The following is a 72,089-nucleotide window of genomic DNA, read 5'->3' as shown; positions in this document are numbered from 1 at the left end:
GGCAGAAGAGCACATTTCGAGTCTGCATAGGTCTGTCAAATTCTAAGTACTCATGTACTGTAAGGAAAGTGAGAGAAAGAAGGATATTTCTGAGATACTGAAACATTTATATGGAATAGGTCTGTGAAGAACCTCTGGGTATTGCTGTTATTCCCATCAATAATAAAAATAAGCAATAACTTCCATTTCGGAAAACAAACTGTATAAATAATTTCATACAGCAGATAATAGAACCTGATAAGCTCTGTTACCATAAGAGAACAGAAAAACATTAGAATTGAGAGCTGATAAATGTTTGCTTTATATAATCACATTGCTTACATTTTTCTCTGTAATCAAATAAGTAGATTGTGGAGATATAAAAAATACATATGGGCAGGAAATACCTTCCCAGACTTTTTAAGGTAAGTATGTAGATAGCTGTACTTAGAGAAAGACTATAGTCAAAATAAGCAATACCAACAACGAAACCTAAACAGATAATATATATTGATTCTATAGATGGTTGGACAGAATAAAAGGTAAAAATTAATGCAGATACATTTGGACATCTTAAAAAACAAACATATCAATAAGATTTATTTAGTCAGAGTAGACTAAAATTCACTAGTATAATAACAGAACTATTTGTCTTAGCAAGTATCTTGTTATTGGTGATCAATAATACAGCTAAGATGACTGATGGCTTTGTTTTCTTGCAGTGCCTCAGCCAGTCTAAATTATTTATTTGACATGCTGCCTCTTGGCAAATGCAAGGGAACAGTGATAAGAAATTTGCATGCCTCTAATAAATATACCTCGGAACGAATGTATAACATTTCTCAAGCTTTTGGTGAATGACATATGGCATTAGTCTGAGGGACAATTCTGCTGACCGGACATGTTTTTGTCTCCTGGCATGAATACCAATATAGCCATCAGAATGAAAAACTAGGCAGAGTTACTTATATTTGTTGCAAATGGCAGTGGCATAATGCAGAAGAGAACACTGGCATTTTAAAAAATATCCAGAATTTAGGTGCTTCTCAATACCCAAAGGGCTGGCCCAGTTTACCTGAAGCTAAAGTTTCAAGTTGTTGTAGCCAGTTTTAGTCTATAGGCAGAGAAGAAGGAAAACAAGGACTAAGAACTTAAAAGCAGAACAGAACAAGTTTACCAAGTTCAGTGTACTGCTTCTGACAGTGGCCAGCTCTGAAACTGAGGTGAAGAGTCAATAGAAGAGTCAACACAGAAAAAAATTTCCCTCTGTGTATATTGTCTTTTCTGCACCATCTGTTCTCCATGCTAAGGAATTCTGTTATTCTGTTACATGCAAGCTTTTCAATAGCTTCAGTCATCCTTTCTTTTCTCTGCACAGTTTTGGCTATGCTACAGCCTATTCAAGACTTGGTAATGACAACCAAGTTCAAGGTGTGAGTGTAGATAGATTTAAATACTGGTGTAGCAATATTCATTTCTTTTCTTATGATTTCTTAGTACATAATTTAAAACATTCGATTCCTTTTTGTGTTTATTTCAATTTCATAACATTATTTTTAATTATTGTTGGGCACAAAGCAGATATTTTCAGAAGCTCATAAACAGTAACTCTAGCATCTCTTTTATAAACTTTTAAGAACAATATTAATTAAAAGATGATCATTGTGCATGTGCTTATTCTTACAGATTATTTTGCATCTCTTTAATATCAATTTCAATTTGCTGATTTATAACCCATTTACTTAGAATCACAAGGGCCTTCTAGCAAAACTGTTGCCTGCTCTTCTTTTGAATAATTTTGGATTGATGGTAGGCTATCTCCTCACTTTTTGCCTTCTCTACTAATATTTATGAATATTTTAGTAGTTTAGATATCAGTACAGATTCCTGTGTGGGACAGGACAGAATCTTTGACTTTGCTTAAAGGCAAGATAAAAATAACAGTGATAAAGATTAACCATAGGATGCCTGTGGAAACACACTTGTACTGGGCTACTGTTTCATTGCTTTATCACTGTAGAAATTCCAAGGTTCTGCTCCCTAAATATCCTGCACGGATGAGTGTAAACGCCACTGGCTCTGTGTGTGCATGTGTGGTATTCTTACAGAGGGAATCTCTTCTGCACATGTAGCAGCTACAGAGAGCATTCTAGCTCATAGAAGGAAGTTGCTGGCATCTGACTCACACAGACAGTGTTTCCTCAAACCCCTCCCCCTGTAAAGCTGCACCTGGATGTAACTACCCCATATCCACTCAAAATTTAGCAGTTCTGGAAATAAGTTTCCATAACACCAAAATAAACACTTGACTAATCTGGTAACAGCATTCTAAAAAATTATTCCTTCTAGTGCATGTTATCATTAGAAAATATGCTGAGTATTTATGAGAACAGAGATGTGCACTTACGGCTCAATGCTGCAGGGTGGCAGAGGGATTTTGGTCTTTTGTAGTTTACCACTGGAAACTGTCTCTTTGACTTTCCACTGTGACCTGTTCAGTATTGAAAAACAAAGTCAGTGGGTGCACTGCTGTCTGGCTCACAACTAGTTTTATGGTACATGATTTACATTATCTATGATTTCGAGATCTGCAGTGCAGGTAGATTAATTTCTGAGCAGTGGCAATACTGCACTGCATCTTGCCATAAGCCCTACACAGCATCTAACAGCACTTTAAAACTTATGCCTATTTCTCCCATTCAGATGAAATTAATGTACTTTGAAGAGGTTAAGGCAGAATGGACAATCACAAAATGCTGCTGAAAACAATTAGTTCTCATTTGCTTAACAGCATTTCCTAATGTGCAGCTGTAACTTTTCACAGGAACTTTAAAATACAATCAATTTTCCTTGCCTATTTCCTAATAATTCAAACCAAGTGCAGAAGCTGACACGCAATCAAGTTAATACAGGTCGATACCAATTTTCTTTCAGTTAAATAGGAATTTTAACACGGTGACACAAGCTGTGGAATCACAAATAGTTACTGCACATCTGTTTGCTGAATGTGTATGCACAGAGAGGACATAACTCAGCTACCTTTAGTCATACTGAATGAAACTCACCAGTACTTCTCATTAAGTAAAACAAAGAGTATCTCCAGTCATTAGGACAAAAGTAGTCTGAGAATCTCTCAGTCTCAAATACAAGGTTTACATGTATGTTTCGTTTCCATAAATAAGACTAAAGCAGTTAACAGAATTGGTGTCTGACTGATCTTGTTTGGGAAAGTGAAAACAGGAAGATAAACTTCTGTAGTCGGAGGAGTTAAAACCAGAATAAACCAAGCCCTACACACACAAAGTAATACATCCCTCCCTGCAAAACTGACTTTTTACTCTGTTTGCAGCACCACACAATAATGGAAGGTTATGGCTGGAATCTGCAGAACAACACCCTACCCAGCTGAAATTGCCATAAAGGCTTAGGAAACTATAAAGGAAGGAAGTGCCAGGAACTTCCCTACAGACCTCATGTAAATATTTGTGAGATGAACTACAAGATTTTCTGGACTTAATTTTAGATGTCATCTAAAAAATGCCACATTTCCCCCAGATGACATAACAAATTATTCATGCATAAACTTAATTACCCATATGACATTTATAACAAACTTATATCTGCATAGGCTGGTTATGATAGTCTGAAGACTGAGCTTTTAATGTGGCTCTGATGAAGTCAATAAAACAAAATAGAAACAGATAAAATTAAGAATTGTCCCATGTTTTTGTGACTAAAATGTTTTTAATATTTTTATAACTGTTTTCAAGTCTGATTGCCTCAGATTTTGCTGATGCATTACTCCACAGTGGAAGAATTTGGTACCTGCCAAGGACTGACCCTTAGTTTTGCTGGATCATGGTTTATAGGACACAGCAAAAAATAATTAAGTTTCATGGTAGGTATAAATGTTGTATTTGGAATGAAGACGTGTGCTGGTGAATAGAAAGGCGAAAAAGATCCCTATCAGAAAAAAAACTATTGAGATGTGTGTTGAATTACATATAAAGCTCACACAAACAGTTGTGCAAGCATCCAGAATGAGGTTTATTTTCATACACTCACCTGACCCCTTTTTGTCCTATTTCTCTGAGAATAAATACAGGACTGTCACCACAATAATATGGTTCTCTTTCATCAAATGATTATTTCCAATAGTTCTCTATGTCTTTGTTTGATATTTTTGTGTTTGCCAGTCTTATTTTCCTGATGTTTGAGATATGAATTAGCAGAGGTTAAAGGGGAAGAGATGCGGTTATAGAAGAACATGTTTCCAATGTCAATGAGATCAGAAACAAAAAAGCCACCTTAAAAGTAAGAGAGAAAAACACACAGTGCAGAGAAGGGTGCAAAGGCCTACTCTTTAAAAGTAGAAGATCTTTGGTGAAACTGCACAGATTTCTGTGGCTTGGTGACCTCTGCTAGCTGCAAGATCCTCTGTATGCATTTGCATGTAGAACACATAAACTAGACTTAGTGGCAAAAGTAACAACATTACAAAATAACTCTCCATACTTGGTTTGATGGTAGTCTCAGTAGAAGCAGCAAAGACTTCGGAATTAACTTGCATTTCAGTGGAGGAGCTATAGAAAATTTGCATGTGATGAAATAATTACTTGTAAGAACACAATTATTTTAATCTCTAGGGATATTAAGCCAACGCCTATGCAAATCCCATGAGACTGCTCAATACACAGTCATCTAGAAGACAGTGATGTCTAACAACTAAGCTATGAATTGCAGTATAATTTAATACCTGTGAATAACAAAGACCATATTTACTCATGACTTACACTCATACTATACTTAGAAAGGCATGATCCATTTCTCCATCAAGTAGGTATGAGGAAAAGATTTTGACTCACATATCTAATACTAGGTTAATGATTTTAATGTAATCTACCCAGGAAACAGCTATCTACCATGAACAGGATGATGTTAGATTCAGACAGCACTTACTGTATAGAATTTGTATTGTCAATCAATGTCCTGAAAATTATTTATGGAAGGTGAAAAAGTGGTTTTCCAGAAATTACTGTGAAGTCAAGACGCTCCTTTGAAAAAACATCTTTCTAAGAATAGGCGTAACCAATGGTTAATTCCAGTAATTCACATTTCAGTGTGCAGGAAAGAGCAGGATATTATTTTTGCCATAATGATGATTGAATGATGGACTGCTAAATACCTACATAGGTTGCTCTGAAAGCAATACCTCCTATTAATTTCCATGGAAACCACAACATATACAAAGAGCAAAATAACAGTTTGATAGAGGAAATTCTCAGCTACAAAAAACAAACAACAACAACAAAACACACAAAAAACCCCAAACCAAACAAAACCAACCAACCAAATAAACAAACAAAAAACAACTGTTTTTCAACTTAGTCACAACCATTTAATATGTATTTTTGACAGAGATAACAAAGAGCCTGAATGCTTTATTAATATCAAATCTCATACACAAAGGGTTGGGAATAAACTCCTTAGTTTTACCTAGTGAAGCCTGTAAAACATATCCTTCTAAGTATTAGATAGAACACACTAGTAAACATGTAAGCTTCACTGGAGTTAATCTTGGTATGAAAGATTAATTTGACATAAAATGATTAAACATGATGATTACTGAAAAGGTACTCACACATTATCTTAATTTTCTTTCTCAGTTCAAGCAGTTGTTTACTGGTAGCCACCCCGGAACTTCTACTACAATTGATTCTGTTACATAAGAACAGCAAGAGATACAGACTAGCATCCTTGATCAGCAGTATAAATTTACTGCATCTGCAGTAATCTTCAGTAGTAAAAGCATTAATATTTCTCACTATATCGTATACATCCTAATGTAAGAGGTAACGAGTTCATTATTTGTCTAAATAGCTGATTCATTTTTAATATTATACAGTGGGAACAATATTGAGTGCCTGTGACTTCCCCATGGTCGGGGTTAAAACAATATTTTTATGACCTCTTTTGAATGCAGTGTATGAATTTTCACCAGGGTTATTTCTTTTTATTGGGCTAAAAAAGAAAAAAAAGAGGAAAAAAAAAAAGAAAAAAGTAAGCATTGGACCAGCCTTCTTTGCCCAAGAACTTCTGCACCAGAACTTTCTTTGCATAACACATATACTTACTTATACTCTTCTGTGTTGTTTTGGAATTGACTGTGTATTTGGCATGGATTAACAGGTGGTCAAACTGTCAGTTTCTGTATTTCTAACCATTTAATTAAAGTTGTGGATAGGATGAACGTACCAGTCTAGGTATGGAATTGGGATAAAGATATTCTGAACTCAGTTATATATGTTTGGAAATCATTTATACTATGGAAACGTAGTTCAGATACTGACTTGTTTGTATCTGTAGAGCTCCATTTTTTTTCAGTGGAGTAACCCTGACCTCTTAAAGCAGTCCAAGGTCCCACAGCCACGCACAATATGCAACTAGGTAAAAGGAGAATAAAGCAATAGACCTGGATGTGAGTATGGTAAATTTTATCAGAAGTCCAGTTCAACCCTAGCTCTCACCTTTATAGAACTCTATAAGAATTATAAGAGTTACAGAAATAAGGGGTTACTAAAAACAGGTAGAGGAAAACTACCAAGTGAATCTGCCTGACATTTCACCCATGAGCTGTATTTGTGCTCTGCAGTACCCAGTTCTGCTCTGGGATTGTGGCCATGAGCTCAGACAGCACATCCCATTTTTGTCAGCAGGCTCCACCTCTGCAGCACTCTGAGTTGGGAAGAGGCTGTATTTGTGTGAGGTGTAAATGCATGCTGAGGTTTTTAAAAAGGAAGTACCAGATATAGTGGCTAAAAAAGATCTCAGTCAGAGGATTAGTTTTGGTCATTACACTGCGGTGGTCACTGTGAAACAAAACAACGCCCTGAAAAGTGAGTAAATGAATAGACTATTCTAGTGTCCTTAGTCTGTATGCCTACATGCATGACATAGTATGCTGGCCTCCCCTCCACTTTTAAAGAAAAGTATCCTGGATATGGTTACTTCCAGTTCCTGAAATGACATCCAGTGTCTCCTCTAGATGCTTTTACTACCATACAACAGTGTTTAAAGAAGGCTTTCAGGACTTAGAGCATCCTTTTCCCTTTTCAAACACATTCCTTATAAAGCAGGGAACATTCATCCTGCATCTTTCAAATCAATATCAAGGTAGCAGGGTGATCTGCATTCCAATTGATTTACAAATGTATACTCTCTCTGTCTCTGCCAACAGGATTAAAACTCATTCATGAATCAACAGCTTTCTGTAATCACCTCCTGCCGGATTTCAATAACTCAGGCATATAAAAGCCTCTTGGTTTCTTATGTATTGAAAATACTTTCCTCCAATTTTCTACATCTTGGACAGTAACTTCCCATTCTCTTGAAAGCCTTCTGTATGTGCTTTGTCATCCATCCTCCAAAAACTCCATCTACTTACTGACTGCAAAGACTATTCCCATTAACCAAAAGAAAAAGTTGGTTGTTTTGTACCCCGATCTGATAGCAGATAGGATCTGAAAGAGCCCTGAGTCATCATCATTTTTCTGCGAATCTCAGTCACTGTCTTAATTAAAAGTCACTTCTTCTAGATTGTTAAATTCTTATGCATAATGAGCTCCATAGTTCTTATCTACTCCTTATGGACATTTGTCAATTTCAGAAAAGCCATCAGGATCCTATGGCATATTTTATGTAGAATATTCAATCTCTAGTAAGCAAAGCAATTAAACTTCAATGGGCAACTTGGACTTTTGCTTCAGATTATAATGTATCTATATAATTAAATGTTGTATTGGCCCAACAAATCTATTTTGAAACAGTGTGATTTTCACTTATCGTGATAAGAGCCAGTACAGTGAAAATGAGCTTTTCTTGTAAATCAAAACAATTTATGAATGTAAAAAAGCATACTTTCCGTCCAGATTTGAGACAAAACCCAAGAGCTGTGAATTTTTTTTTATTTTTCAGTGGCTGTGCTGGGAGAAACCAATACCAGTCCAAAGTTCTAGGTTGCCCAGTGGGGACCATTCATGTTTGCATGGGGCAGTTCCTACGTTTCCAGCTCAAGGAGGAGTAATTTAAGTCTGCAGGTATACTAGTATGCATGAGTTTGAAGGGCAAAACAAAGTTCTTGGCAAGCATACCTAATAATCAGTGCAGACTGAATTCAGTCTGAAGAACCTGAAACCAACTGGCATCTGTTTAGTCGTTCAACTATTTTGATGCTCAGGACATAGATCTGAAACTCACCCCAAACCATACCTCCAAAAGGGTATGATGCAAAAAACGACAGTACCTCTATAGTATTTTTGACACAGTACACTCTTTTAAACAAACACACTTGTTAATACATTCTGGGAAAGCATCACTGCTCATAGGTTTTTTTATATGGTCTGCATATCAGAAGGGCAAAAACTTGCAATTGCACAAGGCAATCGCACACAGGAAGCATGTAAGAAAAGAAGAAAATCTTGGATCACATAGCAACATAACTGTGTAGCTGTTTAGTTTCCCTCACAAATAAGTAAAACTGGCTTCAGCACCCATCACCTGTAATGCACAAAAGCTGCATTCCTAGATTTCTTCACTGTTCTATGAAGGAAATACCTTTTAAATGTCCAGATACAAAGCAGTTTGAAACAATGAAATGGATATGAAAGCAACTATCAAATGGTTCCTGTCTTTGCTTTTTCAACAGTAGGGTTGCTGTAGACACTAGAAAGTAATACAATGGACTGTGAATTGTTAGGACTGACAACTGTGCTGTGTGAATTGCTTACTTCTACTGGAGTACAGGAATTATTGGTGCTGCTGGGATGCATAGCATGCAGCATCTCTAAACCTAGCATCATCTGATTTCACTGCTGGCTTCAAGACCTAATCTGACTTTCTGAGGCTGGCAAAATGGGCTCTTAAAGTCTACTACGTTTTGATGGGATCAAACTGGAAAGCTGACAGGTCTGCCGAAAACCAGGGCCTAAAATTCAACTGTTCAGAAAATATTGTCTGCACAGGCAATCCTGCTAATGAAGCCATAAGATCTCATTTTGATTTTGTGAGTATTGCTATTTATTCAAAGTCATTCCTTGTGCATGGAACTCACTTAAAGGAACTGAAATTCACCTTCAAAGAAAACGAATCGGTTTATTTGCACCAAAGCAACTACTTTTTGTCTTTGCAATGCATGCTCCCTTACATGCCTATGTGTGCATGTATAGCACTTGCCTGAATGCTTTTCTGTGTAACCTACTCTAGGGAACCTACTATAGTAGGAAGGTTGGACTAGATGATCTCCAGAGTCTTCCAGTGTCTATTATTCTGTGAAATTATGTCTGGGCTTTGCTTATTCGCAATAAGCAGTTTGCATGCTGCACCCTTCTTTGGAGGCTAACAGAATAAATCAACATAGGCAGGAGACATTCTTTGCCAGCTGGCATGAATATCTGGGAATGTTCCTATGCACATTATATTTACTGTTACAGATGTAGCTAAAGCGTCTGATGTGCTGGGCGTGTTAATGAGTGGACTGTAGCCCTCTTGGTCCCTTTGCTGTTCTGCACCTGTTTAAAGAAAGCACTGTTTATCATAAAAAAGAAATGGTAGAGAAAATAAGGCATGAAAATGAAATCATTTCTGAAGTATTTGGTTTACAGTGCTTAATAAACTCAGTTTTTGGTTGTTTTTTTTTTTTTTTTTTAGGTTTTTGGGGTTTTTTATTTTTTGTTTTTTAAATATCTGCTTTGGTGCTCATTTTCTGTACAGAGAGATGTAAACATAGAATTCAGACTCTTCAGGAATACATGTCATAAGACATTAAGGATGCAGCTGGACATATGCCAAGTAATATCTATAGAACTTTGACAAATATGCCAAATAACAAACATCATACTCGCTTGTCATATTCCCTTGAGTCATCATGTAATTGGGCTGTGAAATTATGTGCTAGTGCTTAAGACTGTGCCCATTTTTTCAGCTACAGGCAGACAGGGAAAGGAAGGAAATACGGACTTTACTTTTCCCTTACACTGGACTACTGCTAAGCTCTAAAATCAAGGTGGGTCAAATCTGACTGCTATGGAAGATGGATCTTGATACTGAAAGTATCTGTCAATTCAGTGTGATACAGAAATGGTGACTGCCAACTCTAGTGTGGTCCTCTGGTATGGATGTTGAAATTAAAACCCAATCTAGACTTTACATGACAGGAAGAAACATTCATCTTTTAGACACAGGTTCTTAAATTTTTTCCTCTGAGAAAAATGCAGGAGGCTGAATGGAGTGTGCCAGAGGTGAGATTTGGCCTGCAGGCCACCAGCTTGATTGTGCCTGTTTAGAATATCCTGAGGGTTACCCCAAGCTACGCTCCCAAAGACGGGTTTTTTTATGTGTTGTTTATGCCTAAGTCCCACCAGCCTTGTGCACAAAGACTCTGAATCTCCATCACTTCTGTTTTATCAGAGTACATTCAAGACGATCCACTTGAATATGAATCAGGCACTAATTCAGTCATATCATGAGTTCATCCTCTCCCCTATTACCAGAAAAATCTCACTGATATGAATCTGAGAATGAATATAGAATGCTCTACTCTATGCATTACTAAGAAAGTAAGTAAGTGAGGACAAGGAATTGGAACATAATGTCTTAATGGCTTAATTTTAGAGCTGCAGTTGCTTATGATGATATCTGGAGTGTATATAAAATGTACTATGCATTATAAGCATGATAAAGATGTGAAAATATGAGGCAAGCACAAGGAGATAAGTGCTTAGATTTGGAATAAGTCTGCAGTATATTTTCAGTGCATTAGAAAATGCAGATGCCTTTTAATTGAACATTAGAATCTATGGTGGTTCTATTAATTCCAAAAAGAAAATGGATCTATGCATTCTATGGATGTGGGAAAGAGTACACCTACCAGTCTTTGTGACTGCTATACCTTTAAATGCTGTGTGTATTGAGGTAAAATAAATTTGCCTGCTGTCTACAGAACTCTGGAAGAGAACTCCAGTAGGCAAAGAGCTTCCTGGCACATTTAGAGAACTCCACTTTAGTTCATAGGGTGTAAATTGGTTTAGTGTGGCCAGATAACATAGGTAGGACATACTACTTCAGTACCATGGTAGTATCCATAGTGCAGTATGAATCCAGGATATTGCTATTTTAAGTACAAAGTGACCCCTATCTAAGAGCAACTGAAGTGAGGGGAATAAGGGAACCTTAATTATGTCTGTCTCCAATGTTGTGCTATGCAGTGACAAACGGCAGGTCATTTCATCTTATAACATCCCTGTTCTTCACATGTGACTCTACAAAGCTTTGCTTTGCAAAGCATTAGAAATGTTTGGATAGACAGGACTAAATGGTGGTCCTTTCCTCTACATACTGGCACATTCATGTCCATAACAATCTGACATCAATAAATCTGTTAGTTTCTTTTTCTTGGTACAATGACTGAATCACAAGTAAGCTTGTATTAGTGGTTATCTGTATGCAAAAATGCACAATTATGTATGCATTCTGTCATCTTACAATCATCTAATGGAATGTAATATGAAACACTGGGCACTTTTAGTTACAAAAACCATATCCTTACACATCATTTACACACTGAGGGTGCTTATATATCTGCAACAGGATGATGCGATCTGGAAAGAAGAAACTGGGAAACATCAAAAAATTTGGGCTTAGAAAAGCCGGAGTGGAGAACTACAGTATTTCAAAGTTTACTTTTTATGCTTAGTCCAAAATATGACTTTAATGCCTCAGTAAAGATGGCATCTTCATAATCTCATTATGACCGGTGAAGAAAGATCAAGTGATATATAAAGTCTCTGAGGCTATTTTTCACTGACCACATTAAAAACCTCTGGCTACTAAAGCTGTTACTAGGGTTAATAGAAAACTATAACTTAAAAAAAGAAAAAAGAAAAGAAAATGAATAATAAAAAGTAGTTTTCTATTTGTTTAGATCCCTAAATTGGCTCATCTTGTGACATGAGTTGAGCTCTTGGGCTGGCACACAAGATGGAGTAAAAGTGCTTGCCTGGAAACACACAGCTGAGATGAGTATCAGGACCATGGAAACGTTATCTTGCATCTGCTTCTAATTTTTGTTAGAAGCATCTGATTTTAGCTAGGAAACAGAGATTATACATTAGAATTGAAAACAAAAGATACAAGGGACACACAGAACCTGTAGAGCTCAAAAGAATTTGAGCTCTGGTTTGGGGCTTATATAGAGCCTTTTTTTACTGTCACTGACAGCTTTATTCTGTGCCATTTGGCAACCTATGCACACAGTTACATCAGAGGACAGCAAGTGTGGAGTGAGTTCAAAATACTATCACACCAGGATGGGAACTGTATCTAATTAATTCCCTTGCTACAGTAAGGTATTTTTCTATTGTATACTCAGCAATGTTATGCTCAACAGTGAAATTTAAATAACCCATCCTTTTGAGTCTTTATTTTATTTTATTTTTTGATAACAAAGTTCTCCAGTGCTCCAAACAACTTCCTTTGAATGATCCTCAATTTCCCTTAATGCATTCTTAATTTTACTATTAAAAAATTAATGAATAGTGACTAGCATATTGATAGGAAAGTTTTAGCAAGATTTGTCTTATCTAAAGGGAATCAAAGCCAACCGCAGATCCAAGTTAACCAACATATTGTTTCGTCATAATCAGACCTCAAGAGCAAACAGTCCCTGCAGTTTGAAAGGTGTGTAAACCTCTTATTACATAGCTGTACTGACTTAACAATGTGAGCAGTAGTTCAAGCCTAGATTCCCTAGGGCTTCCATTCCAGATCACAACTGGAAGAATCCAGATGAGCTGGTAGGCTAGAGAAGGGAGAAGTCTTGAATTCCAACCTGAAAGCCTGAACTTCAACCCACACAACAACTGGCACTATGAACTGAAGGCACAATCGAGCAGATATTGAAAAATATTCTACAGATCAAGTGACTTCTGGATGAGAGGAAGAAACTGAAAAATGCTACCTGCAAACAAGCCTCATGGCCTTCAATACTAAAGAGAGCAACTATGTCTATAAATCGTTTCCCTGTTTTTCATCAGCTTCTACAAACTCAGCAGATAATTTAAAGATTTCTCTGCACGCATGAATAAGAATCAGTAGAGCCATTATCTCACTAAATTATGATTTGTCAAGATCAGTTTCAATTAAGTCATTTTTGAACAAGTCTATTCTGCTTTGCAAGGTAATACAACTCATTACATACATGACAAAGCGCGCAAGAAGACAGAGGAACAGCAGCTTCAAATCTCACCTCATAAAAGCTTTGAGTAATTTATACAGATATCTTACCCTCTGACAGTGCCTTTTCATTGCAAAAGACATCAAAGCCATTTGAAAGAGAGGGACAGAGAGAGAACGCATCTATAAATCTACAGGAAGAGTTCCGTTATCAGAGAATCACAGAACAGCTTGGTTTGAAAGGAACTCAAGGATCATCAGGTTCCAACCCACATTATTATTTAATAACCACAAAATAACAATAAATTTAATTGATTTCATTTTCAAATTGAAAAACATCATACTTGGCAGCATAATACTTTAAATTAAATGTTAAAGACATTTCAATAATCTTCATTCAAAATTAATAATAATTATTTAATATGGTGAAACTACATCATGCAAACCCCTCTAATGTCACATGAAGGCTGCATCTAGTTACTGATCCATGTTATTTGTGACATCTTACAAAATCATAATCATAATACTACTTGACACTTTACATCTTTAAAGAACTATGAAAATGTTAATTAATTTCCACAACTGCCTAGGGAGTAAATATTTTCATACTGATTTTACAGATTAAGGGTATGAAACATAATGTGTAGACATAACTTCTCCAAGGCAATTCATCAAATAAGTGCCAGATACGGGGCTAAAACACAAAGATTCATCAGGCCTCTAAACAACAATGCCTGGGGCAGTCACTTACTTATTCATAAATGAAGCTTAAAACTTTTTCAGATGCTCCTTAATATATTATTCTACTGTGTAGCAACTGATAAGCACAGGACTCACAGCATTCCGTATTTACAATAAAATTATTTTTATTTCAGCCTCAGAATCAAGATTTGTTTCTATAAAATTGAGTTCATTCTGATCCAGAGATTAAGTAGTCAAAAGGCTCCTGGAAAAGCACACTAACACACTGGAGCAGAACAGAGTTCCAGATGCATTATTCTTCATTTTATTTTTTAAATATTCTCTTATGTCTCCTTTTCCTAAAAGCCTCAGAGATTCAGGATCTTTTGGAAAGTTTTTTAAGTGGATAAGAAAAAAAGCTCGAAAATTCAGGTGCTAATAGCTTGTTCTACTGATCAAATTAATAATCAAAATGCAAAATGTCTAATCTGATAACTATCTTTCTTATTCACCTAGACAGCACTGCTGAATATTTACATTAAATACAAAGACTAGAAAATAGATAATCCAGATATTATAGCTTATCCCACAACAGATGTAGGTTCTACTGGACTAAAAGGTATTTGCCTAAGTAAGCCAAAGAGTAAAACCCAAAGCTGAGGAGACCTCTGCTTCTACTGCTTGACTTTCCACCTTTCTAAGCATCTCAGGTCTGGTCTTGTCACACAGCTAAGAGATGATATTTCCCTCAAGCTACCTTGCAGGACCACACTGCATATCTGTGATTATCTAGGCAAATACTCTTTATAACACAAAAAACAAAAACCCCAAAACAAACAAACAAAGCAAATGAACAACCAAACAAAAACAACCCAACAAATGAAATTGAGAGACTTCCAAAATAAACATATCCTTCCTCAGTGTCCCTGTTTTGTCAGTCTTAAGACCGCGAATACACTTGACAGCCAGGAGAACAGAATTCTCCAGACAGCATTAGTCCCATACAAAATCAACCTGTACTGTTTTCTCTTGTTTAGAAAAGAAGCTGTCTGGCAGCATCCGGCAGAATATTCACCCATGCCTGTGCCTGAACAGCATGCTTCACATTCAGCTCAGAAGAATTAATTTTAATCACTGCTTGAAGATCAAAGCTGACTAAGTTGGAAGCTAGAGTACACTGCATTTTCTTATTCAGGAGAAATAAAGACTTTTATAAAAACCTTTTGGAAATAAATCTGATAGCTGTCCCACGTTTTCCAGGACTCCTTATATATTTTAATTTGTTGCATCTACAAACACAAAGTAGTACACTCTTTGCACTAAATCACAGCAAAAAACAATGCCAGGTCAGCTGCCTTGTTGCCACAGTGCTCAGGATGCTGATCAAGATGCTAACATGGAGCTGAGCTTCAAAGGATAACCTGGTACAGAAAGGAGGAGAAAATGAACACTAATGAAAAAGGAAGGCAAAAGAAGAGCTTCTGACACTGCTTGGTTTTAATTACTGTTTCAAAAACTGTTAAGTTCATGAGCTCAGATGTATTTAATCCAGAGGTCAGAAATCATCTTCCACATCTGACATAACATGGAAAAGAAAAAAAACTGTAAGTGATATAATAAAGCACCTGATCCCTTTGGGTGCCATAGAACTGACTCTTCCTTTAGCCCTAGGAATATTAGATTAATTTTGTTTTGTGTGAATGGACCCCCAGCATCTGAGACCTGCTCTTCAGACAAGTGTTACTACATAGCACACCTAACAAACCAAGAGAGAACATCCAAGCACTCCTCTAGGATGTCACCTTGCTGCACTGTCAAAACTCTAGGTTACTGACAAGCTGTGGCAATGAGGTAAGTCAGTCTTCATATGACTAAGATAATGAACTTACTCTTTAACTAGCGCTCAGATAAAAGCTAATTATAAGAACAAACCCAAAGTCTGGATACTTCTCTACTGTCCTCAAACACTGCTCATATTTATTATAACAGCCACCCACAACGTGCTGAGCATAAAAAACCCCGTCTGCAGAACCTGGATGATTTGGTAGCCACAGGAATTTCAGATGTTTGTATACAGCAACAACGTATGTCTGGTAAAGAAACTGTTCTTTTAGCAATCATTATGTTTCAGTGCTAGGAATGTGGGAATGGACCAGTTTCTTTTGCTTTCTCATAGGAGGGTTCTTGTTTTTATTAATCTCGATGGAAAGCACTTGTCTTCTCCCCCACTGCTACTCACTCTTATAGGAATATGGTCTCTCTCTAATGCACAGATATACGACTAGCAAGATCTCATAAGACTCATAGCCTTACCCCACAACTCTCTCTAGTTTAGAAAACACAATTCCATCTGATTGAGGTAATGGGTAGAATTAAGCAGGATCATTTTTATGCTTACAATGCAATGACAGCTAAATCAAGTGCACTGTAAAATCTTCTCGGAGTTCTCTTGTACATGAGGGGACAACAATACTGATTTAACAAAAGCGGTTGAGGCTCGGTCCTTTTTGTGGAAACCAAGAGCCATGATCCAGCACTGAGGAAGGTGGCACAGCCTACACTTATGTGCCGGCCATCAACTCAGTAGAACATCATCCAAACTAATCCTGCTTGGTAAAATATCTGCAGGAAACTTCATCTCTTTATTAGGCTGTTTGCATTTGTCTCTCTCTCAAAGAACAGGTGCCCATTATTTTCCTCTATGTTCACTGGAAGTGAAGACTAAAAAAATAATTTAAATTTAGTTTTCCTTTTTTCATCCTCTAAGTAGAGTGTCTCAAAGTCCATATTATAAGTCTAAGGCCTTTATGAGTTACGGCTACGCTGTCAACAAACACAAAGCTGATAATGGTCTGGTATCCTTTCTAAGCGCTCTCTTCAAAAGAAGACCTACTTGCAGTGTCAGTTCAATATAATATTTTATTTCCCATCCTCCACTATGGTATTGATATGTATTCTCTGTAGTAATAAAAAGCTGTCATGTTTCACCCAAGAGGTGGCTTCTTTTCATATCAAGATCCTGTAATGAACTTCAGGAATCACAGGATGAAAGACTGTACAAATGTACGTCACCCTCACTACAAAGAACTGTCTCATAAAGCAATAGGTTTCGGATGTTTGAGGGTTTTACATTTAATTAAATGATTCCTTTAGAACATGAAACAGAAGCCTTTTTTCATTGTTGTTATTTTTGTTTTATTTCTAAAGGATTGTTTCAAAGACAGTTGTTCGGAACATTAGTCACTGCTGCCAGCTCCTGTCAGCTTTGTTCCCCTCTGACATGATCTGAAGGTTTGTGTGCAAAATGTCGTAGATATCCCTGTCCAAAATATGCATCAATGGTTACCTGAAAGGCTGTGGATGAGAAACTGCCATCACCTCCTGAGTAATTAGAACAAGGAAGGAGGACACTGCGTGCACTAATTTGACAAAGAATTAACCTGTCTTCTGTACTGTAAAGTTGTAATGGGCTCATTCATTACTCATACAGCTCAGCGACACTTCACATGTTAGGAAATGATACCTCTGGTTTCCTTCAGGATGTAGCTTGCCCAGTGGATGGGAAAAGAAGCAATGGGAGCCAAACAAAAGTGCTTGAGAATGAGAGCTAATTAATAGTGATATTTACTGGGGTAATAATTAATTGCCTTTTCACAGTATTTTAGAGTTTTAAGAGCGCTATAAAAATATTCATTAACCTTCACAATTACCCTTTTGAGATAAGGAAATATTGCAGTACACCAGCATGTTGTGATTTGCTCAACAATGCTTTAAGACAGTGAAAAAAAAACACCCTCTCCAGTTGCAGTGTGCATACATATTGGAAAAGCAAGGCTGTGCATAAGTCATTCAACTCCAGCCCAGATATGCCCGTCATGCTGTAAGTGGCTGATGTCTGAGGCACTGGCAGTCAGCACAAAATGGTGCCTTAGCACCCACTTCTGTAAGCTGATGCTGACTCAGTCAGCCAGTGCCTGAATGCAATTTCTCCTCTGGTAATTGCCCATGCTTCACTTCATCAGCCTCCCCATATCAGAAGGCTGGCCCATTTCCCTCTGCTTAAAATTTAATCAGAGATTTTACTGCTCATCAACAGCTTAACGGGAGCAGTTAGAACTCTGAAACTTTGCATATTTTGGCTTAATTATTGCTAACAGACAGATGCCACTTTCCAAGTGCTCTCCTTCCCAGCCCTTGCTCCCTTCAGCTGCTAAAACCTGAAGCATAAATACGTTGGTTAAACAACCAATAAGTGGCAAGATGATTAGGGATTAGTGGAAAGACAGTAATCTCCTTATTTCTGCTTGACGTTTAATTTTTGGTTATCTCTGCTAAATTGCAGGCCTTACCTCTCATTTGGCAAGATCATAACTCCTCTTATCCCTCCTCTAGAGCAATAGATAAAATGAGACAGCAGAATAGAACTAAATAGATGCTGAATGGTCAGTGCATACTGTTCCTGTGCATGATTCACATACAGAAGTAGCAACATGTAACAAGATGATTCAAATACAGAAAGGGAACAGTTCCTGCTGCCCTTTGTCCAGACAGACTGGTGTCAAGCTTCTCACTTGACCTTTGGGACTGATCAGCAGACTTTAGGAGAACTGTAATCTGTGACCAGGATTTCAGATGTGACACAGGAGCTGTCTTCACTTGGGCCACACTTAATATCAGTCTCTAATCTACTAACTTTCCACTGTCTCCAGAAAACCAATTTTTATGAGTGCTTCCGTGGTCTGAAGAGGTAATGCAGTCAATATGTTGAAAGAGAACCTTGATGCTCCACTTACAACACTTTCCCTGAAGAGTGAAATTCTGCCTTCTCTTCACATAATGGAGTTATCCTTTGAAATAGAAGGAGAAATAAGCTTCCTGCAGATCTGCATTTTCTTCCTTTTGGAATGCAGCACCCAGGATATTGTGCTGCTGTTTACTCCTACGGTAACTTGTGAAGTTAAACTAAACCAAACTGAAAAACTGAGCTAACTCCAAATCCCAATCCTTGTCTTTTTACAAGCTTGCAACTTTTATCCCGCGACAGCCATTTGGCCTTGAAGAAACTCAAGAAAGGACTGTGAACTAAGCTTGCTTTGCCTGACCTTTTATGTCCTCTGAAGAGACAAGAAATTCTGAGTGAAGAGCCTGTGTTCATTACTTTGTTGCAAGAAAAATTCCAGCCTTGACCATGCTGCCTTTGTTTCATCTCACTGACTGGAAAGAGGCTGCATCTGGTCAGTGCAGCAACGGCAGTTTTTCAGCACTTCTTCACCTATTCAGTGTAAAGCATGGCAGGACAGCCTCATTCAAAAACAGTCCTGATTCTGTCTTCTGTTGGTATGTAGGTAGTAACAAATCAGCAAGCAGAGGTCTGGCAGATGATGCTCAGGACTGCGCAGCAAAATTCCATTTTTATTTATTTAAAGATTAAGAAATGGATTGTGCACTTCAGATAGTTTTCATTGCTCAGCTCTCTAACTCAGCCCTTATCCAGCAGCCTCATATTTACACAGGGGGTAACAGCTCCCAGGCATCGGAGAAACCCCAAGACTGCTTTTAACTTTGACAGAGTCAGTGTAAGCATGACTAAGACTTAAAACCAAAAGTATCTTTTGGATGCTTTAATCCCATTAAAGACTACATATACAAGAGGAGCTTCTTCATATTTTTGACTTCTAATAGTTGAGATTCCTGAGGAGGCTTCAAGGCTTGCTCCAACACTAGTTAACAGCCATTTTCTTTGTCTCCGCTTTTCTGGATTTTCCCCTGCCCAATGCAAACATATTTTTAGATACACTAAGACAATCTTTTTTCCTTACCATGGCAACAGTTGACAGTAGTTCACGTGTCTTTTCAGCTTTCTTTTCAAAATATGGCAAGGCTGACTGAAAGCATAGTATGTCTGTGTATTTCAAAACACAATGACATTTGCATTGCATACTTCAGGCTTGGCTAAGTTTCAAATGTTCCTTGTTTTATGGAAATTATTTTTGTTCCAGTGATAAATACATCTGGGTTCACTGATTTTTGCAACAAACTTGCTGTGTGACCTTGACTGGGTTGTTTAATCTACCACCCCTTCATTCCTATTTATAATATGGGTACCTCCTTACCTTTCAGGTTGCTAGGAAGCTAGACTTGTTATCAGATGTGAAGCTTTCTGGAACTACCATGATAAAAGCACTCCAAATGTCACAGTTTATTTATATATCTAACTGACATCAGGTAAAGAAATTTGTTAAAAGAAAGGACACATGCAAGTCTTCCCTTTTTGACAGACCTGTAACATCACAAACAGCTTTTAGTTCCAAATACTTCATCTCTATTATATTCACCCTTCAATGAACAACAAAGCTTGTGAATTCTGCAGCAATTACTTGTTCTTTTGCAAAGCATTCTTGAGGGGTTTATTTTTAGATATGGGAATAAAATGACTCAATTTTTCCCCATGTTGTCTCCTGTCTCAGCAAGCAATAAAATGTCAGTGCTGTGGTAGGTAATGGGAAGGAAAAACATCTATATTGACTGAACAGAGTTATAGCTGAATATTTTCATGAACACTCCACTTGTGCCTTAAGCACAACAAACGCTGCAGGTAAAAGATATCTGAAATAAAGAATGAACTGAATACAAACAAAATCATTCATCAAAAGGGAAAATACCATCATTCAGAAGGGAGAGTTCAACAGACTACAGCATGTTTCTGCACTTGATTTTGCTATACTGCATCTGACAGAAGCAAGTAAAAGATGAATACCATGTCCAACAAACAAGAAGATATGCTATAGTAATCTAACTTGTCACCAAATTTAAACTGCGAAGCAGTGTGCTTGATAGAATGCTATACTACAGGTTTCCTAATTTGGCTAAAGCACATAACTAGAATTAAAGACATAAATTGCAGCTCATGACTCTCAATGTTCAGCTTGGAATACCAAGATCTATTACACACATTCCATGTATCAAATGCTAAGCCACAGTTCCCCAAAACCAGTCAGACCAATCATGTCTTTAATTAGTGTGGGCAGTTTGAAAAAGTTCCTTAACCTTGTAATTGCAAAACAAGCTCATTTAGGAAGAAACTCTCATGTCCGGATACAAGCGTAATTGCCTAGTGACAAGGACAGGAATTAATTTAGCAAATCTGCAGCATCTTGAAGAAACTCCTAGCTGGTCACCTGTATCTCTCCTCATATCTGCAAGCCCTTCTTCAGTTTGATCACAGAAATCACAGTTTTAGCCTCACTTTTAGGAACTACCTAGATGGGTAGCACACGTTATCCTTTGAGACAGAGGGTTGATGAAGTACACCAACAGCTTTGAAGACTCCTGTCCAAATGGCAAATCTAACCTTCTTAATTTATTTCATGTAACACATGAGAGCTACACTTGAAAGATAAGAACATACCTTGCCATACAGCATAGCTACCACCAGGCTGTTCAATGAAGAAAAACAATTTATATAGAAAATACGAAATTCAGGATTTTTTAATTGGACATATATAACAACACTAGGAACTTCTTTCCTGAAAGGCTGCATGCGTTCAGATTGCTGCATGGCTCCACTGAACTCATCTACATTCATGATCAAAGGGGTAAGAAAATACCTAGTAGGAATAGCCTAAGATTGCCTGGCATGTTAATGAGGATCCTGATCGCACAACAGGGATGGTATAGTGGGGCTGTGGAAGTCTGCATAGCTTCTATCCTCCTACTGAGTTGTGCTCAAGGAGTGTGTAATTAATTGTTACTGTTCATTTCTTCTTACAAATCAATGAATTTGCAAGTGAGTGCCACCCAGTGACAATCTAACAACTGACACTAGACAGAAAAGGCAAAATTTCCCTCTGAACACCAGAAAGAATTTTGTCTTTTTTTCAGCTCAGCTCAGGCTGAGTTCTAGTCTTTCTAAACCATACCATTTATCACTATATACATCATGGAGATGCTTGTTCAACAGACTTGCTATGAAGCCTTATTTTCTTTGAAAAAGAAAGAAAAAAGACCTCACTAGATTTTAAGGGGGAAAAGAGGGAAAGAGATTCTGGACAGAAAAAAACCACAACATATTCATTTTCATCAAGGGCTACTGAACCTTGCTGCCATTGCCTTCCTGCTGAGGCCCTGCTTCTCCACTCTGGAGGGGAAAGTAAGCACATACTTAATGTGTATTTTGATCCGTGCAGTTCAAGCCAATGATTCAGGGGAATATTTAAGAGTATCAGTGTTCTCTTGCACATACAAATTCCATAAAATAGAATTGTTGCCAGAGTGTATACTAGCACTTCTATGAGCAAGAATTTCTGCTACAAAACCTTTTATTAAAATTGTGTTAATATTTTATTAACTGATAAATTGGAAAATATGAAATGAAGACCCACTTTGCACTCACAGCAGGCTGTTTGGGGACTCACTGTAGGTAACTCAGACACCCCCGATCCAGTTTTAGTACCAGAAACACCACAAAAAAAGTTTTCTCATGAAGTAGGAAAAGTGATGAAAAAATAAGAAAACTGGAAACTTGTAAATTGTGAAAAAAAAAATCACTATAGCTAAAGCAATAGTTGAGCACAGCTGAAGACCTTGCTGCTGAACCACTACAATCCATTTTTATTGAAAATGTTATATATCTCCATATAGAAGCTCTAACTCCTATTAGACTTAATTACTTCTGTCTACAGCTAGGGGAACTACAGTTTCTGCTCCTGATTCACCAGTGTATTGATCCAGTTTCATATCAGCATAAGTGCATTGTAATTAACGATATTATAATAGCAATAAAGGAAGACGGCATTGTCTGATAGTGTGCCAGTTCAAAAACTGCAACTGCAATGATTCCTAATGGTCTTTAGCTAGTTGGTAGACATTTGAATTTCAGAACCTTAAACTTATCCTGAGTCTTCTGGAGTAGCCACAGAAAGCTACAAAACCTTGGATTCTGAGCAGAAAAAATGGTAATTACCTTATATTCATAAAATGCCTTTCACTCAAAAATACTGAAATGTACTAAGCAACTTTTCACACCATCTAAAAAGAATAATTTTACTTGTCATTGAAGTGGGAATAAGAGTGTACAAAAATATTATTTTAGAGCTTTGCATGGGAAGGTGAAGTTCTGCCTTGTGCTTGCTGCTGGCATTAAGCCTACTCACACCCTACATTCGCCAAGCAGCATTTAAAGCCATCTTCTGCCCACATTCATCTTGAAGTAACCTGAAATATGCATGAACTCAACACAAATGAGATTTGGCTAAGCTGGAATGAGTACTATTTGCCCAGAATGCTCACTTTGCCAAAGCTCAGAAGAGGCACTGCGGCTCAGGCTGGGTGCAGCCCTCTTCAGGCATTGCTGTCAGATCTAGCTCTGCAGCCCACAGACTGATCCACAACATGTAAAGAAACAAGGCCCCAACAGCCCCATGGTGTGCTCCAGTTCCTCACTGCTGCCCTTTTTGCTCTCAGATGGTCGGTGTCTACTGCTTGTCTGAGACAGGATGGGCATACTAACATTGATGCAGATGCATCACCTTCATATCTTTTCAGACAGTTGAAAGCACATAAAAAGGGACAACAAGTTTCATAAAGGTACAAGAGAAACTCACATTCTAATATTTTTACTAACATGGTAGATTTGGTGTTTGTTTTCTTTTGAAAGGATGGCTTGTCCTTAAAAACAAAACAAAGAAACCAACAAAAAACAGCAAACAAAAAACCCACCACAAAATGCATTGCCATGAATGAGGTCTTTGTAATTGCATATACTTATCTGAAAATTCCAGCCTACATTACTAAAGAGACCCACATCAAAGACAAAAGGACAAAAAACATCTTGTGAGTATGTGGGCCACCAATTAATAAGTAATGAGTGAAGCTCTGCAATTGAAAAATAATGCTTTATGTTGACATAAGTTCCTCTGATGGTATGATGCAAAATATTTTTGCCACTTGCAATGTTCACAACTGCTGTTCTGGGAATGTAATACTTCACTATTCCTTGGCACAGCAAGTCTGAAGCACGATCTGTTGTTCCCCACTTTCATACACATGCTGGTATGGAACAGCAGACGCTCGGTTTCTCTGCTTTCTGGAGACTCTTTCTATCTTCTCCTGCTCATTAAAACAATTACTGGGTTCACCACGGTCAATAACCTTTCTTGATCCAACACAATTAATTCTGAATGGGTAACTAAAATTACACAGCTTAGAATATTCGTAGAAGAAAAAAATTGAGACAGTATTCAAAATGTGTGTGTATATATACATATATATATATATTTATATGAGAGATAATGAAGATGTAGGCAAGGCTCTCGTTCATAAGTCCAGCTGCAAGGAGGCTGTCTTACTGGAGAGTGACGTTATTTCAGGACACTGGACCTGTGACAATTTCAGTTATAATGCATCAGCATAAAGACAGTTGCTTCCTCTCTTGCTCTTTTTCCACCACTAAGCAGCTCTGGGGGTATTTTGTATAAACTGTAAAAGGTCAGACCAATATTTACGATCACTGATCTTATTCTGAGAGTGAACTTCACAGCCCAGTCACCAAAAATCTATTTTGCTAGGTCAGTGGAGGTAACTGCATCATGAGAGCAATCTGGCAAGGCAGAGCTTTGAGGTGGAAAACAGCTTCAGGTGCCCAGTGAAACCAGTGAAGTGTTTATGTCCTGTTTTGCTGAACTTTTAAGGTCTGTGATTTCCAACACATGTACAGGTATCAACAGCAGTTAACCCCCAGCTTGGGAAGAAATGATCACTCAGCTGAAGATAATTAAGTAAAAATCCAGGGACAAGGGCATACATTTCTCATGCACGAGATCAATATAAACTGTCATGTAAATACAAAGATATTATTGATTAAATCCTCTTTTCTGATTTGGACCTCAGGCCCTTTATCCTTTACAGCCCATCTTCCTTAAATTGCTACACTAGTTTAATGAAGCATAGCTCTGAGTTTCTCTAGATAGACTTCTGGTAGTTTCTGTTTCTATTCCCCTTGGCATTTTTTTTTTTTTTTCAGATGTACTTGAATGAACTTCAAGACTAAATAAATCAAAATATTCTCCCCATGTTTGGTGCATTAGTTACTAAGCTTACCAACTTGGTTTGATACTGTCAGCTGCCTACAACAGACTGGTATTCCACTTGGAGGTCATCATGTAAGTGTTACGTGTGTATGAATGCATGCATTTAGGAATCTGTAAAAGCTATATAACCTTCAGTTCAGCTTTCACATGCTGAAGCAGCCAGTATTCTGCAGCAAAAACCACAGCTAGTTTAAAACAAAGTCCCATTTCAGTCTTCTTTAACTTTAGCTTAGAATATTCATTCGGTCTTTTAAATTACTTGCTGATGAGGTCTGAAGGTATTTAATTTCTCTGGGTCTTTGCCTCCTCATCTGTAAAAAGCAAGAATGAAGAGCTTTGCCTTCCTGCATCAGGTATTGGGTATTTGCAGACTGAAACTGTTATCTAACTGTTGGGACTTAGCAGTGTGATTTGATGGGCTACTAAGTAAGAAGGAGGATTAGTTTGAGATGCTGATGGAAACAGAGGTCAAGATTTCTTACCAAAGATGCACTTTTAAACCAAGCTTTCTCTATCAAGAGAGAAACTATCAGGGAAACTCTTTTGATATATTCACAAAGAATTCTTCTTCCCAAGATATTATATGACTGACAAATCACTGGTGCAAGCAGCTTCCCTCCCCCCATAGACCAGTGCGCTTGTTATCAGCTTGCAGCACCTCCTGAAATATATTATACTACATAAAATTAATACAGGTGCCTTTCTTTTATTATTATGACTTACAATTGATCCTATTTTATTTATAGCATATGAAAGTAAAATGCTATGGACTGTGTCCTATCTGTAATTACTTCAAAAGGCTATTTATCATCGAAAAGAATATAGACAATGTTAGAGAAGCTGTGGGTACAATTCCATCAGAGAAAATATTATCACTATCTTTTCCATCCTAGATCTAATTCTTGCATCATATCTTTGCTGTAAATTGAGATGACACAGATGAGCTGAAAGATGGTCAGAGCAGATGCCACAGTTTTGTGACTTCCAGAAACAAATGTTCACCTGAAAAACCATCCACAGATTTAAACTGAAAGGACTTGATTAAAAAAGGTAGGAAACTGGATGCATTTGCTAAAAATGTTTCCTTATTCACTTTTATCTTGTACAACCTATAACTGAGAAATTAACTGTAAAGATAACCCTGTTGTCACATTACTGGATTGACAGGATTCTGGATTTCTTACCAATATCAGATTCTTGGAGGTCCACAGAATCAAGATCCATACTCCAAACAAACAAACAAACAAAACAACAACACCAAAACACTCCTATAAACATCATTATTCCTATAAGACAGGTTCTCCAAAACTAGGGTTTAGATTCAATATTGGGATGGAACTGCTATCCTGGACTAGAATGAAGATGGGCTGGATGAAAGCTGAGGAGAGCAGTGTGTTTTTTTTTTTTTCCTCCAGTCAGAGAGACACCATCTTTTATGCTCCCAGTCCAAAGATTTAGAGCTAGTTTTATGCAGTCATTATGTGGTATGTTTTAGTTTCTACATCCACTGGAATTTATGGGGAAGTCACAACTGAAAAAAATAAAAATAAAAAAAGTCAAACAAAAGTAGGAATTTGCAAAGGGGAAAGATGGTTCCGATGTCAGTATTCTCAAGTCAATAGCAATTTAAAGTCCTTTTGCAGTGAATCCCAACCAAAACAAGGTTTACCTTTCTGCAGATACTGAAAATATGGGTACCAAGTAGCTTCTCAAAGCAGATTATAATTTTAATCTGACATATATTCAGGACGAAAAACTACAAGTTTGAAACTCCTGGCTGAGAATTAACAAAAGTGATTAATATGCCCTGTGTTAAACAGCTTTGTCAAATGAATAAAGTGGATCCCTTCCTCTTTTACCAACAAAAAAACTTATATAAGTGGAAAGCCTGTTTTATGTTTTACTTCTCAGAGAAGTAACAAGAAAAATATGCAATTGTGGAGAAATGTCTTCTCTTTCAAAAGCTTCAAATAGTAAGTATTGGATAATACTACATATGTCAAGTATACATCTTCATTTTATGGTACCTTGCTGCTAAGTAGTTTAAAGCATTTTGTAACATTTCTGTTCAACTTTAGGAAATTTCTTATACTGCTTTTTACTTCTTCTCTAGAATCTCTTTAAAACAATATGCATATGAAAATAGTATTCTATTGTTTCTATCCTTTTCTGCCCTTTGCTTATTAATGATAAGGTAATGGATCCTTACTTATTATGACTTAAGACTATGAAGCTAAAGAATCTACTTAAAGGCATAAAACAGATCTGCAGGTGATGTTAGTATTCCTTTCCTTCTATATCAGGCTCTTTGACAATGCAAATAAATCAGTTTCACTTCTACCTTTGGCAGTCGGCAAGTTATTTCTTCAAAACCTGAAGAGTGCTCAGAGTGAATTATATTTAGAGTCATTCTTTCATTCTACCCTAAATCCTCAAGCAAGGAATAGATTGCAGAAACAAAAGAACCTTTTGTTTTCATCATCAAGACAAAAAAAAAAAAAAAAAAAAAAAAAAAAAAAAAAAAAAAAGGTGCGGAAGAGCAGTTTTTTTTTTAAAGAGGAAAAAAGAAAAGAACAAAGTGAAGTTTCACATTTAGCAAAGTTCATACACCTTTCACCACCATGAATAAAATGTTTTTCAGCTGCATCCCTCATTGCTCATGGAGCTATTGATGAATATGAATAATTGTGTCAACTGTTTTACCTGACACGAATCCTGCCTCCTTATTTCCTTAAAAAACACTTTTGGGATATTATTATCCTACTCTTCTACTAAAATATAGTAAATCAGAGCCTATTAAGCATAAACCCTTCGAGAAGTAAAGGACTGAACATTCAGATGAAGAAAAGCTGGCTATGTTTATAACAAACAGTAGGGGGCTAAACTTCTCATACAGTGGACATTTGTATTCCTGCTTTGAAAACGTAAGATGCCTTCAGTTTTATTTGAGTAAAACTGGTCACCTTGCCTTACACCTTTTGGGGAAAGGAAGGACTGCATTTAGAAAGATTATTTTAAAAAATCTTGACTGTTGTCAGCACCATTGGATTTCAGTTTCATATGTTTACTGACATAACTGTGAAGCTAGCATATTAAACTCAATGTATTTTATGCAGTTCAAACTGTGTTTGCAAATCAGGTTAATTGATTTCAAAAGTAATTCAGTTTACCACGGAATAAATCAAAACGTGACCCTGTAGGGCTCCATTAGTACTAATCTGCTCTAACTGAGACCACAATGGGTTAGTGGAATCTGAAGTGCATCACTCCTCTCCCCCTCCAGAATGTAAGGATGGTGTTACATAAGTATTCCCCTACATGAAAGTTTTAAATCTAATTCCATTGCATATGTAGAAAATTTTGAAATATAAATATTGAAATCCAGACAAAAAAAAAAAAACATGCAATTGTACTTCCAACAAAAACATGAAACACAGATATATGTCGGAAAACTAAAATAGCACGACAGAGGGTAGGGGTAATTACCATAACAAAGTTAAAGACAGACTTCTCCCCAGGGCTACTCCGAACACTTCAATTAACATGATAGTGCAGTAAAAACGTTCCTTTTTCCCCATATATAAAATTAAACAAGTTCTTAAACTGTTCCAAGAACTGTTTATAGATAAAGCATAGTAGATAAAGGTAGGTTGGAAGAAACCTGAAAGAAAGTGATAAAACGGTAACATTTGGAAGTCACAAGGGAAAAATAGAGAACAATAAAACAATGTATTTCAAGAAACTCAGTGCAGGTCTGAATCACTTCAGAGTGTGAGAGCTGAACAATAAATAATATGTGAGCAACTGAATTTTTATGCTTGGTATTCTTCTTTCTCTTTATGAGTTTAAGTTGACTTATCCTGTTGAAATTTACTCTACATAACCTGAAGCAGGCTGAGGCAACTGCAGATTCTTAAACAGTAATCTTTTATAGTTCATGCAAGACAATAAAACATGAGAAGACCAGGAAGAGTATGTTTTTCAATGGGATAGAGGAATGTCTCAGGATGAAGACAGGAGCTTACTAAGTTTCCTGAGATACTTAAATGAGTAATTCAAGACAGTACTTGTAAACATTAAAATCTCAGTAGGGACATTAATAACTAGCAAACATTTGTTAAAAGTACATCAAGTGAAATCTACTTGCACATCTTATTTAAGAACGTAATAGGCTTTTGACAGTAATAGAGAAGCACTTGAAATCACATAGTTAGACTTCAGCAATATCTCTGACTCCTTAGATGGTGCTTAGAAAGTCTAGAGAACAACGTGCAAGAAATAAAAGCAGTTATACTAGCGCAGAATTTGTCACTACACACTACTCTGAGGTCTAAAACCAGATTCAGTTCTTGGGGAAAGACGCAAATGAAAAATTCTATTGGAAAAATGAAACTATACTTTAATGCTCAAGGCCTTAGTGGTCTCAAATTTGTAATTAACCTAGCAAGAACAAAATCCTCATACTAAAGGCTAAACAAAACTTAAGAACTCTTTCCTTCAGGACAAACAGTGTTACTGAAATGCTGAGTTCTGAATGCTCATCATGTCCTGTGTGAAAGTCAAGACATCTCTGCTTTGCACCTGAAGAAACTACCATTAAGAACCTAAGAATCACTGTCATTCCAAAGCATACTCCTGGTTTTTCATTTCTTGGTTTTGAATATGAGCTCAAGGCACTTGGATCATTGAGCAGAAACCTGCTGGCCACTCTGTGATGCCAGTGGAGTCAACAGGAGATGGACTTAGAAAATCAGCAATTGGCATCTCAAGTTCTGCACCCATAGTCAAAAACTGACTCAGTAAGACAGACTCATTTTCTGTTTTAACTCTCCAATAAAAACAGTCTTTCCAGTTCCTAAATTTGTCTTTTACATGAAACAGGCTTTTCTGTCTATTGCATGTAAGCGTAAACTTTCTTAGAGAAAATTAATAAGCAAGCTCACAGAACTTGTATGGGAACCCTAACATTAGAATATGATATTTGGGGAACAAAATAACTAGATGTTATGGTGGGATGTCACATATTATCCATATGCATCTTCATTAAACTATCAGTGTAAAACTTGAACGTCTCCTCTATTATTTTCTTCTGTGTCTTTTCACTTATCATTCAAAATGAAGGTATTACAGTGCCCAAAAGGTATAGCAGTGCTCCTCTCCTTTTGCCAAAAGTCTTAGTGTTCCTTTCCCCTCCCCCCAAGATTTCCCTTTCAATAACATTGATTTATTTCAAATAATTTTAACATCAAGGACAATGTGGTAACCAGTTATTTGACTGAGTAAGACAAAGGTCAGGCTTCATGCACTGCTGCATATTAAGTGAAAAGGCAGGAATAATATTTTCCAAGACCTAGATAGAACTGAATTTATACTCTAATAGTTAACCAATTTGAGAGCAAATGAGATGTTTCACACTGAGGCTGTTGTTGATGATGGTGCATTGTTTGTGATTGGATCTCCCTCAGTACTTGCGATTTCTGTTAATGCAGTCTTGGAAACATTTTCTATAATTGCTTTACATGGCCCTAGCAGGGGAAAGAGAAATGAAAAGAAAGTCTGCAACAGCAGAACAAATCTTTCTGGAACTGAGTTAACTCTGAAATTTGGCTACCAAATTAAACAGAACAGGATGAGCTCAACTCATCTGTCAGGTAATAAGGTAAACAGAGAAAATGCTGAGAGTGCAGCACAGACTAGAATACTGTTGGTAAGCTCTGCTTACCATCTCTGAATGAGATGGAATCCTCTTTCCTTTTTGATTTGAACGAGAGCTACAAGGTGTTTCTGTGTTTCAGACCTAACAGGAAGATCTATACAAGTATTCTTAAAATGTGCTTCACCTCTTGTCAACCTCAAGAACACTTGCTTTATTTGCAGCTATTCCCATAGTCTCTCAGTGACTCCCAGAGGTGATCTATACAGCACTAGTTAAGGCTATAGGAAGAATCCTCCACAAGCATTTCACACACTGCCATCAACTCCCTTATTGTCTGCAGGTGAACCACTTTGGGCATGGCTGCAATGTACAGTCAACTACAGCAAAGAGATTCTAAGCTCATACATTTGCAAGGCATTGTTTAATACGGAACAGAATATCATGAGATCTGAAAGCAATCTGGCCACATCTGACAGACCTTGTAAGTTCATTCTTTTATCATTACAGTTTATTTGCTCAGAGGCTGTGCTGAGATTGTTCTGTTTCTGGTTCTGAAGCAGCTATGAACATTAATACCCCAAGGAGGTACGTTTCACACTTCACTGCACAGTACAGACATGCCAACAGTCTGCCCCAGCCTTGAAATCCTACCTGTAATCCTACCTGTAAAGAAGGGACAATGATTTTATCTATAAAATATAAAGATGCAGAAAATAATGCATTTTGACAGTTTCCCTACAGTTCAGTATAGTGATGAGGGCCAGATGAATAATGCAGATGCTTGAGCACTGTTGCAGGACTGCAAAAAAATCCTTAGATTTGATTCCTCAGAGTCAGTGGATACTTTTGAAAGCATCACTGACTTCGCCAAGTTCTAAGGTGACTGTAAGGGCAGTACTGATGTTAGGGCATGGAGGGCATTCAGAAACATTTTAACAGCCCTGACCAGCCTCACCTGTGAAACTGTCCCTCCCCAGTTCCTTCACAGTCCATATGCTCAGGAGCTCCAGACCTGGAAGTTCAGTTCTTCTCTGAGCTGTGCTGCAGAGATGCTGGTTGTCAGCACTAACAGCGTCATTCAGCCTAACACCACAACACTATCTCTTGCAGACTTTGTTGGGACTGCCCAGGTGAGGCACAGACTCACTCTTTTGCCATGCCTGAGGTTGTTGCACGGTCCTGACTCAGCCCCTTCAGGTATGTGTGTGGTGTAAAACTCCTTTGGTGCACATCTCCCACCCCTCTTCACAGGCAGGCAGCCCTTGTTGCTCCCTGACAACTAGCACTAGATTCAAGAAAGCCTGGATCTCCTGCTCTATGCTTTTACCAAGACACATCCTACCTTCTTCAAATGCCACGTGCAGCTAATGGAAGACTGGTCAGTTGGTTACCACCATCCAGTTTCAACCAGTAGCCTTATGGTGTTTCCCTGGACTCAGAATGGTTGAGAAACAAGGTGGCACCAATGACACAAGAGGCAAGACACAGAAAACTTCAGTGCCATAAAGACTTGGGCGACTGAATTAGAAATTACAATTATTCATGTTCTCAATGTTATTAAAAGCCAGGGTTTTCCCTAGAAAGGTGAGGAAATTGATAACCTGACAATGTGGTCAAGAAGACAGAAACAGCCTCCAGCCTTTGGGGAAATTAATTATTGGAGACTGAAAACCTCAAATTATTCAAAGGATAACACTGTGTAGCATTGTATTGTAGATCACTAACGAGGAACTCTATCCTTATACATTTATCCTAGATGCAATATATATTTCTTAATCATTTCTGTTTATCATAAAACTACCAAAGATAGTAGCTTAAGATTAGATTGAAACTGTCTAGATTTGTTTTACATCATTCTTCAGACTTTTTTAAAACAGTGTTTGATTTCCTTTTGATCCAATCTATCTGAAGTCCAAATCAATTAAGGGGTAACATTTTGCGTTCACTATTTACTCTTTCACTGTTACAGCTGTCAGGAAATTACTCCAGGGGGGAGTTGCAAATTTAACAAACTTTTTACCCATACCATGGATATGACCTCTCCTAGTGATTACTCCTAGTTTAGGAGAATCACATATTAGTGTGCACATAAATCTTAGCTAATTGTAAAGTTTACATCAAAAGTAGATACTTGCAGCTGTATACTCATACAGAAAGTTTGTAGAACCTGCAAGGAGCTGTTTCTATCAGTCTGGGTCAAGTTAAACCATAACAGTTGTACCACTGACTTTAAAAGGAACACACTCTGATTATGTTATTACCACAGCAATTTGGTGGAAATCCATCACCATAAAATCCTGATTCATACTGTTGTATCTTTTCCTACATGAGCTCTAATCTGCTTTGTCACTGAAAACAGAATATTGCAAAGCTAACTCTTAGTATCAAACATCTCTGTTTCTCCACCTGGTGTTTTGACTCAATTAACAAATTACAACATGAGTGACTGATGTAGAAATAATAATTAGACCTACTTTCCTTCTCTGAAAGGGCTCAGTTCGTAACGGAAGTGCACACACTTTATAAGTGCACTAAAGATGTTAGCTAAATGACCCTCACTACACCTCTACATGGTAGCATTTTCTCTTTTCTCAGGAGGGGAGTAAACTCTTCAAAAGGGCTGATAATACCAGGGCAAGGGGAAATGGATTTAAGTTCAAAGAGGGAAGATTTAGGTTGGATGTTAGGGGGAAGTTCTTTACTAGGAGAGTGGTGAAGTCCTGGAACAGGCTGCCCAGGGAGGTTGTGGATGCCCCATCCTTGGAGGTGTTCAAGGACAGGTTGGATGGGGCCCTGGGCAACCTGATCTAGTAAAGGTGTATGTTTGGTGGCCCTGCCAGGCAGGGGGGTTGGAACGTCATGATCCTTGAAGCCCCTTCCAACCCAGGACATTTTGTGGTTCTGTGATTTGTTTACTCATTTTGTGCATTAAGAGAGATTTAATTTTTGTCATCCCATGGCTTTGCAAAAGAGGGTAAGTGATACTTTTTGTGTATTGGCATGTTTATGCATTGTGGCTTTGTGCTTTTCATGCTAAAATTAAAGGCCAAATGTTCAGGGAAGGACCAGAGACATTAAAGTATAAAGTTGACCCAGTGACATAATATTTGCAATTTCAAGACCTTTCCTGTGTTTCTCTACAGAGTTGTTTCTGCTGTACGTCATTTCTCCTTTAGTATTCCCCTACTTTGTTTAACTCTGCACTTCTTAAGTTACAGGTCCCGGATTGCTTTAAAATGGAAAAGCCCTAAGCAATGTTCAGCAGTGTTCTCCCTCTTACATTCTTTACTGAGATTGCTGCCTTTGGAGAAGAGATAGGCAAGACATTCTCCAAACGAGGAGGAGACATATATGAAGATCAGCAGGACATATGCAACTTCAAAAGTATATAAAACAAAGACTACTTTCAGATGATAATTGGAAAAGAAAGCTGGTATACATTTAATCCTTCTCAGAGGAAAGCTTCAGACTAAGTTTCTAGTCAAACAGTCCACTCTAAGATATCAACATGAAGGAAAAGAAAAAGAAACAAAATAAAAGCTTTCCTAGATCCTTTAACAAGCTATGTGCAGAAAACCGAAAAATGGCAACGGAAGTGATTCACACTAAGACACCCTTTCAGCCTTCTCTGCAATGCTCCAGTCCTTGTCACTGTCTGGTTTCTCTGTCAGACAGATTTAGTGCAATGAACTTAAAACTCCTGGTGAGGAGACTAGATATAAACCTTCCAGTCTGTTGAACGACACAATTACTCTGTTGTAAATGAGCAATGAATAAATGTACAAAAGGAAAACATCACTTTTTGTGGGTTCATATAGTATGCAATAAAAATATATAGCTCCCCATTTATAAAATCAAAGTTTTTCCAACTGTCCCATATTTTTTACATGCCTTCACAACTGTGAGCAGCTGCGTCTACATATGTTCCTTGATTTTATGCTCACATTACAATGGCATTGAAGCACTCCTAGCTATGCAGGCACATTTTTTATCCACCCCAACCTTCTGTTGCTGGGACAGTAAATGCATTTGATGGAAGAGGAACAGGGGCACGAGGATAGTGTAGAGTATGCAACACAAAGACTAATGGAAGCTGGGAGGAATAAATCTTATTTCCTACCAAACTGTGGCACAATATCCTGTATTATGCATTCACTCAAACATACTCAATTTGGCAGGCCTGCTTTATGAAAAGGTTTGTTTATCTTTAATGATGGAGTAAAATCTTATATAATTACTTTGGTACAAAGACCTTTTAAATTTATTATTTTTATAAATGATGGCCGCTTTCCTCATAGTGAAGTATAGAAGAATATATATTAACTGATCCTACTTAATTTGTGAACACTGGTCTTTTAAGAGCACAGGGCTTATGCCATGCTGTACCTGCAAATTTATGAGAAAGATAGGCCTTAATTTAAGAAAATAATTGACTGCCTATTTTAGGTATTTTACAAAAGCCAGCTACAATTTTGATCCAGCTGTAACTAATTCTTCGCATGTTTTGAAATATCTGTCATTTTTAGACTTTGGAGAAAAATCCCTCATTAATACTTCTGGACAATTATAAGCGCTAAACACAACTGGCTGTTTTTCACTCTGCACGATGAACTCCACTTGGAGCTGAAGGATTTTTTCTGCTTACATGTACGATGGCAAACTTCAGGCTTTGTCTAGTCTCATTTTAAACAACTGATGTACTGAGGTTCTACAGAACTCTTCCTGAAAGTAACCACAAACCAATAAACACCTTTGGTAGGAAATACTTCCCAAGTCCAGCCATAACTACAGCTTTCAATCACTGAGAAGGCGAGTTTGTGTAATTTAAGCATCAGATAAGGAGACAATTTCTTTTGCACTCTTAAAGTTCTTGAACATCACACAGAGGGGCAGAAGCAAGCAGTGTATATTCCATCAACAAATACGCTCAGTCCACAACATTATTTGTGTGCATACAAACATCTTCAAGTCAAACAAACAGCTTTTAGCAAGCTTATCTAGATGTAAAGGCAAATAATAGAATTACAGAATGTCTTGGGGTTGAAGAGTCTCCAACACCCTCACTGCAGGTTGGGCCACCAACCTCCAAATCTGGTACTAGACCACACTAGAATGAATTGAGGTAGATCATATCTCACTAGAAACAAGTTAGCACAGAGCATTTACTGTAATTGGATCTGCTGCAAGCCAAGGAAACATGGAATAATAGGAAATGACTGTATCCCAGCACAGGTCCATCGTGTTGGTTCCCTGAAGGAGTATATTTTATCTCTCAACTGAATTCATTCACCTATTAGGGAATCCATTTTTAAGGCATTAATAATGCAAACACATTCAGATATCTTTGCCAATCTTCATTGTGTGTTTATCATAAAAGGAGTTATGAATAAAAGGAATTAAGGGAAGGAAAAAAGTGGCAGTATAAGAATCCTATTTAAGTTACTGCTATTAAATCTCATCTCACAAGCTAAATAGTACAGTAATTTAAGCAGTATTTACAATGCAATAAAGATAATTAACAGTAATGTGAACTAGATGAGTCTCTTTCTCAGGGAAACTAGTCAAGGACCAGCCCAGAGCAGTAAATCCTTCAACAACCTCATTTGTCAATTATCTTCATAATCTTATTGCTTATAATGATTATCTAATTTATTACTACCAAGCAGGACAAATCACAAGGTAAAACGATGAAGGCAATCAAGTGAGCTGGAGTTTGTCAGCCAAACTGCAAGCAGAATCCAGGAGAGCAGGAAAGTACCATGGCAGTTGATACTAGGGGCAGAACATCTTAGAAGGCAGAGACTGCTGTTTATGGGGCTACATATTGGACAGGACTGTGAGTAGTTATTATGCATCAAAAGTTCATTGAGTTCCTTTCCTCAGAAGACCTTCCTACCGTACTTAATATCATGGATTTTTCAGTCACACTTAAAAAAATTTTAAAGGCTTTCAGAAGAGACTGATAAGCTAGATGATTCTACAAAGCAAACTGACAGAAACTAGCTTAAGTATATAATCACTTGTTCAAAATTAAATGTGGCACACTGCTTTTTAAAAACCATATCAAATAAAGTTAGAGTTTACAGTTATAACGCTATAATGCAATGGAAATAACAGCAACGATAGCAGGGTCAGAAAGTCTGAAATTTCTTGGCAAAAGCAAATGACAACAAGGCCAAACACAGCAGTCACAGATGCAAAGAAGGAAAAAAAAAACAAATTGCTTATGTTTGGAAGGCCTCAAGTACACAGGGATCTCCAGCAAGATACCCTTGCCTGCACTGCCAAGCCTAAAATGAGGTCTGAGAAGGGGTGAAACCTGGCTCCAACCCTTCTGATCACTCAGGAACACTGCACAAGCCTGAGCTCCCCTGGTTTGGTTCTGCCTTCCCACCAGGTACTCAAACACTGTTTCAGGCTGCGACTTAGCATTTCTGCTACACAGGTGTTTCTATTCTCTCTAAAGTAGTCTTTGGCTGTGGGCAAGGAAGAATCTTGTGGTACACTGATTTTTTTTGGTATACTGGATTCTCAAAAGAAATTAAACAAGTTTTTTAATGATAGGGACCAAACCAGCCTGTAAACCGTTGACAGCTTGCAAGTGGCAAGAAAATGCCTGCAAATCAGAGGCTGAGTGGGACCTGCTGGTCACGGATGACTATTGGCTGGTACCTGAAGAAGAGGTAAAAGTGGAAACAAATAGAAATTGAATTAAAATCATTTTTAGCTGTCTTGGAACTGAATGACTGAATCTTTTCCTGAGCTGTGAACACATACTGAGACAATAAAATATGTTTTCTAGGGATAATATAGCAGAAGTGAATCACCAGCAGTGATGGCTATTTTATTTTTTTCCATTTTCCCAGCTCTGTAACATTATTACCCTTTTGCACTGTCAGATATTAAAATTCTATTAATGATCAGGAACTGTATTAAACTGTCTGAAAATGAAATAATACGATAGTGCGCTTGAAGGTTGCAGACAAGCCCTTAGATGTAATACACTAAGCTCTAATCTGCCTACTTGGTACTCTAACAGATGAAGCACAAATCATTGTTTCTGGAACACCAATTACTACTAAGACATATGCTCCTCCACCCCAAAACATACACACAAGCAATACTCTTTACAAGTTGACAGCTGGAATAGGGCAGTAATCCAAAAACAAACCAGCCAAACAGTCAGTTTTCTTAATTGCACCATCATGGGCTTCCTTAGTAAAGCAGCGAGGAAAAGTGCATTGCTCCTATTACAAACAAAGGCATGTAAGATCAAGAATCAGAGATCCAGCCCTTTGACACAGTCAGATAGTTATAAGGAGTACCCTAGGTGACTTGGATTTGAGAGGTGACAGAATCCTTTGCCAAAGGAATTCTTTTACCATTGGGAACAGGACTAGCAGCCAATTCTCACTCTTTATTCCATAGAAGATATTTCTTTGTCTCTCCTTGTACATTAGTAAAACAAATATAATTACTTTTTATGCTTAGTCTTTTCTAAAGCACAAGTCAGGCCTTAATCCAGAGTCAAAAGAAATTATTGCTCAATCAGGCTGTCTTGGAAAGGCTGTAAGATGATAGATGTCTCATAAATCATATTGAAAGGTGGGGCTCAAACCCTTTCTGAAATTTTATTATCTAGTTTTGCCATCTCTGAAATGAAGAATATCTTAACAAACAGGCAATAAAATGAAGGAAACTATAAATGGTGTTTATAATGTAACTGATTAAAATGTTTTTCCAGACTTCAAGTTTGTGTTAAAAGGGATAATTCATTTGGTATTTGGTTGGGAGGGCATAGTAGTGAGAGAAAGGGAAGGAAGAAAACTATTGTAATATTTCCAAGAAAAAGTAAAAAAGCAAAACACCAAAAAAAAAAAAAAAAAAAACAACAAAAAAACACAAAACCCCAGTACCTTTCACACCATAAATTACTCCTGTAAATCTGGAGATACTGTAATACAGTTACATTTCCTCTGCCAATAGGAGATTTTGGTAGTATGGAAGTGCTACAGAGAGGTACAGATCAATATTGTAAAAAATTGTTCTGTTTCACATTAATGGAGACACATGTATTTCACTACACACCATACATAATAGTTAACTGATGGTAATGTTATGGAAGGTTAATATACACTAAAGTAAGGACCTCTATTGTTCTGTCCTCTCCAGAAAAATTTGAAATCTCTCTGAGATGGGAAACAGAGCTTGACAGTTGTGAAATACATTTAATATCGAATAGTAACCTCAAAATACTTCTAAAAAATTATCATCCTTCTGGGTAAACCTTGTATTTCCTAGTTCAAAATGAATGTTTGAAATTCAGATTCTTTAGAACAATTAGAATAAAGAAAACATGATGGTGTTTTTTCCTTTCTTGAACATAACTGAACTAAATCCTTACTTAAACACTTCAGATTCTATTTGAGCCTTAATTAGGATAAACATCCACTTAATTCTGTGAGAAATTATGGACAGTTCAGAAAATATTATCTAATTGCAGCAGTACAGCCATTGGATAACCTTATAACTATTTGTAATAGACATAAGAGATTCCAACCTGCATGTGATTTCTACTTCACCTGCTGTGAAAAGTCATGCATCAGTTAAATATGCAAATTATTATTAATATATTAAAAAAGGTCATAGATATAAGTAAAACAATCAAAGTCAAGAAGAAACCATTTGTGATACAGCAGCGTTTGCATACTGGCTTTATGGATAACTTACCCATCTGTGAAGGGTGATAACAATTCACATCCAGAGGACAAAGGGAGAATTCTGGTTATCAGTAACCGTTGGATGAAAACCCGACACTGAGTGCATACTTCCAAGTATGGATTAGGGTCAAGTGAGGGAGCTGCTTATACAACAGAGAGAGGCCTCATACAATAGGGCACAGACTCCAGACATGTTAGCTTCACAGTGTCATCAACCCAGTCAAGAGTTTGGTGCAATAAGTGTAGAGTATGAAGGAAGAAAAAGTACCATATATTGAATCTAACCTTAACTAATAGGGACATGCCATCTTTCTGAATGAGATATATCTCTTCTGCTGTGGGATCTCAGCATATCGTTGTTTTCTGAAATGACCAGAGTAATTTGGTAAGAGAAGAGAAGAGAAGAGAAGAGAAGAAAAGAAAAGAAAAGAAAAGAAAAGAAAAGAAAAGAAAAGAAAAGAAAAGAAAAGAAAAGAAAAGAAAAGAAAAGAAAAGAAAAGAAAAGAAAAGAAAAGAAAAGAAAAGAAAAGAAAAGAAAAGAAAAGAAAAGAAAAGAAAAGAAAAGAAAGGAAAAGAAAAGAAAAGAAAAAGTGGCGTTCGGAGTTTTCTTTTCTTTTCCTTTGGTGTCTGCAAGTTACAGAGAGTAATTAAATCCCACCTCTAGGTCTTAGGATTAAAAAAGAAAACCACATAAAAAGGGTCCTTCAAATGAGGAAGCCTTTAGCTGATATACCTATCTATCTCTTTGGCATGACAGTTAAAAAGAAAGGATTTCATTGCACCAGGAAGTGGACAAGTCCTTCTGGAACTGTTTTTATCCTCAGATGGGAGCTGCTTTGCAAAAATGCTTCACATTATGTGAAAATGAGTAACTTTTGCAATTGAAGTTTATGCCCTAAAGCAAATCATGAATATATGTATACAACACATAATTGGCATGGCAATATTATCTATTGAAATATCTAGGTCTCTACATTACAGAGCTATAATAACAAGCAAATAAAAGTACGGTGATTAGCAATCTGGATTTATGTTCTTAAGTACCTAATGTGCTGTAAGTCAGTACATACTGACATCCTAAAGCAGTTTGTGAAATGTATATCTATTTAAATGCCATTTACAAAACCTGTTTATGCTTTCAACATGACAAATTCATCTTAAATTACTTGGTTAAAATAGGGTGAGTATTTATAAAATGTTCTACTTTCTTCATAAAAGAAAAACCCATGCCCAGGCATTCCTAGGAATTCTTACTATGGTCTAATCCACAATATGACATCCACAATGTTTATGGAAGTGCAATGCTGTACACCTATAGGAATTGCTGCTTAATTTCACAGTTTGGGTGCACAAATTAAATGCACTGATTACATCTTTGATTCCTACATTAAAAATTACCTTCAGTAGTTTTAATATAGACACCCAGGAAGGTTTAAATTTTAAATGGATGACCACAGGTTAAGCTTTATTCCCTGACTTATTAGGAATTATACTGAAAAAGCTCTAACAACCTCCCTGTGCATTTGCAAAAATCTTTCTGGTGACACCTTATGACATCTTGTCAAAATCCTCACTTTATTCTTGCTAGTTTTACATTAAGTTGCTGTCCGCTGGAAATAAGTTATATCACAGCAGGAGCCTAAACCAATATTTATTTCAGAAATCCCACAGAAACATCCAGAACTATCACAATTATATAAAAATGTGCCCCACATCTTCTGTGGGTGGATAGATGAATGCCTGCATCTGGAAGGCTGGAAACAAGTTACAGCCTCTGTCTGTGGATGGGTCTGTTCAGAAAACTCAACTACAACAGTCTGCAGCCATCTGCTTGTTGCAATCATATACACTTCAATGTGCCATAGACTGACCTTTGTTATGGCAACTGTATCTTGCGACAGATGCGCAAGCCAGCTGGTCTGCAGAGATCCTGGATTGCCTCAGTGAGTTTAGCATGACCTTTAGCAGTGCAGACACCAGAAGTCAAAGAGGTGAGCTATCCTGTTATCACAGAGATCTCAACATGCTCTAAGGGGCTTTTTTCAGCCTAGGGCTGAAAATCCTGCATTCAATTTTTAACTTCTGTGGTAGAGCCCAAGTGCATTCTCCTTTCCCATTTTAAACTTCACATTTAATAGAAATTGTTTTTATAACAAATATTTATGTAAAACCTGTTCAACAAACTAGGTAGGGCTTCCTGTTATTCTTTCACTGCTGCTTAGATTTGTGGAGCTGCTCTGAAGTGTTTGCATTATTGCTGTAAAGAAGAAGTAGTAAAACAAATTGTACAAAATGTTGTTTTGAGCCTCATTGGCCACATTTTTTCATATCTCTTGCCTTAATAAGGAATTCTCGGGTAAAATAGCCAACCTTGTGTCCATTTCCTCCTCCCTTCCAGAGAGTTTCTGACAATACAAATGTACACAGTTTCACAGGTAATACACTACATTTCACAGGTTATATTCTGTTGTACTTAAGAATTCTTTCTTCTGTCTCTTTATGGTCATTTATAGTACACCAAGCCCGCTGGTGAAAATTTTACTGAAAAGTTCTTGAAGTGGACATGCCTCTAAATGCCTCCCAATATAAGGTACATAACAAAAAACAGATTTTAACAGATGCCTATACATAAGATAATCTAGCTGCAATCTTAGACAAGTAAGAAAAAGAATGAATATCAAATTTTCTAGTTGACACAAACAAGTCCATACCTACTTTGCTTCAGATAACAAACTTTTCAGGTGAGAAAAGATAGATGCTGTGTTTTTTGCATTTGAAATAAGCCAAGTCAATATCTTCAGTATTATTATTAAAAAAAGATATTTTTTGTTCCTCAGTGACCTTCAAGATCCTTTTTTTACTAGTTTTCTCCAACAGCTAATGTATCATGATCATACTAACATATCACCTAGCACCAGAGCTTTGATTTGGGAAATACTCAGCCAATATTTATTAATAGGCTAAATAATTCTCCAAAGCTTTTTAACCTGACCTATTTTTCTGCAAGTCACAGAGCAAACTGGCATCTTTTCATGTGGTTATTTTCAGCCACGTATTTATTTTCCATCTTTTTTTTTTCTTTTTTTTTTTTTTTTCCTTGTCAGTGAGGACAAAATTGATGGTAATCTCAAAACTATCAGAATTTCTATGTGCAGTTCACTGTATTAATTCCAAGGTGTAATTTTTCCTAGCATGTTCTGTGTTTCTCTCCCTCAACTCTCTCTCTACCACAAGACCCATGAGGAGTGTCTAGGCAGTGGCTTTATCCTGAATAAAAATATCCAATTAAATCTTTTAATTCTAAATACCATAAAAAATATTTTATATCTCAATGAAACAGATCAAACAGATCATGGGCCAAACCAAACCCATACAAGAGTCTTCAGTAGCTCCCTAACTGAGCATTAAATATTCTGAACATGTATATTGATTATAAAAGTTCATCTATCGTATCTATTTTAGATACATTCTTGATGATTATTTAAATATCTTCTCTTTTGGGTCTCCACAATCAAAACATTCTGTTAGTTTCTTCCTTCAAACATGTTTTCTGCAGTACTTCTTCTTGACCTTCAACTTCCATGCAATGCAAACTCAAAGCACAAATTGTAGAGTGCTGTGCTGTTCATCTTTATTCCATTAAGAATGGAAGTCTTTACTTCCTGAAAGATGACCTCCCAGTCCTCTTGCACTGTGCACAATGGATCTCTACCCTGTGTGCTTACTGCCTTACAGGTGTAAGCTGGCTCCCTGACCTAAATTTTACTTGTTTTTTTTCTACTGCTGGGTTATTTCAGTTCCATTTCATTTCTAGCTACATCTTAGGTGTGTCTTCAGGCTGAAAACTTCTTACAGGTTTAATTTTTGTGAAACTAATACTCCTTAATTTTTTTGTAACTTTGACATCCATGTTCCAAATCCTGTGCTACAGTGGTATCTGGATGATTAACTGGCTTGCCAAGTCAGTCACTATGTGTATTTATCTTCCATTATTAATCAATTAATCACTTCAGCAAATAAGATGTTAATGCTATTCTATCACCTTCAAACAATTCTAGAAATGAAACAGAGAGAAGACTTCAGCTTGCACTGTAACCTCACCCTATTTGTACACACCAACAGTAATACGAAACAAAGATGACTGATAATTTGTTATTTTTGCAGAGAAATATTGACTGAAATCAGGAAACTAATACTACATTACATTAAGAATTATTATTATTACTTTTTAACGTTTTACATCCTTCTCTGCCCAGACTGACTGAGGACATAATCACAGAAACTTTTGGTGAGAAACGGGGTCAAAGTGATGAGAGAAATGAACAATGTCTGTGAGCAAAAGTCATTTCCATTCATTCCCACAATATCATTACATCAGAATGATGCCCCTAATGTGACCTTTTGGAGATGGACGCTTCTAACTGTCCATCTTCCAGCTCTGAATGCAGTATCATGACTTCTTGAGGGTTTTTTCTGCTTCTGTTTTCCTTGAACTTTCTTCCTTGTTCTAGCCACTATTTCAGCGCTGCTTTTGCCTTGTTCCTATTTCAGCCTGGAATCAACCCTTGGCTTTTAACCCCATTTACACTCCCAATCTGCTCCCAATAAAGCCAATCACCAATGAGGATGTTAAAAAGATTTACTGACAGTCAGCTAATTCTTCTACCTTCAATCTAGATAAAATACTCAGATCTCTCTCTCCTCCTCTCTCCCAACATAGGTATTATTTTTTTGTTAAATGTATTTGGAGATGAGGAAGATAAATTTCCTGACTATACTATGTCCACAGTAAATCCATTGACTTAAATGGTACCATTTAAAATTGCTATTGTAGAGACAATAGAGATTTTCAAGCTGCAGACTTCATCCATAATCAGGATGCACTGTAATTGTTTAATTTAACTTTCAATACAAATAAAAATTATACTTGTAGAGATCTGAGGTAGAGAGTTTGGGGAAGAGAAAATGGTTACTTCAGATTCAAACAGGCTTAACTACCAGCAGTTTTGAGCTCTTTTGTTCGTTTGTTTATCTGACAAATTGCATTTTTACTAGGAAGATATCTACTGTATTTTTTGTTTATTTGCTGATGGAGCAAGGGGCTTATTCCTTCAGTTCTTTTTTATAACCCAACCTAAGAAAGTTACTTATTTCTGTATTTATATTTAGTCTGACTTAGGATGACCTGTTACAATTCTCAGAGAGCGTGTGAAGATTCAGAAGAGAGATGCTGAGAAAGGTGTTACTGAAAAGGCTGTTTTTTTTCCATTAAACAGCATGAACTTCAAAAGTTTGTTGGTTTTGTTTTATTTAAAAAAAAAAAAAAAAAAAAAGAAGAAGAAGAAGAAGAAAAGTAGTTATATTGATTTTCAGTACATTTTTCACCTTCTAGGGAAAAAAAAAGTTTGTAAGAGCTCCTGAGGAAACTAGGTGCCTTTATTAATTGTAAATTTTAAAGTATGGAGTTCTGCAAAAAAACAAACAAAAAAAAACAACAAAAAACAAACCTATTGTTTCTGTTCATGAAAATGGAGCTAGAGGGATAAATATATGTGCACATCAGTCTGGGAATGGCTGGAGGACACTGATTTGGACACAGGTAGTAGTAAGACTAATATAAAGACCTTATTTTATGACTACAAGTGAATGGTCTGTCTATACTTGACATCATTCTTCAGTGAATAGCGCACCAGCAAGCACTCCTCTTGATGTAAACAGACAAATTCAAATAGAATTAATAATATGATAATGCCCACATTGTACAACAAATGCCTTTGGATTAATCAGGACCTGGTTTGAAACAAAGTGAAAACAAAGCAAGAACAACAACATCATTACCAGTCTACAGCTGAAACACACAACTATTTTGCTTAACGCAGGAACAAATCATGTTTAAGTTGAAATTGTCTTTTTTTGCTTTTTTCTATCAAGAACTTGCGCCCAAACCATAACACCAACAGCACAACATTGTTTTAGAAATTCATATTACAAAACAGAGAAAGAACAAAACTGACTGGCAGTGCATGGAATCATCATCAGGCCTCAGAAGACAACCTCTAGGAGTTCTGATCTCTTCAGACCAACTGAAAACCACATGCAAGTCCAATCCATGGCCAAGGGCCATGCACAGCTCAGCTCAGCCTGCAATGCAGCCCCATGCCATCATGGCAGTGGCCAGAGCGCATCTGTTACTCAACAAGAACCAAACACTGATGCACTAATAATACTACCTGGGCTGAAATTAGGACAAGGAGAGGGAACAGTGCAGTCCTAACTGAATTTATGGTAAATATTTGTATTTTGATACATTAACTAAACATAGTCCTGTGAACAGGAGAGAATATGCAGCCATGCTTTCCATTGTGATAAACTAATTTGAGAACAAGTTTTCAGATAGCAAAGAAATTATCATTTCTTTTACATATTTGTGATTCCATTTTCAGTAAGCATAAATGACCTGCAAATTTTCAAATGGAATGTATAGAGCTGCAATCAGATATTCAACTCAAAAATCTTATCATGTCTCTCTGCTGGACTTTCATAAGCACTGTCTTAGTGGAGAGAAATATTCCTCACTTCACAGTTACACTTCATTCACGTTATTACTTTTTGGCAGTGTGCATATTTGTGAACAACTGGATGAAGGATGAACCACAGGGACAATGAAATTGCATCAAAAGATCTCTTATGAATATCTGGAGATCTCACTAAGAAGTGAAACCACTGCCATCAAACCAGACTGATGCATTAGTTTCACAAAAACAAGGTCAAATACCCCACCAGTTTTATGGCTTTGTTGCTCCCCTGTTTTATGTTTTAATTAAAAAACATTAAAAATGGAAATGTTTTGTTACTTATATACATTAGCTATATTATACACTTTATGAGGGAAGCTCAAAAAGTAATGTCTCCTTTTTTATCATGTTGGCCCACAAAGTCAGAGGAAGATGCTGATGGTAGGTCAATAGAGGTTGAACCTTCACATGAATATCCCATTACACTTTGTTGCTGTGCAACAAATGTGTGATGGCAGTGAAGGGGCAGTCTGACAAAACGGTGTCTGACATGGAAGTATGTATGAAGCAAAGAAGCATCCTGAATTCCTCCATGCAGCAAAACTGGCACCCACTGACATTCATTGACATCAAACAGTGAATGTGAGCACAGTGAGGCAGTGGGTAATGAGTTTCAGCACTGACAAAGCAACAGTGTGTCATCTCTAATGTTGCAGGCTTTTACTGTCATGGTGTACAGGCTCCTTTTCATTACTGATGAAAATTCATAGCTAACGATGGTGACTATGTTGAAAAATATTGTTTTGTAGCTGAAAATTTGCTCAATCAGGCAGTGCTGTAGTGCTCTTTGTAGCTATTGTAGTTTCCATGGAAATAAATAGGAGGCACTACTTTTGGACCAATCTACACATATGTGGTCCAAGACATTCCTGTTCAGTGCAGGCAAAAGTCAAAAGACTGGATACCTCGCATGGAATACAATAGTGTAGCAAATAATTAGCAGCAGAAAATACACAGCTGCTCTTCTCCCTCACCCCTCACCCCTATCCCACACAAATTAATTAATAATAAATAAAAATCCAATTATAGCTTTATTGTTCCAAGATCAACAGTAAAATCCCACTGGCAATTCTGAGAGGAGGATGTTTTTTCTTAAAAAGCCTTCAAAATAATACTGTTCAAGCAGAAACATAAAGCATGCAAAATTTGAAAGACTAGGCTGACTTGAAGAAACTTTAATTTCAGTTCTCTTTGCATCATATAAATGCATTAGAGCAGCGTTATATTTGAGACCAACAGTTTCTGCATACGGGGTCTTTGCTTCATTCAATACGCAGAAAGAGAGAACTATGGTAAAGATTCAGTAACATGCAGACACCTTCCAACATTTTAATCAATATAAATTCTTGATTTATCAGCTAAAACACAATGCTCTTCTTTCATGTAGCTTTTCTGCATATCTTACTAGATAGATCAGAAATAAATAGTTACAAGGATGTCCACTAGAGTGAGCATCTGCTGCATTAGAAGATTTTCATCTGTGTATTCTGATCATAGGCTAGGGAGAAGGAAACAAGATTCTGACTCCTCTAGACCTTTTTGATCTCTCTTACAGAAAGGGTTATTCCTGAAGATTTCTATATCAAGGGCACCACATTCATTCTTTTTTAGCAGCTGAGCAAGGCCACACATGGCAAATTAGCTCTAAGATCATTATGAAAGCATTTATTGACCGATTTTCACAGTTACCAGCAAGGTAACCTTGTCTTGTGTTTACATAAGAAAACTGCCACCTGAAAAGTAAGCAATAAAACCCCGTGCAAGAGAACTTGTGAGGCCATAATGCCATAATAAAGTAAAATTTAAGAAAAAAACAAAAAAACAAAACAACAAGTATGCCATAAATAAAACCATAGTAGGATAAGAAAAATAAGAAATTTAGAAGAGCATAGAAAAATGAAATCTTTCAATGCACAAAATATCTGTCGGTGTTGCTCGCAGCAGACTAAACACAGTGTATGAGCCTTTAAAGTTATGTATGTCTTAGAGGTCCCTTAGTACTGAAAGGAATCTTGGGGGAAAACACCAACTTTTTAAAAAAGAATCCACACCGTTTTCTAGTAAAGTAGATTTTTAAAAATATTTTTCTAAGCAATCATTTTGGCGACATTATACAATTAACTCATAAGGGAAGCAACAATGTATTTTATTGCTATAAAGCAAGTGATTTAACAAAGCTTATGTGACCTAATAAGATTTATGATGGCAAAGTCACTTGACTATGTACTGAACAGAGAACAGTCAGATAAAACTGTTAGGGAGACCCTCCTATTGAGTTACAAGTTTTAGCACGGATCCCCTGACTAATGGCTTATGTCTAAAGGATTATGTGTGCAATCGATCCTTTATTTCACTCCATATGATATAGCAAGTCAGCAAGCTATTAGCAGATAAGAAATCTTAGTCTTGCAAGAACTTTCAAGAAGCTTGCTATTAGTCACTTACAGGGTATCTGCTGCAGTTAAGAATTCTCTCAACCTGGAGGGGTAATCCTGGGAGGCATCTCTGCTCAAGGGGAAGATCCTGGCATTCAGCCTGCTGCCATGGAAGAAGAGTTCAAGAGGGTCTGTGGAGTCTACTATTTATGGAATGAGATGACTGACTACCAGTCATACTTGCATAATTCACTGGTGCATGCTATCTCCCCTGAACTCACCTTGAGCCCAGTTCACCTATCGTGAACTGATGCATCTGTCACAGCTATCACTGATGGACATCACACAAGCAGTTATGGGTGAAAAAGGTCAAGCTGAGGACTGGGGAGATAGTACATCAATACAGATATTTTGAAAAAATATTCATTATAAGCTAGTGGTTTGGATTTTGCATTCATTACTGATAACCCAATACAATCTTAGTGGGAAATCAGGCTACAGAAATAGTTATTATTGAAAATGTAGTAAGAAATAAGCTCTGTAGGTCCCATTACTACTCCACCTCTTAGGGAGGAATCAATGTCCTCAACAGAAAGCTGTCCAGATTTCTCTTAAAAGCATCTACTGGTGGGGAATCCATAAGCTCTCTAGAAAAACTCTCAGAGGACTTAACTATCCTTACAGCAGAAGGTTTTCTTAATGTTTAACCTTAGTCTCCTCTGCTGCAATTTAATCCCTTAAAAGTAGTCTAAAAATCATGAGATTTAAAAATAATGTCTCTTGGGATCATCATATTATTTGCCTTTCAGTGTTTGATCCTTTCAGATTAACCTTTATAAATGTTTCTTAGCATCCATGAGAACTTGAAATTTACCTTCTGAAAACTGAAAGTTGAATTTCTAGTGAAATAACTTTACTCCACAAACTGGGATTTCAATTAAAAACAAAAACAATAACAACAACAAAAAGCCAACACCCAAAATTGCAGGGTATGAAATAAAAATCTTATAGCAAAAAAAACAAAAACAAAAACAAAAACCAACAACCAAAACTGTCTGCAAGAAGCATATGATGGTTGCTGTTCTAGATTCCATTCATCACCATGAGGCTTAACTAAGCATAAATATAAATTTAAGATCTGGTTCAGGTTTCCAGTACACTTAGGCTGTGAAGGGTAATCTGATGTAAAGCAAGAATGGATCTCATCTTTGAGAATGTAACGTTGCTTTTCCCCTAAAAAATTTACTTTTTAAGATGTTTTCTACGAACGAGCAGATTTGGGGTTGATTGATTTTCATGAAATATTCTAAGCATTTCTTTTCTGCTGGACCACACCTTTTTGATACAGAATAAGCAATGAAAAAGCCCAAGTCAGGGTGTCACTGATAGTACAGAAACAGTAATCTGGCTACCCTGAATTTATTCACAGACCACAATGAATTTATTTATTTATTTTGCTGGAGGTGTCCACTTTACATTAGACATTAATAGATAGCAGGACTGCCAATGGAGGACTGCCAATACTGGGATACCTCCCAAGCATTACATCCTCAATTTGTGTTACAGTTAAAAAAATACATAGCTATTTTGACAAGGAACTCAGGGGTCTGTGCCACCAGTATCTCTAGTACAGAAAATTCAAATAGTTGTAGTGTATTTCCTTCTGAACTTCTTCTTTTTTAGAAACCTGTTAAAAAAAAAAAAAAAAAAAAAAAAACAACAAACAAAAACAATGCAAAAATCACCAGGACTCACATTTTATCATTCATAATGATATGATGGAGGCCAATTCCTGCGACATTAAGCAAACAGAAAAACATTAGTCTGAAAAGGCACCAACAGAGAAGTGAACTCCCTCCTCTGCTGGAGCTATTAAAACACTGAGGCAAAACCTGATGTAAGCCAACCTCCTTCTGTACAGGCACACTTCATTTCCTATGAAAAATAGCCCAATTATATTTCATTTCAGCATGCAGAAAAATGATCCAACCATGCAACCACAGATAACAAATCCAACATGTATAAATGGTCCCAGTGCAATTAGTTGCTAGACTGAGCCAATTTAGCCCAAAAGAAAACTAACAGTTCTAGCACTCACTGAGGAGAAATCTCAGACACTGGTGGCGCATGTTCAAACTCCATTACCAAAAGCAAAAGAATTGGATATCTTGCTAAATACGTGACTCAAGAAGAAAAGCTCCTACATAGTGTAGGTAGACAGAATAGAAAGCACTAACATATTTGCTTGATGTATCTGTCAGAGCTCAGAATCACAGCCGAGCAAAGAAGATGAACCAATGCTTCCCGAAAGGGTTGTTCTTTTTAACTCCTGAGCTCCAGTTCTCTACGCCATTTTTCCTAGGTACTTGTGTCCTCTAATTAGCAGAAAGTTAGACTGGTAATCTGAGGTTATAAAGCAGCTCACATCCTAAAATACACATGGTAGTTGTGTTCCTTTAACTAGAAGCTACCTTTTCATTTCTTTGGGTTAGGTTAAGCGAGTGCTTGCCTCCTTTTCAGGATAAAAAGTTCTAAAACCAAATAGCAAAATGAAGGATCCCATAGTTTTTGTGATGGAAGTTGTTACAGCTTTCTTACAGTTTTTTAGGCACAGATGTGAGGTGTTCTCTTATCATTTTGAAGATACTTTCCTGCCTTAAGATGCTTTTCTGAAAAGGAAATAACAAAATCTGAACTTGGAAATGTTCCATAGTTGTATACTCTATAGAACATATCAGTAGTGCTTTAAGATTACCTTCACTAAACAATAAAGAAAGGAAAAGCTTGAAGAAGTGATAGGTTATACATTGCATAGCAGTGTTCAAATTAGATCCTGCATTACATGGTTCCCAGATTTGCTTCCAACCATTCTCTGCAGGGGTACACCATAAACAGCATAGCAAACTGCAGAGATTAGAGTCTTGTTAAAGGAGAAGGGTCACAAGTTTCTCTAAAAAACTGACTTGATATCTTAATTATATAGGAAATGTGACCAACTCACAGATTCTGGACAGCACAGAAAACTCCCAGTGCCCCTGTTATTTGACACAGCTCTTGCTGTTGGGTGACAGAATGTGACCTAAAGTATGAGTGGCTGTGGACCTTTTGCCACACATCTGAGAAAACCAGAATGAGATAGGGAAAAAAGCCAACTTGCTGCATGTTAATGAGGCAGGCCAAGGAGGTCTGATGCTTCTGTTTAAGTCCAGTGCTTCTGAAGGCACATGCTTAATGGTTCAGATCTGCTATGAAGCCCCACCCTGGGGAAACACTGGCATTTCTGTGCAAGCACTCATAAGCATGCATTTTATGTTCTGTCCCAGAGTAAAATTCTGAGTACCACATAAAATGCTGGTGAGAAGTTGGACTTTCAGAGTGCCTGAAAAAAGTATGAACTTTGCGATCTATGCCAGTAGTACAAGCAGTGCATCTGTAGTATTTCCACTGAAAGCAAGAGAATAAACACCAGCTTTTGTTTTTTTGTTTGGGTCTCTTTGTGAACTATGTTGAAAATACCACTTGACTGTCCCATTGTGATGTAGTTTCTATGAACATAGGCAGACTTGATATCTTCTAAATCACAAAGTGTCCTAGCAGATAAAATTTCAGGGTGTAAAAACTCTTTATTCCTTGTTTCTCCTATTGAGAATCATGTAGGTTACTCTGATAAAATAGACAGATGACATTTAAAAGTATCTTAACGTACTACAGCACTTCCACAGATGATGGTCACTTGACTTTCTATTTGAACTTTCAGTATCCTAAAGAAAATCAGAGCTTTGTTTCTTCTCCTTCAGCGGAGGAAAAGCTCATCAGGCAAAGGAAAAACCACAACAGTTAAGACATTGTAGGGCATACGACAGGTACAGACCCCACTGGCAGAGACTATCAGGAGAAAAAAGCATTCTCCATGCAGATGAGTATGCTTGCAGTAGTCCAGAAAGTCACTCTTTTTCACCTTTCATATTTGGAGATCAACTTCAAGGCTATGAATGAAGTGTGCTCAATATAACTAACTGCTGCTTGACATGAAAAAACTGTCTTAATGCAGTATTCAACCCCATGCGTTACAGTTCCTGTTTTGGTCAATTCAAGGAGGCTGAGACTTCAGTCTTCCTCCAGAACACCCGAACCACTCCATGTTACACTCACTGTGTACGAGCTACATACACAGTACAGTAGCAGAAACTGGAACAGGCTTGAATCTTGACAGTTTAAATTCAGGTTATTAGGCTACTGATTTAATAAATAATACTATGTTTTTTCTTGCATAAATTTTGCAACTGTGTGTACACAGCAATGGCCTGATTATTCTGCTCATTGATGTTGGATGCTAGCTTCAACATAATGCTACATATATGAAACAGTTTCAGAAAGACTCCACACATAGTCTCATAAGAGCCCCTTTTTGTCACACATTTTTGCTACACTGCTACCTCACTCCATACCATATTTGTTGCAATACACATTCCATCCATTTAGGAGGAGCTACTTAATGAGGAAAAAAGAAAAAAAAGGAACTTAGTGTGAAATGACTATAATTCTCTAAGATCAGCTGGATGTACTGAGTTATATAGCCCCGTCATTGCCTCAATTTACACAATGATCTCCTGAGTTACAGAGCTCATATTTGAATCCTAGAAATCATTTCTGTTTCACTGTCATACATATTGAGAAATTTCTGTATTGAGAAATCTTCTTAACATTTTCAGAATTCCTTTATTTTAAGCAGAATTATACACAACAGGATTTATGTTGTTGTACAGACAGCTACCATTTCGGTTAAGATCTTTTCCTCACTTCTCTTTAGGATAAACTTTGAGGTTCTTATTTTTGAAAAATGAGCTTTCCTATTACTCAGGACATATACTTTTTATTGGAATAGAACTTTGTTCCATATGTGTTTTAGGAAACTTCCTGTCTTGACAAAGTCTATGTTTTCTCCACTGACTGACAAAATATTTAAGGAGAATAAAACAAACTTAAATTTATGCCATAGCATGCTGAACATCTTCAAAAATTAGATTTTATCTGTTTTTAAGTCTTTCAAAAACCACACTCAGATGGCACTCTCTTAGTGTCACAGTTTGGCCCATCTTTTCTAAAATGTTGCTTGTACTTTATTTATATGAGAAGCTCTGGATTAAAACTGCTGAGGTGTGTGACAGAGCTGACTTGAAAGAGTTGAATGCTACATGACCATCCACCAGAAATGCAAGAGAGGTTTTAGAAGTACAGGCTATGAATACATGCTCCATATGATATTTTTCCCATGAGAGAGAAATTATCATAGACTTAAACATGTTGATTCATGCCTAATCACTTCAGTGTTCTTTTTCCTCATAGTATTCTGTTTACAGACTGACAGACATGCTTAAGGACAAGGACTGCAACCTCTTAACAGCTTTGCTTTGGATACTGACAGAACTTTTTGTATATTTGTATATAAAAAACTTCTGACATCCTTCCTAGAACCCAGCAAACACTTTGGAGCCAAAGTATGCTATCGTCATATGTGCTGTGAAGTTTTCTTCCTTGAGAAACTAGTGGCAGCTAGCACTGCAACACTGAAGGAAAAAGGAACCCACATTCATTTCAGTGCTTGCTGCACCTAATGATAAATGATTGCCTAGAGTTGCAGGCATCTTTTGGACAAGTTCTACTAAGTTAACCAGATTTCCAGGATCCTGCAGGAATATAAGTATTATTGTTAACAGCTTAATCTCTGCAACTAAACCATTCTTTTTTTGTTACCTGGAAGCTTTAAAAATGTGGAATCATACTCTAGTCAAGATCATAGAATGGTTTGAGTTGGAAGAGACCTTTCCTATTATCTAGTTCCAGCCCACCTCCCCCACATTCTCCCGCTATAGGCAGGGATACCTCCCTCCTAAACCAGGCTGCTCAATGCATTTGTTTTCCTGAACATCACGGTAAGTTAAAATATACTTGGTTATAACCTTCTGAAGGATTAGAAATAACAGCTTATTTGAAATGGAAGCAAACATAGCTGGTTTCCTGGACTGGCCTTGGACCTGCTTTGTTACCATACAAGTGTTTGCTGACCTGGGCTTTTAACTGAATCAGGCTGCCCTCCTGCACTCTGAGCCTGTCATGGTTGGCAAGATCCCTTCCCTGTCAGATGCAGTATGACATTCCCAGGTTCATATTCCTTATGCAGCAGGTGACCTGTTGTTTTCTGACACCATTAAGTACTAGATGTTAATATAGTAATGATGTGATTTAATCATCTTTCTTATACCTATCTATATTCAGCACATTTGCTGTGGTCAGAAACAGGCTATTGCACTACCTGGACTAGGTAGTGCAACAGGACTAGACAGGTCTGGCTTCTAGTATTTCTGTACTGTACTTGAATAAAAATTCAGGCAAAGCTGCTCAGTGGTGAGTAGCACTGTCATGCCTTCAGTTAATACTGCAGTAAGTCAAATGTGACCATTTCAAAATCATTTAAGACAATTAGTCAGGCCTACAGATAGATACCTAGAACAGCAGGCAAAAAAATCTTGTGTTCTATGCAAAAAATACATGAATTGATGCTAATCAGGAATATTTTTGGAGCAGCAGGAAATAATAGGAAGGGAATTTTTCTCTCTGATGACTTGATAAATACTAATGGATGAGATATAGGTTCCCTTCATGAAATAACTATCAGAAGCCTCTAGAGTCTCTCTCCTTTTGATCAAGTAAAATTTAAATAGGTAACGTGAGAATCCCCAGTAATCACGCAAATGTTCCAGTCATTAGAAGAATTATCTAAGGGTGAAAGTGTTGCATTAATTACCTGGAAATAAGACACAGTTCAAAGGCTTATATTTAAATGTCCATGCACATGAAACTTTGGATAAAACAAAATTGAAATTTCTCATTCTTCTTAAATGCACTCATTTTTTACAATAGGTCCTTTAGAAATGATGTAGTCCACATAGGCTGGTTAGCTAAACCTCAGTTGGAACTCTTTCTTTCTGGGAGAGTACATCAGAGTGCTCATCTATGTTCACCTGAGTTCTGCAAACTAAATGTTAGCTAAGGATGCAAGAGCTCTGGATTAATACTGAAGAGCAAAGCTTAATAAATCTAAACAATGGCATTATGATATACTTGTTGTATATCATATATAAATACAAAAGTATTTATTATTTATAAATGACTGTGATTATATAAATCCTAGCTTTCATAGCAATAACAGAGGCAACAAAGATTCACTTTGGTAGCATCCTCAGTCTTGCCAGAAAAAAGCAGAAATTTACTTCTAGTTTTATTGGCCTCAGATAAAGAAAAGTCTATCAGTCATCCAGAGTGCTGCTGCTTTAAATATTTTAAAGTATTGAGTTTGCTTTTTAATAATTTATCATCACTGCTAAATGACTATTTCTAACAGTTCTTTTGTTTTTTTTTTTTTTCTTTATTATTTTTCCCTTGTATTTGTCTTTTTTTTTAATAACAGAATAAGAACAAAAATTGTGGGACTGCAATAAAATTGGGAAAGGTCTTTTTAACAAAATAAAAATCAAGCAAACAATTTTTTTTTAGGAGGGATGGAAGATGAATAGTAAATGTCTGCTCTCAAATAGAAAGTGAGCTTAAAACAGATATTTTTCATTTTTAGAAACCATACTACATTGTTGGCTTTCCATTCTAGTAACTTGACAGTTATATAATGAGACAGACTCATCAAGAAGAAGGTGAGGTAGGGCATTCTGGAAGTGACGCAGTTTGTGATCTCCATCGTGGGAACACTGGCATGATGGTTTTAGCAAATTATTATACTGACAATATTCTGGCGTATCTCCACAATTCCCGGAGATTCAGTGCAACTCTGTGTTCCTTTGATCTGAATCCCATGCATTTTCTCATAGGGCTGAGCACATTTGGGTAGCCAGTGTATGTTCATGGGAGAAATTTAAACAAACCCATTTCAAAAGACAAAGCCTCATAACATAATAAAATCTGATGCATTTTTTCTTTCCACTGTCAGGCAGCACTGCCTGCAGTTTGAGAAAGGAGACTTTGGTTGAATTTTTTACACTTATTGAAAATATCTTTACTGTGGATGAAAGCTACCATATTGCTAATGCCATTCTTCTTTTGAGTCTTGCTCTGCTCCTCACCCATACAGAAAGCCTACTTCTCTACAATCTCTCATACAGATGCAATTCAATGTATTTACCTTAGGATAACTAAGCACAAAACTTACTCTTTTCTCAAGACCCAAAACAAAGAACTTAGCTACACCTGTGACTGCCTGTGATATTTGTACTAATCAGCACCAGAATTCTTTTATCTGCTCTGGAACAATACAAAAATCAAGCCTAAAAATCATAGTCTAAGCTGAGTTTTTATTACCACATATCTAGGTTTACTCATAATTCACTGCACAGCATTATAGATAAGAAGTATGCATTCCACACTGGAAAACAAACAGTGAGTGAATACTGACAAGTAACCTGTTTTAGAAGTGGGAAAATCCTTTGTCTCTTAACTAAACGAATGCTTAAGAGTGATTTAATGTGATATGTTAAAAAGACTGATTTACACAAACTTCTCTCTCCTGTGACCTTTGTGTTATTTAGTATTGCTCCAACACTGTAAGTGTTTGAAGTCAACTTCTCAGGTCCACTGTGCATCTTCTGAAACCTCCAGTTCAGTGTGCTGTTCAAAACATTAACGCAACTAATTTAGACAAGCTTACTCAGAAAAAATCACTAACATCATTTCTCCTCTTTTGCCTCACCTTATCAGCAAGGGTCTGATATTCTTAACTTTTGTTACATTGTGTTTCAGCAACATGTCACAGTAACATGCTTAGGATTGAAGCCCAAAGACAGGCCCCCAGAATGTAACTTCTGTAGCAACTGGCTGGCAAGGAGCTGCATATTGTTTCAGATCTGGGACAGGACAGACCACCTTGTAATTTGCAACCTCCTCCAATACTCACTCTTAGGACAATAGATGGCGGTATTCTATTAAAAAATTGGCAATGTAAGGTGACTTCAGTGTCCTACTAATGGCATCCACTGTTGCTGCTGAAAGAAAACTGCAACTCTTCCTGCTGAAGTGCACCATAATTTCCACAGTCTCCACTCTATAAGGGCTGTTACTGTAGTAATGGCTTCTGTGCCATTTTGAGCCCTTTCCTGGACTTGATATCCTCTTCAGAGGTGCATCAGTGGTTAAACAGGCTCACCCTTTTTCCTCTCTCTCTTTGGTCTTTTTGTTAGAAAATTAACAGCTCAATCTGAATAGTAACAGAAAAGTTACTTGGGTGCTGCTGTTACTGAATAGCAGACAGATTAATTCTGCATGCTTCTGAGTCTCCTAATGAGAACATTCACATGAATTTGCTTCCATCTGTGTGATTTTTTTAAATTAAAAAAAAAAATAAAAAATTTGCTAGCAAAGAAACTCCATTTATCAAGACATTTTACAGTGGACTACATATTTTAACACCAAATTGTCAGTTACAATTCTTCACTGCTCAGTTTGTCTTCCAGCACTGTCCATTTCATTGTTCCCTATTAATCAAAGTAGTGCAGGTGAGAACAGTTAGGAAACTTGTGCTGGATGTTTCTGTTCATTCATCCTGTGATTTGTTAGTCTTCTGGATTCCTCATAGACTGCCTGCACTTATTCAAATGAATCTATGGTATCATCCAAGAAGCTACTTGAAGAAAGCACTGATTTTCAGCTTCTGAGCTGAATTCTTGATTTTCATTTGCAACAATGAAAGCCCCTATTCTCCACTATTTTAATGTTTCTGTATTTTCATGTTAACAAATTGAACCTCACAGCTTCCTTAGAGACAGGTCTTGTCTAATTTGGCAATGGAAGCAATGAGGCATGGATGTTAAGCGTCTTGCCCAAGGCCATGCAAAAACTAGCAGAATAGGTTCTGGGATGCTGACTCCTTGCCTCTCTAATTTTTCTCTCCATCTTTTTTCCTGAATGTTAGTCACAAGACTGCACTGGAAAACCTGATCTTCAACTAGAACTAAATGTAAAACCACGAACAGAAAGCCCATTTGAGACCATCTGATAAATACAGTCACTGCTGACAAACTACATTCCCCATGTGTAAAAATCGATTTTGATCAGTGGATTCTTCTTGATTTATAAGAAAGCCTACGAATAGGCACCAATGGTTTCTTTGCATTTTTAAAGTTTATTTAGATGCTTTATTCATCTCAGTATCATGTATTAAGTGCTGTAAATGAAGAAGCAGCCAGGTCTTGTAACTGAACAGTCATATAAAAACTTAGTATTTGAGCTCAGATTTATTGCTCTCTGAATCAGTCAAACAGATTGAGCAAGGAATGACTGGTAGAAAGATTCAAATGCGCGACTACAGAAGAAGTAATGTGCTGGAAGCTCTGAAGAACAACAGTATGGGAAGACTGAGAACTGACTGAGAGGAAATATACCTATGAATACACTGAGGTTTACAAATTAGTATCTTCACTCATATTTTAGACTCCTCTTTTACTTTTTCTGAACTTGTGATCTCTACTTTTGTAAAAGAAATTACATATGTCATAACATTAATGATATTAAACCTTTTTTTTTTTTTTTTCCCCATCCCATGACAAATGCAATGAAATATAATGTTAAATGTGTCCTGAAGTCCATACCTGTTGTAGCACTATTCTTTAAAAATTAAACAAGTGGGTACATTTGTAGGCTGGGCCTGATATCTTCGAGAGAGATCAGAGTTTCGGAAAGTAGTTCTGCCACAACTGAGTTAAAGGTTAAATACAATAAAGTGAACAGGAACTTAAAGAGCAGTATAGCAGCCAAGGAGAATAAAATGGAATTTTATACTGGCAGGACTTGACAACCTGAGCAAAGTTTCTTAGCCATATCCCAAAAGAATTTTATTATCTCAGTTTCCTCACATAAACAGTCACCAGTGAATTTGGAAATTTCTTTACATGAAGAGTTCTGGTAAATAAGAAGTGCTTAACATAGGCAGTAAGGGCTATAGAATAATTATAAGGAAGATTTTCTGAAGATAACACCAACTTAGTCATTTAAAACCAAGTTGTACAAAGCAGAGTAACAGCCTTGCACTAAGAGGAAACTCAGCCATTTATTGATTGTCAAAAAACAAATCAAATCTTGTTTGGAAGGCTAAGTAAAAGCTCAGTGAGGCACACATTGTATGGTATTTTTTTAATGTAATTCACAAAAATGGGAAGGAAACAGACAACAACAGACATGGAGTTACTGAACTTTTCCATCTTTGTTTCTATTAATTAATCATGGTTATACTACAGGGCTACCAACTGGACAACAATTTCTGCAGGAAGAAGAAATGTGAAAATATTGCCCAGCAGGAAGAAAAACCTATATCCATGTTGTAATCAGTTGAAGTCTCCACCGGAGTAAACATCCTCTTTGCATCTAGAGATCTAATCTTATGCTCCACTTCTTCTCTCTTCATTTAACATCTGATACAACAATCCAAAGGAAAACTGAATATTACTAGCTTCTATTAGGTGATAAATGCCAGTAACTACTGACAGTCTGAAAGTTAAACAATGAAGCATGAAATAACTACCAAAACCTCTCTTTTCTAACATTGTATCAAGGCCCTCAGGCTTCCCTATTGTAGGCATATTTCTCACTTGACTGTGCAGCACTAAGTAAAGACATGGTGTACCCTATGGGTCTTTTACTGCTACATAAAGCATTCACATGCTTTGCAACCTCACAACACCACTGAAACTCTTCAGAGATGCACAAAGCACCTTTCCCAATATAACTGCACAAAGTATAGAAATACACCACTGATGTGGAATATCTTCATGCTCATGCATCTGATCAGGTCTGCAAGTGCAATTCCTGTCTTGATCCCAAGTTTAATGGACAAATTATCTAATTAGTGATTCTACTTCACACAACTGACAAAGATAAGCCTTTCCCACAGATTGTTTCTAATTAGAACATAAATATATCAAAGCAGGCTTTGTTTATCACTGGCCCATGCACGTTCCAGTACCTTAGAGTCTCAAACCATAAGATAGTTAGAAGCTTCCAACTGGTTTTATATAATAGGGGTGGTTTCAGGCCTGACAAAAGTAATCATAAATTTATCAGAAAGCACAGCATATAACTGGTGCTCCCCTGGCTAACCTCACCTCTTCACCAGATGCTCAATTGCTCAATCCCTGTTTCAGGCCATGACCTGACAGTTCCCATGCACCAGTAACTAGTGCTCCAGTACAAGAAAAGCACACAACAGATGAGATTTGCCTTCAAAGATTGCTTATAGCGTTTTGTTCTTTCTGAAAGAGCATATTCACCCTTTAAACTGAAAAGACTTCATGTTTTGCTCTCAAAAACTGAATGTATCAACAGGGTAACCATCAAAATCACACTTAAAGTTTTGCTGGTAAAACTTGCACATCAAAATTGCATTCTTGCCTAAGAAAAAAACCTTCACAGAAAAATGTCTGTCTTTGACTTTCATTAAAAACCTTAAGAGGGAACTCCAGAACCTAATAATTTAGGTCTGAAATTACTTTCAGTTAAGAGCAATTTTCAGCAGAAAATTAGCATTATCTAATGCATTTTGCAGCTAAGATATGAGTAAAATATAGCTTGTATACATAAGGAATATTTTCAGAACAAGTCTTCTTAAAAAAGAAGAAATAACTTCAAGGCAACTTTTCTTACAAATAGTAGTCTAGCCATTTTGAATATACATAGATTACTCCAAAAGTAATGCCTCCTATTTAACTCCATGAAAACTACGACAGATACAAAGATCAATATAACACTATTTGATAGAGTAAACTCTCAGTTACAAAACAGTTTTTCCCCACAGTCACTACCATTAGAGACACAGTTGAGTCAGTGTGGAAGAGGAGTCTGCATTCCATGCTTGTAAAAAAAAAACAAAAAACAGAGCAAAGCCGAAACTACTGTGTTTAGTCATAACTTTCTAAAATTAAACAAAGTCTATCACACTCAGGAGTATTATAAATGAGCAGTGGTATTCTGCATTTGTAAGCTGCAATTATAAATGTCTGAATGGATTTTAAGACTGCTCTAGCATATGTTTTACCACCATAACAGCTTTCACACTACTTCCTTCCCAGTTTGTTGTGTTTAATGACTCATTACCTGTAAAGTTTGACAGTCACTGACAGACATCCACTGCAATGATACAATTAGTAGTTTTTTTCCACATTGAAAATGCATCACTATTTTAATCAAATCTAGTGGTAAAAACAAACAAGGAAAAAAATCCAGCAACGTATCAGGTAAAATTTTGCAAATCTGTTTTGTCATACACACCCTGTTCTAGTAAAGAAACAGTATAAAACCTCATCCTCTGAGCACCAGCCCTTCTCTTTATGACCAGCAAGGTCACATTTCCCTCACAAGGTCAAGTCTTGTGTAAGCCTCATAAAGTGGAAATCTTCAACAAATCAGCACATGCCAATATAAGATTAAACTTCCACTGAAGCTTGAAGAAAGTATTGGCAACAATACTGCTCCTCCCATATCAAAATCAGAAATTCTGCCAGCTGCTAAGTTAAATTGACAAGAATTAACTAAAATAAAGTTTGCACACATGTAATGTATCAACAACAATGCAATGTAATTGGAAATCTATGCTGAGGAAGGAATGTTCAGATTAAGTTGTAAAAAAAACACATTCCAGTACAGCTTCTGTAAATGCTTTGCTCTTATTATCCTGGATGCATCTGACTGACTGATTTCCATTAAATGAGGCATTACAATCAATTTTTTCATTGAAAAGCAAAAGCACATCTTGAAATATAAATACAAATATCTTGATGCTTATTAGCAAGTAAAGTTTATTGGATAAACTGTTAGTAGCTACATAGAAAGGTGGTAGATGAGTGTTAAATAACTGTGTTTGCTTGAACATTCTACAGGGAACTCCACATTCATATAAAAAAGTAGAATGCGTAAATTAGTAATCAGACCTAGCACTATACAGCTTCTTCAAATTTACATGTTTACCCCATTCCATAATCAATGTCTATTATCTTCATTCTACAGAATAGACAGCAAAGAGAAAATAATCCAATCTACAAATATAACTTATGAAGACCTCAGGTACTCACACCTGTATCTCCTCTTTCTCTGCTTCACAAAACTTAATATATTTTGATTGGCAAGCTGAGGCATTGTGTTTTTGTTTTTGTTTTTTAATAGAGAAATAACCTATGAATCAAATTACAGCTAGGGTGTGTGGGGCAAGATGTGGCTGAAGTTCAGACCTCTTTGTCCATTTGAAGGAAAAAACAATGACCCTATTATCTGCCATGGCAGGTTTGAAGTCTTCGTGCTTCTATAATAAAGAACAAGTGCTTTAAACTCAGAGGGAAAAAAAATAATTTATGAAAATCTGATGAAAAAAAATATAGTCTAACCCACATTAGTATCCCTAGAAACACACCTGTCCGCCCAAGGGAACTGCAGAAAATGTGAACTTTGATTAATAAAGCTTCTGATTAAGTGCAATGAAAAAAAAAGAGTAGTAATCAGGTAATTTCTCCCTCGTAAGCTGCTTTTGGAAATTCCCAAGATACTCTACCAATGGCCAGAGGAAGCTTACAGTCTGTTTTGTATGAAGAAAATCTGACTTAAAAAATAGAATATCATTTACATATTTGTTCTGAAACAAGATATATTTGGGAAAGAGGTTGAATCACAGCACAAAGGCGACCAAATACTGCTGTTTTGAGAATGCCTTTTAGAAATGGCATCACCCCTTTCAACTATGCCAGCAAAAAGCATCTTCCTTCTGTCATAGAGAAAATGACAGGGAAATTAAGTGACTCAGATGTGCTCTAAATATATCTTGTGGGAACAGATCATATTTGTTTGAGATATGTCACTTGTTGTTTCAACATTCTTTATAGTTTACAATTTTTGCATGAAAACAAGATCCCACTATTGTTTACATCTTGTTTTAAGAAAGTATTTTTGAACAGGGGTATTCCTCCATCTAGTCAGCAATTAAGAACAGAAACATGAGGCCAATGAGTAAGAAGTAGATCTGGATAGGCTTTTGTAAGAGGTAAATCAATTCCTCACATGCATTTGCACTGTAGTAGCCACTGAGCTCTGCCTGATCTAAGCACTGTACCAACTCAGCATGAAATGTTAAGACCAGTGTTTTTGAGTGAAGCTTAATTTTCAAGTAATGGAGATATCTCTGTCATACCATATCATAGTATCATAGTATCATAGTATCGTGCGAGTTGGAAGGGACCTTAGAGATCATCGAGTCCAACTCCCGGGATTCGAGCCCTCTAGTGTAGCAGAGCGGCAGTTAATGTCCTCAGTGTCTTTGGAAAAGTTACATGATTTGACTAAGCTCATCCAAGAATTCTTTGGCAACAAACATCAATTTTCTATTTCAAATGTTTCTGTTGTCTTCTTGAAGCACAAAAGTAATTTAAAACAACAGCAGGGACATAACCTAGGTGGACTCCCTTTTCTAATGGAGACTCTCCTGGGGAAGGAGGAAATCGAACTGTTAATTAGATTAGTTTTTGAGAGCTAGAACCTTGTAGCAAACAACAGCTTTAAATAGGACTAATTTTAAGTCATTTTCTCATCTTTATTGTGTTCTTTAAAGGTTAAAGGAATCTCCAAGACACAGATCTAGTCTCCTAAACTGATCTCATCTTTTATAGAGAACTAGCTAGAAGTTAAATGAAAGGATTGTTCTTCACTACTCTTTCACATATAGTACTTTAGTGTTGTCTCAGCAGTGCAAGTGATGCATGATTCTTGAATAAAATGTCACCTTGGCCAAGTCCATATGCCTCAAATTAGAAGTTTTGAAATACAACCATCCCAATCACTTGTACATTACTGAAAGAAGATATGAGGATAAAATTAAATGACAAATTAGTGTTAGAATGTGAGTGCAAATTGTTTTAGACTTGATCATGAAATTCCTTACTTTTTTTCCTTAGAGTGCTTACTTATGACAGAAGGGATGCTAGGCCCAATTTTGGCATCATTTATATCATTGAAATAATTAGTGAAACTTCAGTTATTTAAAAATAGTGAGAGAACTGTCTCTTTGTACTTTTCAACCACTTAGTATTGACTTTTATCAAGACAATATTCTCTAACATCACACTATTATCTGTTACACTGCAATAGCCAAGCTTCCTTCAGCGTGACAAAGCATACACTTTCTTGTCACCCAGTTAAAGGTTTCCTCTTCACCAGGGTGCTTGATAAAGTGTGGTCTGCATGATTTAAGACTAAGATACGCAAGTGACCTTGTACTTCAAAGTTTGCAGGGAATAAAACAGTGCAGATGGTGAAGAGGTTCAGCCTTCCTGCTCTTCAAGTATGCAGAATGTGATAGATACAGTATCAGATAACCCTGGCTTTTGTGGCACTCATGCTGTAATCATTGGGAACCCCAAAGGATGTTTTTATCATCCTAGAATCCAGACTATGGAGTTGAAAAGAAAACTTCGTCTTTTTATTTTATATACCTTTTAATCTGGTGGAATGAGGAGACATTATATTAAACTTGACTTGCTGGTAGTCCTTATGTAGTTATTTGGCAAATAAGACAATTTTAAAGCTAGACTGATAATTAAAGATCATTTTACTCAGTAAAAATCTAGTTAGCTGACATAAGAAACAAAGTTTTTCACACCTCCTTCTTGGAAATAAGAGCAATGTGAGCAGTAGGTTACAGATAATTTGCCCAAGTTTGCATCAGCCCACCACAGAATCTGTAAGAAAGACCTTCCCTGTTTTCCCGCATTCACTGGATTCTTTGGATTTACCTTTTGTATTACAAACGCTATTTCAGTGGAAGAAAGTTGTTTCTATGTGATATACTGACACAGCTCTTCTGTTCAAGCAGCAACACTTACTCATCAGCCTGCACAGACATATCATCTGCAGAGGCAGTAGAAGCTGGTGAAGAGTTACCACCTTGCAAGCTCTGTTAAACTTCATGTGAAGATAAGAGATTACATGCAGACACTTACTGACCACTGCATCCTAATTTATGGAGACACTTTTGAGTTAGAGGGTAGCATCTTATTCTAACGATGAATGATAGGAAGACCAGGGAGAAAGATTTAGAGGTAATTCTACTGCACATGCATGATGGCTGACATCCTATTCATGTCTCATCCTCTTTGCTCCTAAAGATATCTTGCTGCTACCACTGCTATCAGCCTAGACCTCATTTCAGATTTTCTTTAACATGTATTGGTTATTATAGGGATGCTTAGCTTCAGCTTAAAAACAAAAATAGCAGTTCAATATATGTTTCGAGTCATTTAAGACAAATACAATAGCATAGTTTTTGTAGTGTTTATATTAACAGCCGTAGGATATGATAGAAACAGTGATATTTAATTTTAAAAGTATCAAAAAATTTTAATAAACATCTTCTGTGGGATATAATAATTGCCAATAAAAAAGAAAAAAGAGATTATGGATTTTTATTATTGTTTCTATAATAAGGTTATATCAGTATTAAATGGTAAGAGGCTCTGAGTATTCAATAATTTTAACCTTGCCTTGGACAGTATAATGTGGAATATTTATAAGAAAAATGCTTTAACACTCACAGCTTTTAATTCCACAGTTTTATAACCCAACATGTAGGAGGTTCACGGCATATTTCGCACTTATCTCCAAAGTTTCAAATCTCTTTCATAGCTAACCATGGACAAGTGCGGATAGATATGAAAAATAGGAAAGACCAGTATGCTTTTCCAGCCAATTTATTACCATTAGAACTTTCATATAAAAATAAATAACTAAATTAATAGAAAAAGTATTGTCGGTTTAAGCCTTTGTGAAGTCCTCTCTAAGACTTGGAGAATTTTTTGATTTCCTACATTGCAGTGTTACTTGCATGCCTAGGAGCTGACAAAAGGACATTATTCCCAGAACTGGCTGTTGGTAACATACAGCCTGTGCCCAAAATCACGGATTAAAATAACAGAATGGGGAACTACTATTCATATTCCACACTGAATAAAGATGCTTGAAGGAAGAATTGCTAGAAAAACAAATTTCAGTGTAACATCAAGAACTATATGAAATCAGTGTTTTTTAGTTCAGAAATCAGTTCTTCTGTGGGTGAATGAATATGTGCACAGAAAAGAAAATACTGGGCAAATGTTTGAGAATTTCTCAAATTCTAGTTAATATAATAATATATCATCAAGTTCAGTTCTCAAAGTTGCTTTTGGAAATTGTTTCTTAACTTGTTTCCTCTTTTCCCATTTGTCCATATTAACAGTATCACTGCTGTCAATTGGTTCTACGCATGTGGAATAAGATATATTTCCAGTGTTGCCCAACATGTTACGAAGGTTATTGTTAAAAAGGCAATATTGATCCACAGTAATTGAATCTCAAATAATATTAGCACTGAATCAGTGGCTGACATTTTAGCAACAGCAACAAAATGTTAGCACACAGTTTGAGAAATATGCTGCTAACCCCATTCTGTGCAAAGCATGTCTTGGACGTCACAGTAGTTACATTTATAACAATGAAAAATTTTGTAATATAAATATTGTACGGACCTTTAGAAACATTAATGCTATATGTGAAGTAGCACCATGTTTTAACCACACTGTTCAGAACATTCTCAGTGCACGATTGTGTTATCAGATAAGATTAAGGAGGAAAAAACTTCACACTTCTAGCAAAACATAGAAGTTAAGGAAATCTCCCATTACTGAGATTAGAACAAGAGCTCCAGTGTGAAAGCTGTCAACAACTGTTCAGAATTACATGCTATTTACTGCAACAGAGTTTGAAATACATGGTGATGGCACATATTGAGGACAAGAGATAGGAGTGGTGACACTGGTGGACAATGGAAGGACAACTGATATCATCTACCTGGACTTGTGACAGGTCTTCAACACAGTCACATACCACATCCTTGTCTCTAAATTGGAAAGATATGGATTTGAAGGCCAACCATGAGGTGAAGAAAAAATTGGTAGGATGGTTGTAGCCAGAGGGTTGTTGTCAATGGCTCTACTTGCAGGTGGAGGCTGTTCATGAGTGGTGTCCTGCAGGGGTCCACCCTGTTATCAACTAGACCTTTATCAACTACGTAGACAGTGGGATTGAGTGTACTTCCAGCAAGTTTGCTGATAACACCATGCTGAGTGGTGCAGTTGATGCAATACAAGGAAGGGATGACATCCAGTGGGACCTGGACATGTTTGGTGTGTGGGCTCATGAGAATCTGATGGGGTTTAAAAAGGCCAAACACAAGATGTTGCACTTGGGTCAGAGTAATCCCAGATATAAGTACAGACCGGAAAAAGAACTCATTGAAAGAAACTCTGATGCTAAAGATTGAGCATCATGGTGGACAAAAAGCTAGACATGAGCCAGCCGTGTACTCTCACAGTCCAGAAGGCCAACAGTATTTTGGGCTTCATTAAAAGAGAAGTGGCGAGCAAGGACATGGAAATGATTGTCCCCTTCTACTTTGCCCTTGTGAGGCCAGAGCTGGAGTAATGCATGCAAGCCTGGGACCTCCAGTACAGCAGGGATGTAGAGCACATCCAGAGGAAGGCCACAAAGATGATCAATGAGCTGAAGTGCCACTACTATGAAGACAGGTTGAGAGACTTTGACCTCACTGTGGCCTTCCTCAAAGGGGGCTTATATGCAGGAGAGACTGACTTTTTGCAGGGTCTGATAGTCTGATAGTGACAGGGCAAGAAGGAATGGCTTTAAACTTAAAAAGAGTAGATGAGTAGATTTAGGTTAGATGTTAGGAAGTAAAGTTTTACTCAGAGGGTGGTGAGATGCTGGAACAGGTTGCACAGAAAAGCTGTGGATGCCCCATCTCTGGAGTTATTCAAGGCCAGGCTGGATGGGGCTCTGGGCAGTCTGATCTGGTGAGGGACAACCCTGCCTGCAGCAAGGGTGGAACCAAAAGATCTTTAAGGTCACTTCCAACCTAAGCCACTCTACAATTTTATGAATTACGCTTCAAATTCAAAGTTGCAATTATTTAATTCTTTTACTACAATAATATTTTAAAGGGAACTCACCACAGTTTTATGGGCATTATTAACTGATCCATTTATAACTAGAATGCCTAAAGCAAGATGATTAGATATTACGTAGCATCGTAGACTTACAGTGATACAGAATGTTTAGTAAGGTAAATGAAAAGTCACCTTGCATTAGAGCTTAAGATAGAAACTATTGCCATTGGCAACAGCAGAAACATAGGACTTGATGGTTCAGTGACCCAGTAACATACAAGCAATTACATATTCTAAAGGCCAGATAAAGAACTTAGAGGTTTTCATTATGTGTCAAACTCAGATACTGTTAGGTTCTAGTGACTGGGGAGATGGAGAAGCAAATAGAGATTTTGTTATCCATTCAGTTACACCTGTGTAAGATTCATTTATTTTATACCAACCCATTATTATACCAAGAAACGAAAGAAACAGAACAGACCAAAAAGCCAACAAGAATGATGAAATATGTCATGTTTGGTGACTGTAATACTCCAGTATTACTTCAATCCAGTCAGTCTCAACATCCAACTACTATTCCCTGAAATAACAATTGCTTTTGGAATAAACAAAAATAAACAAAGCTACAGCACAGTCTGAAGCATTATGGAGTTGGAGAGTCATGGTGCTAAAGACTCCACTCATCACTGCTCCTATTTTCCATGGAAGAATTCTCAGTTCTAGAAAACGGAATAATGATAATAACATCATCTTTGTGTTGACTCAACTAACATCTCAAGAGATGGGAAGTTATGGTCATCTGCCTTGTTTGGATTTGTTTGGATAGAGTGGACTGCAATATACTGTCCAAGGCTCAACTGTTATCTAGAATAGATGACAGACTGCAAAGTACTTGTGTCTGTTGAGAAATGAACACAGGCATCCACTGAGGAAGAAAGCTATAACAGAAGTTTAAAATGTAATTTCTGTCTCTCTCCTTCTGAAATTACCCAGTCTGATGAGATATGACACTGATGTCTCCAAATATTGACTAAGGAGCAATTTCTAGTAGATTCTAATAGATTCATCTTGACAACATGTTATTCAATGTCAAAACCAAGCCCGTGGCTCTATCTGTAGGAATATTTCTGCTGTTCTGGGAAAACATCACCGCAGAGTGTCATGGTTTTGTGCTGTCAATATTCTACATCATGACATCATGTGCGGTATGAACTGTTTTGGTGGTATAAGAAAGTGTAACAGAGGGTATGTGGAAGTGTAACAGAGGGTATGTGGAAGTGTAACAGAGGGTATGTGGAAGTGTAACAAAGGGTATGTGGAAGTGTAACAGAGGGTATGTGGAAGTGTAACAGAGGGTATGCGGAAGTGTGGAAGGTTCATGCTCCAGATCTGTGGAATGGCAGCATCCCGAGTACTCAGCCCTTGGAGGAAACTACATATCCCAGGGGACAACGCGGCCAGAGATGAATCACCAGAGGAGGAGGACACACATATAATCTCGCTCCCAGGCTGGAACGTCCCTCTTTTCGCCCTGTCTTTCGCTTTGGAACGCTCCATCCCTGCCGTCTCGCTCTATCAGCAACGTTCCAGCCTGTCGCCTAGAGATTGCAGTAGGCCCCCGGTTCTCCGGGACTCTTTTTCTCTCTTTCTTTTTTTCTCTGCCTTGTTTGATATAGTAGTTGTAGTTATATTGTATCATATTGTGTCTCGTATTTAGTAAAATAATTTCTTTCCTTAGATTGCTGCCGTTGTTTTTGTTCATTTCTCCCCTTCTAGGGGCAGCAGCCTCTATCACGGATAAATCTAGATAACCCGATTACACAGAGTCACAGTTAAAGTTGGTCTAAGTACATTAACAGGCTGATCTGGATTTTTTTTCATCAGTAATGGTTCTGTGAGGGAACACTTAATCCCATGAGATGCAGAAAATTATCATGCATGTCCTACCCAGTAAGTATACATAAAAACTGCTAACAAGGCTTGTTATGAGGCTGACCTAATAAAGTCTCTCCCAACTCAGGTTCAAGTTGTTCTTTGGAAAGATCACCAAGACCTTTCCTGCACAGCTACTTTCTAGCAACTTTGTATCTACACTGCTTTAATGTTTGGCGTTATTATATCTGAGGTGCAGGATTCAGCATTTGCCAGCTTTGAACTTCATAAGGTTTCTGGCAATTTGTATCTTCAGATTTGTTGTTGTTGTTGTTGTTGTTGAGGTCTCTGAATGGTAAACTAGAGTTTATGGCTGTCAATCACTGATCACTGTCTTCACAATTAAACAACTTGCTGAAGATACATCTAACTCATAATTAAGATAAATAAACAGTACTGATCCCTCAGAAATGTCATAAGTAACCACTTACTAGCTGGCAAGGGGAGCAGCAGATATATAAAGCAGACATTTAACCTATAGTTTGTTGCAAAGCTTTCAGGTTGTGCCAATAAAAATCACCTGAAGTTAACCAAGAAAAAGTGCAAAATTCTATATTCAGGGTAAGCCGCTGCATCAGTATGGTTTTGGGAACCAGCTCACTGAATAGCAGCTCTTCTGAAAAGAACCTGAGGCTAATGGTGGGAACCTTGAAAGAATGGAGCTGCAGTTAAGAGGAAAGCATTCCTTTTCTTGATGAAAAATATTCAAAACTTCACTGAGACATGGATAATAAAGACAATTTCTGACAGCTAGTAAACAAGCAAAATCCCTTGAAAGTATAGTTTGATCATGAATCACATCTCACCTGAACATTCATTTGATAAGTGAAAACTGTTGAATATCAATCAATGAAGCACCCCCACTGTGAGTAAAGGAAACAACGCTCTATACTCTATTATGGACAATGTGAAAAGTAGACCAAGTGTGAGTATTAGCCCTATCCACTCAGGCCTGGTGATGTCACGCAGAGGACTGTGCCTAGTTTTGGACCCTACAATTCCAGAGGGATGTGCAGATACGGGAGAGTTTCCAGCAAAAGACTCAGAAGATGACAACAGCACATAATTAATGAGGAAAGCCTGAGAAAACTTAATGTGATTGATAGGAAACCAAGAGACAAACTAATAGCAACATAACAATTCATACAAAAATACTCATCCTAAATTCTGATTTATTCCTTGCAATAAAAGGACACTGGGGAAAAAAATAATGAGGAAGCTAGAACTGCACTGGGACAGACTGCTCAGAGAGGCTGGAATCTCCTTGAGACTGTTGATACCCTGCTCAGCAAAGCCATGGCAGACCTTACACAATGTTGAATATGTTCCTGCTTCACATGAAATGCTAGATTCATTAACTTTCAGAGGTAATTCCAAACAGAATTTCTCCAATTCTTTATTTTTCATAATAATGTAATTACAAAAGTGTAGTTTACTCTCTTTAGTGTTTGTTACTATATAAAAAGCAAAAGTTTGGGTGCCAGCGGGACTATCTTGATCATACCTTGGCAACACACAATGCCAGACCACCTTTGAGGGCACACTTAAAATGGAAGAGGTAATATAGGTAATACCTGCTGTTCAGAAACATAAAAAAAAACTTTCCTTACTATGCCTAGTCCTTGTTATCATAGACAAGCATGTAATGATGATTTTACAATTTTACTACCTTTATTAACCACAGGTGCCACTCACACTGAAATTCCACAGGTACAATAAGATCCTCACTATTTCTGAGATGGGAACACTTCATATTTATCACCTGTTTCTAAGGCTCTCCATGCCTCCTACCACTGATAAAGATATAGAATTGCTTTATCTATCTGCATACAT

Source organism: Excalfactoria chinensis, chromosome 5, assembly GCF_039878825.1.
Source record: "Excalfactoria chinensis isolate bCotChi1 chromosome 5, bCotChi1.hap2, whole genome shotgun sequence".
NCBI lineage: Eukaryota > Metazoa > Chordata > Aves > Galliformes > Phasianidae > Excalfactoria > Excalfactoria chinensis.
Note: the sequence above shows the minus strand (reverse complement) of the source record.